General features: G+C 44.8%; 2 protein-coding genes across 9 annotated transcripts in view; one reads left to right on the top strand and one right to left on the bottom strand.

The window, feature by feature from the left end:
- Nucleotides 1-5,782: 5,782 nt before the first annotated feature.
- Nucleotides 5,783-42,901, top strand: INTS10 (integrator complex subunit 10). Of its 8 annotated transcripts, none has more exons than XM_024765006.1 (18): nt 5,785-6,123; nt 6,709-6,776; nt 7,953-8,056; nt 9,651-9,790; nt 11,858-11,939; nt 12,434-12,574; nt 13,004-13,175; nt 13,640-13,809; nt 14,546-14,679; nt 25,470-25,626; nt 26,766-26,848; nt 27,558-27,710; nt 30,384-30,492; nt 35,121-35,200; nt 36,591-36,753; nt 37,594-37,687; nt 40,344-40,421; nt 42,492-42,901. In XM_024765006.1, exons 1-18 carry the CDS (start codon nt 5,995-5,997, stop codon nt 42,646-42,648), a joined length of 2,214 nt encoding a protein of 737 aa, XP_024620774.1. In that variant the 5' UTR covers nt 5,785-5,994; the 3' UTR covers nt 42,649-42,901. The 8 variants fall into 8 exon arrangements, with proteins under 8 accessions (XP_024620779.1, XP_024620774.1, XP_024620780.1 ...); XM_024765007.1 differs by having other exon boundaries at nt 5,787-6,123; nt 25,473-25,626; nt 42,492-42,900; XM_024765010.1 differs by having other exon boundaries at nt 5,988-6,123; nt 7,970-8,056; nt 42,492-42,900.
- Nucleotides 42,902-55,481: 12,580 nt separating this feature from the next.
- Nucleotides 55,482-71,029, bottom strand: part of HGSNAT (heparan-alpha-glucosaminide N-acetyltransferase) — a 36,409-nt gene continuing 20,861 nt past the window's right edge. The window contains exons 5-17 of the mRNA XM_024765036.1: nt 70,399-70,468; nt 69,435-69,532; nt 67,902-67,978; nt 67,273-67,303; nt 65,699-65,859; nt 64,470-64,585; nt 62,186-62,307; nt 61,719-61,845; nt 60,570-60,656; nt 58,823-58,900; nt 58,154-58,224; nt 57,952-58,064; nt 55,482-57,306 (exon numbers count right to left, since the gene is read on the bottom strand). Of these exons, the coding sequence (XP_024620804.1) occupies nt 57,125-57,306; nt 57,952-58,064; nt 58,154-58,224; nt 58,823-58,900; nt 60,570-60,656; nt 61,719-61,845; nt 62,186-62,307; nt 64,470-64,585; nt 65,699-65,859; nt 67,273-67,303; nt 67,902-67,978; nt 69,435-69,532; nt 70,399-70,468 (1,333 nt within the window). The 3' untranslated portion in view covers nt 55,482-57,124. The remainder of the gene's footprint in view (nt 57,307-57,951; nt 58,065-58,153; nt 58,225-58,822; nt 58,901-60,569; nt 60,657-61,718; nt 61,846-62,185; nt 62,308-64,469; nt 64,586-65,698; nt 65,860-67,272; nt 67,304-67,901; nt 67,979-69,434; nt 69,533-70,398; nt 70,469-71,029) is intronic.

The raw sequence follows: 71,029 nt of genomic DNA on the forward strand, positions 1-71,029 counted from the left end.
AGGCTGTAACAGCTGCAGATGGGGTGCCTGTTCTGCATTATATCCAGGCATATAACAAGAGGAAAATTCCAGAATGGCAGCGTATTTGCATGGCCTTAAAGTGTCTCCCTCAGTTTGCTTACTGTTGCAAAGAGAAGAAAATACTTACAGTTCAGACAACACCTTGAATGATCAAAATGAGCGTCACCGGTGAGGGGCAGGTGGGCATTGTATGCCTCCAGGTGTGATGCCCAGAGAAGGGTAGATCACACGTGTAGTGTTCCACCTGGCAATGCACAGCTGAATCTAATCAGGAGGAGGGACAGATGAGCTCAGAATGAGGAACTTTCTATGTAAAAGAAAATGGAGAGGAGCTATATTCTTCAAAAATGTCAATGTCATAAAAGGCAAAGAGAGGCTGTGGAAATATTCTAGATTCAAGGAACACGAAGTGGAAAGTGAATGCAATACCTGATCCAAGACTGGCTCCTTTACTAGAAGGGGGATTCTGTGAAAGACATTATTGGGTCAATTTAAAAACTGGAATGTAGATGGTAGAGTGGATGAAACTGTTTTATTAAGGTTAAAGGTACTGAAGTTGGACTTCCCTGGTGCCGCAGTGGTTGAGAGTCCGCCTGCTGATGCAGGCGACACGGGTTTGTGCCCCAGTCTGGGAAGATCCCACATACCACGGGGCGGCTGGGCCCGTGAGCCATGGCCGCTGAGCCTGCGCATCCGGAGCCTGTGCTCCGCAACGGGAGAGGCCACAGCGGTGAGAGGCCCGCGTACCGCAAAAAAAAAAAAGGTATTGAAGTTGACCACTGTCCTTGGCTATGTAAGAGAATATCCTTATGCTTAGAAAACACACGCTGAAATATTTAGGAATAAAGGGCCATGACAAATACAATTTACTCTCAAATTGTTCAGTAATATATATATTATGCATGTATTTATTGAGAGAGAGAGAATCCTCTCTCTCATGCAAATGATAGAGCAAATGAAATAAAATGTTAACAATAAGTAAACCTGAGTAAAGAGTATGCGTTAGCTTGCTAAGGTGGTCAAACAAAGTACTACAAACTGGGTGGCTTAAACCTCAGAAATTTACTGTCTCACAGTTCTGGAGGTTGGAAGTCCAAGATCAAGGTGTCAGCAGGGTTGGTTCCTTCTGAGGCTGTGACGGGGAAGTGTTCCAGGCCTCTCTCCTGGCTGCTGGTGGTTTGCTGCAAACCTTTCGTGTTCCTTGCCTTGTAGACAATCACCCCCATCTCTGCCTTCATGTTCACATGGCATTGTCCCTCTGTGTGTGTGTCTCTGTGTCCACATTTCCCCTTTGCATAAGGACACCAGTCATATTGGATTAAGGCCTAAGCTAATGACCTTAAGTTTAATTACCCCTGTAAAGACCCTATTTCCAAATCAGGTTACATTCTGTGGTATCAGGACTAAGACTTCAGCATATCTGTTTTGGGCGGGGGTGGGGGGACACAATTCAACCCCTAACAAGTATATGGATAATTTTTATACAATTTCTATTCTTGTAACTTTTCTGTAAGTTTGAAATTATTTCCAGGTAAAACATTTTTTTTTTAAGGAAAAGAAATTCTTATATGGCCTAAAGAGTGACTTACAAAACCAGGAAGAGAAAAAGTATATCCCAAAGGAACTGCAGGATTCTACCAACTCACATCCACAAGATGCTTGGAATTGACCAAATAGGATAAATCATACAATGAGATAGGACCAAATTTATCAATATGGGTTCACTTACCAAGAATTCTAGTTCAACACGTCCAGTAACAGTCTAGGAACTGCTTGTCAAATGGGCATGTTTTGCTCCGTTAGGCCCTGTCAGGGGCTGCATACAGCATCCCTATCCATCACAGCCATTTTGAATTCTGTTGGATCTGTTATAATAGTTGCAGATCCCTCTTTTGGGATCTGCAGCTATTATAGATAGTTGAACAGCTGTTAGGTGCCAAATGGCTCTAAGAGTATGCTTGTGAAGACTGGTTCATAGATGGCCTAGATTGAGAGGCTGGAATTTTCCCAGCATATGTTAGAGGAAGGACTATACTGACTCACTGAGATGGGAATGTTGGAGTTAATTCATTACGTGCAGCCTGCTCAGCCAACCCCTACCGTACAACCCAGGAGGCCCAGAAATGCTTTAGTGAAGGGAGCACCAGAATCCATAAAAGTCCTAGTGCCAGCTGTCCTCTGTACACCAGAGATGCTGGTGGGAGATGACTGCAGTAGAATTGGGCGCCCTCATTTCAATGGGAATAATGGGATCCCTGTGTGGTAGCAGTGTGGTGGCAGCACTTGACCATCGAGGACAAAGTAGGCACAATTAGCATAATAAAACACGGGGACAGAGTGGCCATCAGAGCATTTTGGCTCTCAAGGTCTGTGGCAGTGGCTAATTGATCATAAAGTTCCCAGGAATAAAACAGATGGACAGCCTCCACCAAAGTACGGCTTGATCTGCAAAATCAGAGAAAGTCTAAGCCAGGTATGCAGAAATCTGAGTTGAATGACTATACAGAAAGTACCCACTTCCCATCAGTTCACAGATCCAGAGTCCTAACTGAAAGAGTGGGAGGTGGAGTCGTTGAGAGCCCAGAGTGATACTAAGACCAGGCATCTCTTACAGCATCAATCTGCACATGCGTGTGCTATTCTCCAGCAGGACTCAGCCTCCTCAATGCTCATTGACTATATAGTTATTGCCCCTATTTCAAGCCAGTCGCAACATCCAGCAAGATGCACCACAGGGTGGATCCAGGGCTGTTCATCTGAAGAGTGGATACAGGTGGGATAAGAAGCAAAGACGCTGAGCATGCTGAGTGTCCAAGCAAGGCTACAGCATGAGGAGGCAGATAAACTAGGAGGAAAAGATAGATCTCTTAAGCTAACATCAGGGAGGAAGAAAGTAGGAAATTGCTAAGAAGAACCAAGGAGAGAGTTGAGGGCAGGAAAGTTAAGAGATTGTATTTATGAGTTTTGAGATTTTTGAAGTGGAAGGTAAAAAGCAATATAGAGTTTAATACGAATCACTGAACTGAGGTCCAGGACTTGAGGCTGGATGCTGGATGCTGGGCATCTTATGTGACTTAGAAGTTGTCAGGGAGAACGGGAGCCAGGCGCCCAGACGCTCAATGAGGCTTCGAGATCAGGACAAGGAGGCCCAAAAGACATAAAAACCCACACGGTGCGGTACCCCTCTTCTGTACTTTAAGATGCCAGCATGATACCCTAGGACAAATATTTATCTGGAGATCTTTCAAAATTAAGAGGTTGGCTAGAAAATATCCACAAGTCTTATCTTGTATTCTGGCAAAAACTCAATTGATTGGCATCTAAATTATAACCAGAGCTCCCTTATTTAGCCCTAGTTTTAAAATGTTTAATTTTCGGTTGTTACCTAATACAACACTAGAGAACTAAAGACTCAGGAACAGGTACACAGTTTTGTTTTGGTTTCTGTTTTGTAATCCCGTAACCAAAACATAAAGTTTAAAGATTAAAGTCTAATCAGTCATTTTTGCCAATTTACACATTATACAATTTATACATTAAAATCAATGAAATAATGAAAAAAATATTTAAGCTAGCAATGTTTTTTTTTTTGGTCTACACTTTGTAAGATAAAAATTATCCTGATTTTTATATTTATGTATATATATATATACGTATATATATGTGTGTATATATATACACGTATATATATATACGTATATATATCCTTTTACTTTTTTTGGCCACACTTGCAGGATCTTAGTTCTCCGACCAGGGATTTAACCCGGGGCCGTGGCAATGAAAGCGCCGAGTCCTAACTACTGGACCAAAGGGAAGTCCCCTGATCTGTTTAAATTCAATTTTCTACCTTCCTTTCTACAAAGCTGAAAGAATTCTATCACTGAGCAATCCATCCCAGCCTACAAAGTGATCGCATAATCACGCTGTTCCGGTGCATAATCAGAGGACATTAAATAGCGTTAGGACCCATAATGCTTCCCAAAGCGCTAATACAATTAATGGATCAGAGTGACTGAGGGTAAAGCAGTGACTTTTACCTAAAGATATCATTGAGGATACTAATGAAACAAAATCGAGTTTTTAAAATCAAGGTTTTAAAATAAGAGGGGAGATACTAAAGTTATCATTTTTAGACTGGTATTATGAGCGAAATAGCAAAAGAGCCTGGACATTGATGGATTTGGTAGCGTTGGCGCTTTACATGGTGTTCCTTAAAGCCTCATCTTCTTGGTACTTTCCTCTAAAACTAACACACTAATTCACCACTAACTTTATGGTTGTTTTTATTTTATTATTTTTTCGGCCGCACCACACCACATGCAGGCTCTTACTTCCCCGACCAGGGAGCCAACCCGTACCCCCTGCAGTGGGGTCACAGTCTTAACCACTGGACCCCCAGGGAAGTCCCACGGTTATTTATTTTTAAATTATTATAATTACGAAGTACATATTATACTTTACGTATAACCACAGTGTTGACTGAAGAAAAATGCACAACCTAAAAGTTACTAGTTATGTTTTATTTGGGGACCTTACTGAGGACCATGGCCTGGGAGACAGCCTCTCAGATAGCTCTGCAGGACTGTTCCAAAGAGGTAAGGGGGAGTGAGGATATATAAGAGTTTCTCTGAAAAACACACATGGGAAGATGCAAGAGTCTGGGTCATTAAAGTTACTCCTTAGGTATGCATCTTTATGTAGGGCCACTATCCTGTTTTTCTCCATCTTGAATTCCGCTCATGGGGCACTAATGGGGGGCGGGGTGTGGAGGGGGGACCAGGCTACAGTGGCTGATAGCTTGCGCTTGCGGGCAGGCAATAGTCATTATTTACTAGGATGGCAGGCAACATTCTTTGCCCTCGATAGTAAGTATATATTCATATTTATTTACCATATTTATAATGTTTCCATGTATGAAGTATATAGTCATTTCTTTTTTTTTTCCAAAAAAATCAGTTTTGAATCCCTAATCTCGGTTTTAAGGCCAAGATATCAGTGGTACTAGAACCTGCTAAAAGTTTTGTATATAGACCTTGGATTGGAGACTCCAACGAACAGTTGGGATCACACATTTTGGCACATGCCTCCTATTAGGCGAATAAATGCTGCTTCCTCCGGTTCCTAAGTGTGGCCTCCCTTCCCGAGATCAGGTAGACTGTTTTGTTTTCATTTGGTGAAAATGACACTGATTCTGGTTGAAACAGAATTAAAACAGCTATTTTTTGTAGGTCACAGGTCCCTAACACTGTAAACTCAGGTTGGAACAGGATAAACGGCTCGGTAGCTTCCGGCATGCAGCCAAGCACCTGCAAAGTACTAAGACTGCAATTGGCTCAATAAATGCTTTTCGGAGAAACCAAGGAATAAAGAAGCAACGACCATGAGACATGACCGTGCTGCTGAGGACCGAAAGGACCGGTCCAAACGCTGGCTTTACCGCCTGACCGAGAGCAGCGCGAGCCTTTCTGTACATCCGATCCGGAGGTCCCGAGGAGCTCTTCCCGCCGCCTCCGCGCAGCCCCTCGGCGCTCCCCCCTCCAGCGTCTTCCCCGCCCGGCCCCCGGCCGCCCAGCCAAGACTGACCACCCGGCTCCCCGGCGCCGCCAGGACCGGGCTCCGCGCATGCTCCCTGGCTGCACCGGGGTCGCTCCCGAGCAGGGTGAGAATCCGCTCCTCCGCGTCTTGGAGGCGACCTGGAAGAGCCGTGACGAATGCACTAGGTCCCCAGAGGAGGAAGCCGCCGGGCAGAAGCGCAGAGTGGCCGGGAGGAGGCTACTCGCAAAGCCCGGAAGCCCTCCCGGATCCACCCTGCGGCGGCTGCGTGACCCTGGACTTGCGCAGTAGCGTCCGCGGCGGCGGCGGCGGCGGAGGCGGCACGGTCCGCGGAGGCGGCACGGTCCGCGGCGGCGAGGTCCGCGGCGTCCCCCAGCCGGAAGGTCCGGCAGCCTCAGGCCGCCCGAGGCCTCCCGCGTCATGTCGGCCCAGGGCGACTGCGAGTTCCTGGTGCAGCGAGCCCGCGAGCTGGTGCAGCAGGACCTGTGGGCCGCCAAGGCTTGGCTGATCACGGCCCGCAGCCTCTACCCCGCAGACTTCAACATCCAGGTGAGGCCGGGCGGGGGCGCAGGTGGGGCGCTCCTCCCCGCTTCCCTGAGCCCCCAGCGAGCCCGGCCCAGGGGACCCCGGGCCCCGCTCCGGGTCAGGGCGACGAGAGCGTTACCCTCTTGGCGGTCGGGACAGCGCCTCGCGCCGCCTGGAAAGGCCGCTCGCCGGCTCGTGGGTCCGGACGGCAGCCGCGTGGGCGCGGGTAGTGGCGGGGGCAGGGGCGGGGTGGGGGTGTTCTAGGTCCCCGTGGGAGGGAGCTGGGGTGCAGTGTAGTGAACACAGGCGCCAGCTCCGGGCTGCGGCTCTGTGAGGGGACCGATACCGCGCATCTGCGGGCCCCGCGGTTGATAAAGGCATCCGAGTGACGCGAACGGCATAGACCTGCACCGCGTTGCCGTCCAGGATAGTCAGAAGCCCCGCTGGCCGCCGGAGACGTGCCTGCGCTAATCCGGGGCCCCGGGGCCGCGCGGCGCGAGCCCTGAGGCTCCGTCAGCACGTGATGCCCGACCCTGGGACCTCCGGGGCGGTGGGGTGAGCCGGGCCGGCCGGGCGGAGGGCCTGACGCGGCCCCGGCCCGTGTTGCAGTATGAGATGTACACCATCGAGCGGAACGCGGAGCGGACGGCCACCGCCGGGAGGCTGCTCTACGACATGTGAGTGGGGACGCCGCCCCGCACCTCTCGGGAGGATTCCGTTCTGTCTGTGGCAGAGGGAGTTGGGGGAAGGTCCTCAAGTTCATCTGCGTGTCCGGCACCTAAAGCTTAACTTGGTAGTGGTCTAGGCCTTCTGTTAACTGCAGGGAAGTCTTCTTAGGTTTTATTCTTCTTACATCTCTTCCATTCAATCATTTATTTTACTTTGGGAATAACGTAATACAGGCTCCTCGCAGAAGTTGCGACGGTACTGTAGTATAAAGAATAATCAGTGGAAGTCCCTCCTAACCTCGGCCAGAATTCAGGAGTGTGTGTGTCTGTGTGCATGTACGGCCCAGGACGCATCAGTAGGTTCTGGGGGAGGAGTTGCAGCGGTGAGCGCCTACTGCTCACCCACTGTGATGGGGCTCTTTCCAGGCCAGCATGTAGGGATCTACTTGGTTCTTTCTCCTGTCTGCATAGCGTTTCAGCCCTCTTTTCTCGGCGGACATTTAGGTAGTTTCCAGTTGTTTGAAATTATATTCAGAGTGTCAGAAAGCAGTTTTGTACTCACACTTGGGTGTTTTTCTGTAGAGTAGATTCTTAGACGTAGGTTTTCCTAGTCGAAGGGTATGCGCATTTTAAACTTCGATGCACTGTCAGATTACTCTCCAAAAAGTGCTGTTCAGTTTACATCTCCACTGACCGTGTGTGAGTGCCTGTTTTCCCACACCTTCGCCAGCACTGGATATTATCCGTCTTTCCCTCAGCTGTCAATTTTTGCCGGTGCTGTAGGAGAAGGCAATATCTTGCTATTTTTAAAGATTTGTGTTTGTTGTATTACTAATAAGACTGAGTATCTTTTCAAATATTTGGCTGTTTGTATTTTTTCTGTGATTTACCTTTGCCCATTTTTTGGGGGGGGAGTTTTTTTTTCTTGTTTGCCGTTTAGTAGTGTTTTGCATATTATGGACACTTGTCTTTTCACTTATTAAAAAAGACTAAAGACTTTTGTAAGTACCCTCATTTTTCTTAGTTTTTCTTTTTATATCTTTATTTCAGTTTGTTTTGGTACATATGTGTATTCACTTGGAATATAGTAAAATGTGTTTTTCTCTGATGCTAGCGTTTTACTTTCTTTTTTGGATACTATTTAGAATCTGACATTTTAATTTAATGCATTCATTTTAAAAATAGGTTTGTGAATTTCCCAGATCAGCCCGTGGTGTGGAGAGAAATCAGCATTATTACATCAGCATTAAGAAACGATTCACAGGATAAACAAACCCAATTTTTAAGAAGTAAGAATAAAATGTTAACTTACTGGTGTATAAATTACTACTTCTGTAAGTCAGAAAGAGAAATACAAATACCGTATGCTAACGCATGTATATGGAATCTAAAAAAATGTTCTGATGAACCTAGTGGCAGGACAGGAATAAAGACACAGGCGTAGAGAACAGACTTGAGGACACAGGGGGAAAGGGGAAGATGAACAAAGTGAGAGAGTAGCACTGACATATATGCACTACCAAATGTAAAATAGCTAGTGGGAAGCTGCTACACAGCACAGGGAGATCAGCTTAATGACCACCTAGAGGGGTGGGATAGGGAGGGTGGGAGGGAGAAGCAAGAGGGAGGGGATATGGGGATATATGTATACGTATAGCTGATTCACTTTGTTGTACAGCAGAAACTAGCACAACGTTGTAAAGCAGTTATACTCCAATAAAGATGTAAAAAATAAAATTACCAACATCGATAAATAGCTAAGGTATTAAAGCTATCATTAAGATATCAGAGATAAGATATAATAATGTGTTTTATGCTACATACTCTAGCAATATACATAATTTATAAAATTAGAAGCAAAAATGTAAAAGAAGATAATTCATCTAATTTTTATAAAATGTCTGTATGAGATTAAAAGTAATTATATTTTGGAAGTTTTGCCTACTTGGGTAAAAATACTAGCAATTACTTCACCATAGTAAAAGTGACTCACAACTGTGAACCCAATAAGATGCAGTTTTATTGAGCTGTTAATTTTAAAAATAATAATTTTCTGAAAAACAGAAATATCTAGAAAGTGATCATTCTTTTTACTGTTATTAGAACATAATGATGGTGCTATCTCATATAATACAGTTGTAGATATACCAAAATGTTTCCAAGTAGAATTATATTATAATAAAAAACATATAATTCTTTTAAAAACTTCTGGAATACCAAGTTCTGTGTAGTAATTTCACAAAAAAGTCACATCTGTGGTATTGGTACCCATATGCATGTTTTGTTCTTGGCAACTGAAGCCTGTACAAATGATGTTACTTGATCCCTTGAGCATATGCTTAGAACCCTTTAAACTTCCTTAAAGGATGTGGATTTATCAGTTAGCCTGGGAAACTGAATATATTTTAATAAGTTCTACAGTAATCATAAAACATCTGTAGATTAGACAGATCTCCACAGAACAGGAGAGAAACTTTTAGTAATTTATGACCTTTCTCATTAACCTTCACTCTGTGTTGGTTGCTATAGCCAATCCAGTATTTCAGATTTTGGATAAAAAAGAAAGTAGATTGTTTAGGTCATTTCAACTTAAGTGAGTGTTTTTTATCTCAGTCAGCAGCAAACACTGCTGTGACCCTTCCCAGACATCATTCTTCTCTTCTAGATCCAGTAAGGCCTCCAAAGGTTTTATCGTCCTTCAGCAAATATCTTATGCCCAATAATATCTGACCCCAAAGCCTTCCAGGTTGTAGGTGAACTCCAACAATAGTGATTCTTCACTTAGTATATACCATTCTGTACATGATGATGCCTTATTTCCACTTTTGCTTCTGTATTTTCTTTCTGAAAGAAACTTTTAAAAGTGAAATGTGTTATATACAGGTTTATTTGAAACTCTTCCTGGTCGGGTCCAGTGTGAAATGTTACTAAAGGTTACGGAACAATGCTTCAACACTTTGGAACGATCAGAAATGTTGCTTCTACTTTTGAGACGATTCCCTGAAACGGTGGTACAGCATGGGGTAAGATTTGATCCTTTCCTTTTTCATAAAAGAGTATAAAATTGATCAGTGGACTCACAAGTATGTTTAAGAGCTACAGTGTGTATTATTCTAAAGTAGATTATTCTAATTCTGAGGAGTACCAGATAAGATTGAATTCAAATCAAGGAATCTTTGTCAGTAAAGCTAAAAGGATGTCACTGTTACCAAACTCTATGAATATCCAGTAGGAGTTGTGTTACCAGTGTGAGGAAACAATCACCAAGCCTTGACAGTGCAACTTATCTTCAATTTGTGAAGTTCACTAAAGTTTTAAAAAATAATCTGTTTCATCGTATTGAACAGTGTGTTTGAATTTAAAGGAGAGCCATAGTTTGTATTCTTAACGTTTTTCACATGCTTCTGCCATATGGTCACTGTTTTCCCTCTACTCTGCCCTTTCCTCATATCTCTAATTATTATTGAGTGCTACTGGCAGGCATTGGTCGGTGTTCAGTAGGTCCTTCTATACTCCTTAGATCCGTTGAGGTAGACAGCATCCTACTTTACATATATGTTAGTCACTTCCCATAGCCAGTAACGGAGAAGTGGGATTCAAATCTTTAACTTTCTTAATTCAACCTCTTTGGCTTATTCTTTCTGGCTCCACTTTTCTGGCTGTTGGCCCCAGTTAACCTTCTCTGTACGTCCATATATTAGTTTCAAGGACCGCCGTAACAAAATACCAGAAACTGGGTGCCTTAAAACAACAGAAGTTTATTCTTTCACAATTCTGGAAGCTCGAAGCCCAAAAGCAAGATATGGGCAGGGCCGTGCTCCCCGTGAAGGCTCTGGGGAGGACTCCTGCTCACCTCATCCTGGCTTCTGGGGCACCAGCGATCCTTGTCATTCTTTGGCTTGCAGCTTCATCTCTCAGTTTCTGCCTCTTTTGTCACGTGGCCTTCTTTGTGGTCTGTGTCCCTGTGTCTTTACATGACCTTCTTATAAAGATACCAGTCATTGGGTTTAGGACCCACCCTGATCCAGTATGACTTCTTCGAAGACTTTTTTTTTTTTTTGGCTGCGCTGGGTCTTCGTTGCTGCGCACAGGCTTTCTCTAGTTGCAGCGAGCGGGGGCTACTCTTCGTTGCGGTGCACGGGCTTCTCACTGCGGTGGCTTCTCTTGCCGCGGAGCACAGGCTCTAGGCATGCAGGCTTCAGTAGTTGTAGCATGCGGGCTGTGTAGTTGTGGCTCGCGGACTCTAGAGCACAGGCTCGGTAGTTGTGGCACACGGGCTTAGTTGCTTGGCGGCATGTGGGATCTTCCCGGCCCAGGGCTCGAACCTGTGTCCCCTGAATTGGCAGGCGGATTCTTAACCACTGCACCACCAGGGAAGTCCCACGAAGACCTTTTCTATAAGATAAAAAATATATGAGGTCACATTCTGAGGTTCTGAGTGGACGTGAATTTTGGGGGGATGCTGTTCAACCTGGTGTCCTCCCTCATGATTACTCTTTTAACTTTCTGTCTCATGTAATTGTTTACATGGTTCCCCTCTCCCCCCACCCCATGCATCCCCAGGTGGTTGCAAGGAAGATGATGCAGGTGTTGGTGGATTTGGAGAAGCCAGCTTTCTATTAGGCTAGGGCATCAGTAATGGGAAGGTGGCCTTCTCAAACAGTTGTGTCCGACCTAGTCCAGGCTGTATGACTGACTACTCCCGGCAACTCTTGAAAATGTTAAGTTTTGTCTACATAATACATCTTGATGTAGAGAATAAAGTTAGTTTCTACATTTCTTAGAAAAATCTCTACATCTGTATTATCAAACTAGCCCCAGTGCTTCCATTAAGTTTCTTAGACATTTTAATTTTACTAGTTCAGGGGAGAATAACCAAGACAGAGTGGTCTGTGGTCAGGTGAATGTGGGGTTCCCTTCTGGGTGGTGTTGCTGATGCATTCTTTTGTTTTCTAGTCTTTAAAATGATAATATTTGTTTCTTGGGTAAGTTTGAATATACAAACTATGTGGTAAATCAAATGTGGTGTTTATTCATGTAATTCTGACATCTGAAACTTAACACAAATGATTAATTGTATTTTGAAACAGGTTGGCCTTGGGGAGGCACTATTGGAGGCTGAAACTATTGAAGAGCAAGAATCTCCTGTTAACTGCTTTAGAAAATTATTTGGTAAGAAAAATTACATTTTGTATTCATTCCTTATGCTAAGTAGAATATGCTGGGGGTAAGTGTCATTTCAGAAATAAGGTCATTTGTGGAAAGCAGAGGAACTCTTCATATTATGGGGTTTAAATCCGTGTTTATTTTTTCAGTTCAGAAAGCATTTAAAACAACTCCTAAATTTTTATTATGTAATAGTTGACACCTCTGAAAGAATATGTGTAACCATGTGTTTGAGTATGAAGCATACTAATAAACACCTGAATTTCCACCCAAACATCGCTCATAATGTGGAATCTGCCTGTGTGTTTCCTTCCTGCCTCCATCCACTGGTGTCCCTCTGCACTGCAGTTTTTAAATAAATGTGCCATAAGGGGTTTCTTTTTTGCCTATATATTTTAGGTACTACATTAAGTGAACTCTAAAATAAATTTTGTTTTTGCCAGAACCCTAGAGTAGACAAACAGCTTAATCGGTTTTTCCTCATTTTCCCTCTTCAACAGTGTGTGATGTCCTTCCTCTAATAATTAACAACCATGATGTTCGGTTGCCCGCCAATTTGTTGTATAAGTACTTGAACAAAGCAGCTGAATTTTATATCAATTATGTCACTAGGTCTACTCAAATAGAGAGTCAGCATCAAGGTAAGTGGGAATAACCTGCAGTTTATTTTATTGTATTTTTTATTTTGTAAAATTTCAAGCTCAGAAATCCCTCAGCATTCTGATTATTCTCCTCTGGATACAATACCAGTTTGATAGTCTTGCTAAAAGATGGTTCCTAGAAAAAAACACTACAGTTAAGAGATGAGACTTTTCTGGAGCCAGTTTTACCCCTCGATTGAAGCAGTGAACCTGACCTGTAAGGTTAGCTTCATACGTTAACCACAGCTCAAAGGTCCCTTCCTACTCTACCAGGGGCCAGTGGTGGGTCTTTGAATAAAACACACAACATGTTGAAGTTCTGTGTTCTTGCCTCTTGCATGGGGAGTTAGACGTTTTTTCTCTATAAAGTACCGCATAAATAGTAAGTAGTAATGGTAATTGTAAACTACTTTTTTTTTCACATCTCAGGTACCCAAGAAACGTCTGATTTAATGTCACCAAGCAAACGTAGCTCTCAGAAGTACATAATTGAGGGGCTGACTGAAAAATCATCCCAGATCGTGGACCCTTGGGAGAGGTTGTTTAAGATTTTGAATGTTGTTGGAATGAGATGTGACTGGCAGATGGATAAAGGAAGACGGTACAAAACTGTTCATTTCTAAGATTGCATAACAAATCTTTTGATAGCATACTCTCTGTAAAACAAAATACTTTTTTCTAAAAGCATATAATGTATAGGTACACCTCTGTCTGGGCAAATTCTGTAACACTCAGTATTTATGCAAAAGAGTGTGGTTTTTCACTTTATTAAAAGATTCCCAATGGGAATCTTTGAACTCTTAAGATGATATTGAGCTTGAAGAACTCCTTGGTGTTTAGAGGAAAGAGAAGCTACTTGGCATGTTTGTGTCATGAACTCTTGGCCTGTTGCTGCTCTAATTCGGAAGAGGAATTTGCATCCATATGCAGACAATGAAGAATAGTTTTACATGCCTAGAGCCACATTTGGTAGTTGTAATGGTTCTGTTGGGGCTTTTCTCTGGTAGACCTTTTGCTGACAAGCCCAGAGTAATTAAATAATTTTTATTGTCCTTCACCTTTCAGAAGCTATGGTGATATTTTGCATAGAATGAAGGATCTCTGCAGATACATGAACAACTTTGATAACGAAGCTCATGCAAAATATAAAAACCAAGTGGTTTATTCCACTATGTTGGTCTTCTTTAAGAATGCATTTCAGTATGTCAACAGCATACAGCCGTCTCTATTCCAAGGTTGGTTGAAGAATTTTAGAGTGTCTCAAAATACTGGCCTCATTGTGGGTGGTGAGGAAGATGAAAATGTTTACCTTAACATTGTTCTTGGATCCAAGTAATTGCGGGGTGATGCCAGAGCTTTCATCAGTCGTTGGTTTTTATGTAAGAAAGTTTTCATTAAAAACTTATATATCAAAGGATGTAGTGGTACTGTGAAACTACAGATATTGAATGCCTCTTTTAAAAAAGCAGCAGATGTAGCTAAGTCCTGAAGTAGATTTCACAATGACTTCTCAACAAAGATTTTTAAAATAAGATGTATGCATATAAATTCTAGAGAATGTGAAAAACAGGGAACCTATAGGGTGAAATCACCCACAATACCTCCAGTATAACGCAGCTCTCATTTTTGTGTATTGACTATAGTGTTTCATATATTTAGATTTGTTTGGAATTTATAACAATAATGTATGTGTGTATGTGTGACTTGGTAGTTTTTCTTTTTTTGGTAATTTTATGCTTCGTGATCATTGTAAAAAATTGTCCACCACTGAGAAAGAACCTTTATTAACAATTTGGTTTATATCTGTATAGTTTTTCATTTCTGTATATGTATATGTATACTTATTTGTTTACCTAATTGGGATGATACTGAACGTATTTTCACACGATGTTTGAGTAAATTTCCACCTGATATTAAGTACTGTTTTCCCTGCTGCATTTTTAAGTGTTGGTGTTTTCCCTCCATCCACAGGTCCTAATGCCCCTAGCCAAGTTCCACTGGTTCTTCTGGAGGACATATCAAATGTATACGGTGATGTAGAGATTGATCGCAATAAACACATACATAAAAAGAGGAAACTAGCTGAGGGAAGAGAAAAAACCATGGTAATTCTTTCAGATATAATTGTTAACAGCTTATATGTTTATGGTTTGCTAGAAATGAATCTTTGTAAAACATGGCTCTGGAGCTAAATTGATAAAGCTTGGGTCTTTTAATTATAAAATATAATTACTATATAAAATCAGTGGTTCTCCACTAGAGGTGATTTTGCCCCCTGGGTTATTTGACAGTGTCCGAGGACATTTTTGATGGTCATGGCTCAGTGGGGAGGGGCTACTGTTAGTATCTAGTGAACGGAGGCCAGGGATGCTGTTAAACGTACTGCTGTGCACAAGGAGAGCCCCGCAGCAAAGAGTTATCCAGCCCCAAAGGCCGCTAGTGCTGAGGCTGAGGAGCCCTGGTGTAAGGCGTCTATACCTGTTTGACTTAGTGCCATCGATTAAATTTAAAAGGCAAAACCAAATAAACTACCCTGGACATATAGAGCGGGGTGCCGAGGGGCACTGGCCGCCGAACGGGGAGTTCTTAGCCATCGGGGTAGGAAGTCATAACCCGAGGGGAGATGTTGGAAAGGTCCCATGAAGGAGGTTGGCATTTGACGCCAGCCTCGTAGGGTTTTGTTGTTTGGAATTGGGAAGTAGATTTTGTTAAGAGGGGGCAGCTTGCACAAAGATGCAGGAAACCAAAGAGAGTGAACCATCAGTCTTCTGGTCTGGCCTGCTGGCAAGCCAGTGCCCAGCGCTGATTTTCGAACTCTTTTTAAGCAGAGGAATCCTTTCTTTCAAGGAACACTTTTGTGGAGGCCCGTCATGTAATGTGACAGCGGGGATGCTCTCGGTCAGGTCTCAGCAAACTTTGTCCTGTAAAATGCCGGGTGGTGAATGTTTCAGGCTTTGCAGACCGTGCGTCTCCATTGCAGATACTCAGCTCTGCTCCTAAAGTGCAGAAATAGCCACAGGCAGTGGGAGACAGCAGGGTTTGTCCTGCAGGGCATAGCGTGCCATCCCCTCTTCTGGTGGAAGTGTGAGGGCAGCCAGGAGTCTCGCCCAACTTGTGGCCCCTCTCCTCTCCGCTTTTCAGTTTCTTACATGCTCTTCTTCAGCCCTTGGGTAACATTTAACGAGACCCTGGCTTGATGAGAGACAGGTCTGAAAATCAGCTTAATCTGATGTCTCCAAGGTTCTGGAGTATAAAATGGTTTGGAATGGGAAGACGTGGCCCATTCTGAATGTGCGTGTAAGGGTATTAACTAGTTCTGAAAAACTGGTTTGTTTCCTTCCACAGAAAAATGCTCAACATGCACAATTTTGCTTTGAAGCCCAACCCTGAACCCCAGGCTGAGATCTCTGTGCTAACCAGGCTTTCCCAGATGCCCTCTGTCTGCTCTTTCGTTCTTTCCTGACATTCCCAGGCGGGGTAGCTCTCCCTTCTGCTTTCTGAGGGTGTGTGGTTTCACAGTAAGACCACAGACACCTCTCCCACCCACGTAGGTGGTAGGTTGTGTGTCCCTAGTCTCAATGAAAAGCAGTGGCCTGTCATTCAGTGTATGTAGCGTAGCCGCGCCCTGAGTTTCTCTCCATCCCCTCCCTGTCCAGGCACCGCGGCCTCTGCCCCAGCTCACCCGAGTCATCATCCTGGCTCCCTGCTCGCACTCTTGCCTCCCACAATCTCTCCTCTCCCCAGCAGCCTTAGTGACCTTTTTTACAATGTGAGTCAGACATAGCTTCTGCCTCTGACGGCTCCGCATCACTCTAAGAATAAAATCCAGACTCTTTCCTTTGGCTTCAGAGCATGCACTGAGCCGCCCTCAGTGCTGCAGACACGCTGGCTGCCGCTGCCGCTGCTCCTGCCCGGGCCCCGGCGCAGCTCATAGCCATGCACTGGGGCGGAGTGCCTTTCTGTGCCCATCGGGCAGTGCTCAGCCCAGAGCTGAGCTCTCTCCCGGAGGCTGCCTCCAAATGGCCATCAGTTTTCTCTTTTTATTACTGTATCTTAATTCTGCATAGTCCTTATTGCTATTTATTTTTCATTCTTTCTTGGTTGGTTGGTTTGCTGTCCGTGTCCCTTCACCAGAGTACAAGCTCCACGGGGCCAGTGACAGTGTCTGGGCATCCATTTGAACGGTGCCTGCGCCCCAGCAGGCCTTCGGTGAGCTCTGGTGCGCGAGGGGATTCACACATGCCCTCCCGGGTGTGGGTCCGGGCAGTGGTACAGCTGTTTAGCCTCTGGCCCATCTGTTCCTCCTTCCATCCTTCACTCGTCGTATGCCGTCTAGCAGGCTCTGCTCTCATGCTCTGGCCCTCCAGGCAGTCTGGGGTCTCCGTCCCACTGCCTGCCCCACCCAGTGCAGGTCCAGCCAGGTCTGTTTGTCCCATTGTGGCAAGGGACATACCTGGTGGCCCATGAGCTCAGCTCGCAGACCTGTCTTGTTTTACTCATAGTGTTTTGTTTTGTTTTGTTTTTACTAACCTAGCACCTAAAACTTGGAAGCTTTCTCTCACTATCCAGATGTCTGACTTCCCTTTAATAACTGGTGTCTCTGATAATGCTGGCCCTTGTGGAGGCCCACCTCTGCAGTGGGGTGGACATCCTCCCCACAGCCTAAGTGCCTGCCAGGCAGCTGGAGCCGGGGACAGTCTTCCCTGTGGGCAGGGTGTTCCCACCACATACACTCATGTGCCTTCCCTGAGGTCAGGATTCCTGCTTCAGAGCATTCCCGCAGAGCCTCAGAGTGCATTTCTGCATTTCGAAATCAATTTCTCTAGATTTTACAGACTGTTTGGAACTCCACACTATCCCCACCACATCTGAGGCCCTTCCAGAAACTCCTGATCTCATTTTGAGGCAGGAATGTGTTCCATGAGTTGCCACGGCGATGAACACACCATTCCTATTGCTGTATCTCACTAGATGGCCCACGTGTGGCCCACATGTGGCCCCGATGAGCCAAGATGCCTGACAGATGGGTTTTGGTTTTGAAAGGAATTGGGGTGTGTGTCATTACTAAGGGGATAAGAATATGAAGCTAACTAGGGTGGGACGGGGAGGGTCCCCAGCTGTCAACGAATGGGGAGAAAGGTGGGTAGTGGGAGGGAGGTGCCAATTTTTTCTGAGTTTAGCTTGAGGATTGGAGCTTTTTTTGTTTGTTTTAACTGTAGTTGTTTTACAATGTTGTGTTAGTTTCAGGTGTACAACTTCAGATTCTTTTCTATTCTACATTATTACAAGATATTGAATATAGTTCCCTGTGCTGTGCAGTAGGTCCTTGTTGGTTATCTATTTTATATATAGTAGTTTTTAATCTATTAATCCCATACTCCTAGTTTATCTCCCCCCCGCCCCCCTTTCCCCTTGGTCACCGTAAGTTTGTTTTTTATATCTGTGAGTTTGTTTCTGTTTTGTAAATAAGTTTATTTGTGTCTCTTTTAGATTCTACATACAAGTCATATCATATAATATTTGTCTTTCTCTGACTTACTTAACTTAGTGTAACAGGTCCATCCATTGGTCCTGCAAATCGCATTATTTCATTGTTTTTTGTGGCTGAGTAGTATTCTATTGTGTATATGTACCACATCTTCTCTATCCATTCATCTGTTGATGGACACTTGGGTTGCTTCCATGTCTTGACTATTGTGAATAGTGCTGCTATGAAGATTGGGGTGCATGTATCTTTTCCAATTAGACTTTTCGTCTTTTCCACATATATACCCAGGAGTGGGATAGATTGATCATATGGTAGCTCTACTTTTAGTTTTTTAAGGAACCTCCACACTGTTCTCCAAAGTGGCTGCACCAATTTACATTCCCACCAACAGTGCAGGAGGGTTCCCTTTGCTGCACACCCTCTCCAATGTTTATTATTTGTACACTTTTTAATGATGGCCATCTTGACCGGTGTGAGGTGGTACGTCATTGTAGTTTTGATTTGCATTTCTCAAATAATTAGTGTTGTTGAGCATCTTTTCACGTGCCTGTTGCCATCTGTTTGTCCTCTTTGGAAAAACGTCTGTGTAGGTCTTCTGCCCATTTTTTGATTGGGTTGTTTGTTTCCTTGATATTGAGCTGCATGAGCTGTCTGTATATTTTGGAAATTAATCCCTTGTTGGTCTCATTGTTTGCAAATATTTTCTCCCAGTCCATTGGTTGTCTGTTCGTTTTGCTTATGATTTTCCTTTTTTTTTTAAACATCTTTACTGGAGTATAATTGCTTTACAATGGTGTGTTACTTGCTGCTGTATAACAAAGTGAATCAGCTGTACATATACATATATCCCCATATCTCCTCCCTCTTGCATCTCTCCCTCCCATCCTCCCTACCCCACCGCTCTAGGTGGTCACAGAGTACGAGCTGATTTCCCTGCGCCATGCAGCAGCTTCCCACTAGCTATCTGTTTTACATATGGTAGTGTATATATGTCCATGCCACTCTCTCATTTCGTCCCAGCTTATGCTTCCCCCTCCCCGTGTCCTCAAGTTTGTTCTCTACGTCTGCGTCTTTATTGCTGTCCTGCCCCTATGTTCTTCAGAACCACTTTTTTTTTTTTTAGATTCCATATGTATGTGTTACCATATGGTATTTTTTTTTCACTCTGACTTACTTCACTCTGTAGGACAGACTCTAGGTCCATCCACCTCACTACAAATAACTCAATTTCATTTCTTTTTATGGCTGAGTAATATTCCAGTGTATATACGTGCCACATCTTCTTTATCCATTCACCTGTCAATGGACATTTAGGTTGCTTCCATGTCCTGGCTATTGTAAATAGAGCTGCAATGAACACTGTGGTACATGACTCTTTGAATTATGGTTTTCCCAGGATATATGCCCAGTAGTGGGATTGCTGGGTCATATGGTAGTTCTATTTAAAAATTTTTAAGGAACCTCCATACTGTTCCCCATAGTGGCTGTATCAATTTACATTCCCACCAACAGTGCAAGAGGGGTTCCCTTTTCTCCATGCCTCCTCCAGCATTTATTGTTTGTAGATTTTTTGATGATGGCCATTCTAACTGGTGTGAGGTGATGCCTTATTGTAGTTTTGATTTGCATTTCTCTAATGGTTAATGATGTTGAGCATCCTTTCATGTGTTTGTTGGCAGTCTGTATATCTTCTTTGGAGAAATGTCTATTTAGGTCTTCTGCCCGTTTTTGGATTGGGTTGTTTGTTTTTTTGATATTGAGCTGCATGTAAATTTTGGAGATTAATCCTTTGTCATTTGCTTTGTTTACAAATATTTTCTCCCATTATGAGGGTTGTCTTTTGGTCTTCTTTATGGTTTCCTTTGCTGTGCAAAAGCTTTTAAGTTTCATTAGGTCCCATTTGTTTATTTTTGTTTTTATTTCCATTTCTCTAGGAGGTGGGTCAAAAAGGATCTTGCTGTGGTTTATGTCGTAGAGTGTTCTGCCTATGTTTTCCTCTAAGAGTTTGATAGTATCTCGCCTTACATTTAGGTCTTTAATCCATTTTGAGTTTGTTTTTGTTTACGGTGTTAGGGAGTGTTCTAATTTCATTCTTTTACATGTAGCTGTCCAGTTTTCCCAGCACCACTTATTGAAGAGCCTGTCTTTCTTCCATTATATATTCTTGCCGCCTTTATCAAAGATAAGGCGACCATATGTGTATGGGTTTACCTCTGGGCTTTCTGTCCTGTTCCACTGATCTATCTTTCTGTTTTTGTGCCAGTACCATACTGTCTTGATTACTGTAGCTTTGTAGTATAGTCTGAAGTCAGGGAGTCTGATTACTCCAGCTCCATTTTTCTTTCTCAAGATTGCTTTGGCTATTCGGGGTCTTTTGTGTTTCCATACAAATTGTGAAATTTTTTGTTCTACTTCTGTGAAAAATGCCATTGGTAGTTTTATAGGGATTGCATTGAATCTGTAGATCGCTTTGGGTAGTATAGTCATTTTCACAACATTGATTCTTCCAATCCAAGAACATGGTATATCTCTCCATCTGTTTGTATTGTCTTTAATTTCTTTCATCAGTGTCTTATAGTTTTCTGCATGTAGGTCTTTTGTCTCCTTAGGTAGGTTTATTCCTAGGTATTTTATTCTTTTTGTTGCAGTGGTAAATGGGAGTGTTTTCTTGATTTCACTTTCAGATTTTTCATCATTAGTGTATAGGAATGCAAGAGATTTCTGTGCATTAATTTTGTATCCTGCTATGCAAATCAAACAATGTGATACACCATATTAAGAAACCGAAGGATAAAAGCCATATGATAATCTTAATAGATGCAGAAAAAGCTTTTGACAAAATTCAACACCCATTTATGATAAAAACCCTCCAGAAAGTAGGCATAGAGGGAACCTACCTCAACATAATAAAGGCCATATACAACAAACCCACAGCCAACATCGTTCTCAGTGGTGAAAAACTGAAACCATTTCCTCTAAGATCAGGCACAAGACAAGATTGCCCACTCTCACCACTATTATTCAACATAGTTTTGGAAGTTTTAGCCACAGCAATCAGAGAAGAAAAAGAAATAAGAGGAATCCAAATTGTAAAAGAAGAAGTAAAACTGTCACTGTTTGTAGATGACATGACACTATGCATAGAGAATCATGAAGATGCTACCAGAGGGCTTCTCTGGTGGCGCAGTGGTTAAGAATACGCCTGCCAATGCAGGGGACACGGGTTCGAGCCCTGGTCTGGGAAGAACCCACATGCTGCGGAGCAGCTAAGCCCATGCGCCACAACTACTGAGCCTGCACTCTAGAGCTTGCCAGCCACAACTGCTGAAGCCCACACACCTAGGGCCTGTGCTCTGCAACAAGAGAAATCACCGCAGTGAGAAGCCTCCACACCACAATGAAGAGTAGCCCCCGCTCACCTCAACTAGAGAAAGCCCACATGCAGCAACGAAGACCCAATGCCACCAAAAACAAAGAAACAAGAAACAAAACAAAACAAAAAGAAAAGATGCTGCCAGTAAACTACTAGAGCTAATCAATGAATTTGGTAAAGTAGCAGGATACAAAATTGATGCACAGAAATCTCTTGCATTCCAATGAGTTTCTTTGCTGAGCAAAAGCTTATAAGTTTGATTAGGTGCCATTTGTTTGTTTTTGTTTTTATTTCTTTTGCCTTGGGAGACTGATCTAAGAAAATATTACTATGATTAATGTCTGAGAATGTTTTGCCTATGTTCTCTTATAGGTGTTTTATGGTGTCATGTTTTATATATAAGTCTTTAGGCCATTTTGAGTTTATTTTTGTGTATGGTTTGAGGGAGTGTTCTAATTTCATTGATTTGCATGCGGCTGTCCAGCTTTCCCAGAACCACTTGCTGAAGAGACTGTCTTTTCTCCATTGTGTATTCTTGCCTCCTCTGTTGAAGATTAATTGACCAGAGGTGTGTGGGTTTATTTCTGGTCTCTATTCTGTTCCATTGATCTGTATGTCTGTTTTTGTGCAAATACCATGCTATTTTGATTACTATAGCTTTGTAGTATTGTCTGAAGTCTGGGAGGGTTATGCCTCCAGCTTTGTTCTTTTTCCTGAGAATTACTTTGGCAATTCTAGTTCTTTTGTGGTTCCATGTAAATTTTAGGATTATTTGTTTTAGCTGTTTGAAAAATGTCATAGGTAATTTGATAAAGGATCACATTAAATCTGTAGATTGCTTTTGGTAGTATGGCAATTTTAACAATATTAATTCTTCCATTTCAAGAGCATGGGATACCTTTCCATTTCTTTGAATCATCTTCAGTTTCCTTTATCAGTGTTTTAGAGTTCTCAGCGTATAGGTCTTTCACCTCCTTGATTAGGTTTATTCCTAGGTTTATTTATTTTTTGACCTGATTTTAAATGGGATTATTATTTTTTTTTACTTTCTGATATTTCATTGTTAACGTGAAGAAATGTAACAGATTTTTGTATATCTATCTTGTATCCTGCTCCCTCGCTGAATTCATTCATTAGTTCTAATAGTTTTTGTGTGGAGTCTTTAGGATTTTCTACATAGAGTATCATTTCTTCTGCATACAATGACAGTTTTACCTCTTTCTTTCCAATTTGGATACACTTTATTTCTTTTTCTTGTCTAATTGCTGGGTTAGGACTTCCAATACTGTGTTGAATAGAAGTGGTAAGAGTGGGCATCCTTGTCTTGTTGCAGATTTTAGTGGGAAGGCTTTCAGCTTTTCACCATTGAGTATTATGTTGGCTGTGGGTTTGTCGTAAGTGGTTTTATTATGTTGAGATATGTTCATTCCCACTTTGGTGAGAACTTTCATCATGAATGGATGTTGAGTTTTGTTTTGTTTTGTTTTTTTCTTATTTATTTTTTGCCTGCATTGGGTCTTCATTGCTGCACAAGGGCTTTCTCTAATTGCAGTGAGCAGGGGCTACTCTTTGTTGCAGTGCACAGGCTTCTCATTGCGGTGGCTTCTCTTGTGGAGCATGGGCTCTAGGCGTGTGGGCCTCAGTAGTTGCAGCATGCAGGCTCAGTAGTTGCGGCACGTGGACCCTAGAGTGCACGGGCTTCAGTAGTCGCAGCGCATGGGCTCAGTATTTGTGGCACACAGGCTCTAAGGTGTGCAGGCCTCAGTAGTTGTGGTGCACAGGCTTAGTTGCTCCATGTGGGATCTTCCCAGACCAGGGATCGAATCTGTGTCCCGTGCATTGGCAGGCGGATTCTTAACCACTGCGCCATCTGGGAAGTCCAGATGTTGAGTTTTATCAAATGCTTTTTCTGCGTCTGTTGAGAACATCATGTGGTTTTTGTCTTCTCTTCTGTTAATATGGTGTCACATTGAGTGATTAGTGTTATGTTGAACCATCCTTGTGGCCCTGGAATGAATCTGACTTGATCATGGGTGTATGATCATTTTTGTGTATTGTTGGATTCAGTTTGCTAATATTTTGTTAAGGACTTTTGCATCTATATTTATCAAAGATATTGACCTGTAATTTTCTTTTTTTGTAGTGTCTTTGTCTGGTTTGGTATCAGGGTGATGGTGGCTTCATAGAATGACTTTGGGAGTGTTCCCTCCTCTTCAGTCTTTTGGAGGAGTTTGAGAAGGATTGGTATGAGTTCTTCGTTGTGTGTTTGGTAGAATTCCCCAGTGAAGCCATCTCGTCCTGGACTTTTGTTTACAGGGAGTTTTTTAAATTACAGATTCTGTTTTAGTGATTGGTCTGTTCAGAGTATCTGTTTCTTCTTGATTAAGTTTTGACAGGCTGTATGTTTCTAGAAACTTGTCCATTTCTTCTAGGTTGTCCATTTCATTGGCATATAACTGTTCATAGTACTCTCTTATGATTTTTTTTTGTTTCTCCAGTATTGGTTGTTATTTCTCCTCTTTCATTTCTTATTTTATTTAGTTCCTCTCTTTTCTTCTTGGTGAGCCTGGCTAGAGGTTTGTTGGTTTTGTTTATGAGGATTGGAGCTTTTAGCTGAAATATTTTTACATATTTTTAAAAAATTTTATTGAATCTAAAAAATTCAGTTGATTCAGTTGATTTACAGTGTTGTATTAATTTCTTCTGTACAGCAAATTGATTCCATTATACATATATATTCTTTTTCATATTCTTTTCCATTATGGTTTATTACAGGCTATTGAATACAGTTCCCTGTGCTATACAGTAGAATCTTGTTTTTTATCCATTCTATATATAATAGTTTGCATCTGTTAATCACAAACTCCCAGTTCTTCCCTCCCCCATTCCCACCCTTGGCAACCACAAGTCTCTTCTCTATGTCTGTGAATCTGTTTCTGTTTCATAGATGTGTTTATTTGTACATAATTTTAGACGGTCTTAGTGGGGTAAAAATCTGCAGGGAAAATTTAATTTGGGTCAATTAATTAATAAAAATGACATAGGTGGAATAAAAGATTCAAGAAATTTTCAGGAAAATAAAGTGAAATGGAGCTTTTTTGACTTTACTTGTTTTTGGCAAAAAGTCTGACCATACTCAGTGGCATTTACAATAGTTGCCTTTCTCTGAGGCCCTCTCTTTTCTTTGGTTTTATTTGAGATGAAGAGCAAGAAATGTAGGAAAGTTTATTATAAAGTAAAATGGGTAAGTGCAGACAAATGTAATTCCTGGCCAGACACCTTGCATTGGGTGGCCATTGGAGAAGTTATATGCAGTGAACAAAAGATAAGTAACAGTTTCTCTTAATTATTTCTCAGAGGACTCGGGCTTTAATTTTATTGCACTACAGAACAAACTGTTTCTTGGAAGCAAATTAAATGTCACCTGTTGGAAAAAAGTAAACTGTAAAACAGGTGCCACTTAATTAAGCTGTATCCCTAAATGTAAAAATGTAAGTTTTGGCTTTTATAGCATTGGTATATTTTTAAAGTTATTGGAAGTTTTAACTCTATAGCTTTACTCTGAAGCCAACATAAGCTTAGAATTTTTTTTTTTTTTTGCGGTACTCGGGCCTCTCACTGTTGTGGCCCCTCCCATTGCGGACCACAGGCTCCGGACGCGCAGGCTCAGCGGCCACGGCTCACGGGCCCAGCCGCTCCGTGGCATGTGGGATCTTCCCGGACCGGGGCACGAACCCGTGTCCCCTGCATCGGCAGGCGGACTCTTAACCACTGCACCACCAGGGAAGCCCAAGCTTAGAATTTATCATCAGAAAACCTTAATTTTAAAAGTAACTATCAAACTTGTGAAAGGATGAAAATTTTATGTTACTTTTTAAAGCTAAATTGTTAAATTCAAAAAAATTGTATTATACTCATGATAGTATCCTTTGATATGAAATTCATATAGTAATCAGAATTGGCAGCAATAAATGTGATAATGTTTAAGTAGTGACTATCTTTATAATTTAATCATGTTCTTCACATTCTCTAAGCAGAGTTCAGACGATGAAGACTGTTCAGCAAAAGGAAGGAATCGTCACATCGTTGTCAATAAGGCAGAACTTGCTAACTCCGTCGAGGTGTTGGAAAGCTTTAAGCTGGCCAGAGAGAGCTGGGAGCTGCTCTATTCCCTGGAATTCCTTGACAAGGGTAAGGCGTGCTCAGCCTGTTGTGATATTTCGTTTTTTATGGGAAATCATCATGCCGGAAAGGTTCATGATTCTACTCGGAATGTCGTCACTGACGGCTGATGAAATTCATGACAGTAGTTCACACATTTCATAGGATTCTTTTTTGAGCAGGAAATCTAATCAGTTATAAATATTCAAATAACCATTTCCCTCTTAGCTCGTGCACTGGGGGTGTATTATAACCAGGGTTGGGGTGGACTTGGAGCGGGGGGTTTGGTCTTTCTGTTAAAATTCATATTGCTGGCCTTTTTCTTGCTGGGTTTGTCTGGCGCTTTTAGTCGCTCTGCCCGCTGCTTTGTGCCCCCTCCGGCCACATGTGACTAAGGCTGCAGAAGGCGGTGCTGTGATGCCTGACTTGACTCCGTTGCTTGAAAGCCCAAATTCCGAACCCTGCAGAGAGCCCACGTTGAGCGAAGACAGATGAGAGGGAGTTTCCTCTGTACAGTGTTTACACTCCTGAGTATTTCAGCACTACTCAGAAAGCGCTAGCACTCGGCTAACCAGCATATTCTCCTGTACTTTGGGATCGAGGCCGTTACTTTCCTCCTGGCCAGTGGACATTTGTCCCTGGCCTGCTCCTGTCACGTGCCTATACAGGCCCCTTGTTTGATGTGTCATGTCATAGTTTCTAAGTAAACATTGCATCGTCCAGTTCCTCCTTGTCACATCTAGAATGGTGAACAGGTATGTGACTTTTGGAGGGGATGTTTTTCTTTAGGCATAAATCGACTTAAAAAAATGAGTGAAACTCTTAGTGTCATATATTTATTACTTTAACTGGGTGAAAGCAAAGCAGTTTAAAGGATAAAGTAATGGGTGAAAAGCATTTTGAGCAGCTGCTAGCACGTGATGTGTGCTTAGTAATTGTTGGTGCCTAATAAGGTTATTGCTTGTGTATTACTGGTAAGTATTCTGCCCTAACTTGACTATCTAACTGAAAGTCCAGACCATTGTTTTAGAAATCAAAGTCTAAAGTTACATCCATTTTTTGGTAATTTGTTTCTCTCTGACTATTGTTCTGTTGGTGGGTATGCCAGTTTTATTCTCCGCTTCTGTGTTACATATTTCTGGTAAATTAGCTTTTGAATTCTTGCTCAGAATTTACAAGAATTTGTTTGGCGTGGAAGACGGATACTTGGCTTTGGTTGAGAATCTTCCTCAACGATGTGATCATCTATCAGGTAATGTGTGTTTAAGTACCTGTGTCTTGACCACAGTTGCTGTGAGCATCTTCAGCGTGAAGGTGTGTGCGTTTCCTCCTGCTCTGAAGGCAGATGTTCCTCTTCACTGATGAGGGGATTGTGGTCCACTTTTAGCTGAGAACAGCTCAAAAGTAACCCACATCTGGGTTACTTTTGGGGAGTCCAATCACACCCCTCTGTAAAAGTAAGAGTTTTATTTCTCAGTGAAAGACAAACACTGCTTACCCCTCCTCTCTGCTCTGGGGGAGCCCTGCTGCCTTGCTCTGCTGTCCTCGAGCTAGTTATGTCCAGAAGCGAGAGAGGATTCTGTAACGAGAGGGAGAGCTTCCAACCCCCGTTGTTGAAATGGGCAGGTTGCAGCTTCCAGCCTTCATGAGGAGAAATGGTATTAGTAGTAAAATATTCATAAAGAAGTGGTATATCCAAAATGTACTCTACCAAAGAGCTTGCGTCATTTTATTTAGTCTCAAGAATTAAGACTAGAAAGAAAAATCTTTGTATTTATGAAGTCCCCCTACAGATCCTCCACGTAGCTTTAGCTAAGTTTGTTTGATTCTGTAGCTGTGCCCATTTCCTCCTCAAATGATTAAGCACAGGTGCCTGATTTGTGGTTGCTTGCTAGGGGCATAATTAGCTCTGGAGATTCTTTAATGGCACTGTGTTTCCCTCCTTGCTGTGACTTTCTAAGGGTCAATATAAAAAGGCCATAGCCAGCCTGCACCACTTGGCAGCTCTCCAGGGACCGCTTCCTCAGCCACAGATCTCGGGACAGGGGACCTTGGAGCATCAGAGGGCGCTCATCCAGCTGGCAACCTGCCACTTTGCCTTGGGGGAGTACAGAGTGAGTACTGGGTGCCTGGCATGGGGACGTGCAGGCGCACTCGGTAACCTTGGGGCTTTCTTTTTTTTTTTCCCAGAGTGGCTTTTTAATTCAGTGCATGTTTACTTGAAGCTTGCTCTTTCTTCCTAGATTTTATTATCTCATCTGCTGGTGAAAAGGTTAGTGATGCTGTTTAATTTCCTCCTTTCTATAGCTTCCCTCAAGTTAGGCTTCCATACTTTTCACATTTCCCGCTCATTATTCCATTTGTCTGAGGATGATTTTTACTTTCTTGCCTGGAATCCCTTTAGAGTGAGTCAGTCCTCTTGTACTTGGACAGAAGAGGCCTTCACCCAGTGGGAGATGGAGATTCACAATAGCATATCTGAACCTCAGGTTCTCTTTTTACGTGGTGGTGACACCTCTTAGGGGTGTTGCAGGAGCAGCTGTATGAACAGACCTGCCTTCTCCATGCCGTGAGACCCTCCTTGCATGGTGGCCGCACAGCTTCGGTCCGCAGTAAACACCTGCATGCGGTGAGCGTGACCAGCGCAGCTTTATACGCACAGTTACTGGATAGAGTCAGGTCACACCTTAACACACCAACTCGGATTTCTTCTTGTCTCTCTATAGAGATTAAGCTGATTACTTTGTGATTAAAAACGCTAAATTAAATTTTTTCACTTGAACTTTGAAATATGACTTACAATTTGCCGTGATGAATTTTAGAAAGGAAAAGTTAATAAGTATGTGAAGTATGTGCATTTAAAATTGAAATGCTTTTCTACCATCACCTACGTGGTCGGGTGCCTAATTGTAAGTTTCAGTTGATTCCTTTTGCGAACTTAAGAGAGCACATGGTTGTACACACAGATACACATGTGTCGTGTGGAATTAGACAGCCGTGCACGGTACTGCTGTTCTGCATTGTACGAGGGAACGTACGATAAACTGGTAGATTCGATGAAGCTACGCAGACTCATTCTCTCTGAGGGCTCCTGTTACCACCTCCGTGCGGGTCGCTCTTAGCCTTTCATCTTTGGTTTCTACCTTACCCGATTCCTGAGTCTCTGACTGCCTGTCTTTGGCTGGGACTCAGCATGTCCAGATGTGCATTTCCTTAGTTCTCTGGACCTTAGACACCACCTGTCAAATCACAGAGACTCTTACTCAAGCTGGTCCTTTTGTCTCTTCCAGGATGGGGCACCAGTGCTTTTGGCATAGTGCCTTTTATTTCCACTGCCACCACCCTAACCCACGGCTTTTAACTGAGTTTGTTGCCTGTAACCATTTTTCCAACCCTATAACTTATGGTCAGCTCTCTACAACATTGCTGTCATCATTCCATTTCATCGAGGTGTTGACTTCCTGGGTGCCCCAGGGTGGGATCCCTGTGTTCAAGGACATCTAATTTGAGTTGGAGAGAGAAGTGCAGGTGTTTATGTAAGACAGTTAAAAATCCAGTACTAGCAGTTTGCCTCAGACCTGTGCACAGCAGTCATTCAGGAAAGGGTGGTTTCGCCCGGGCCCACACCCTCGGGGAAAGAAGGTGGGTATTGAAGGAAGGGTGGCGCCATGTGATTCTGAGTTAACTCCCGGTCTCACTACTCACTAGCGCTGTGACCTGTCTAACTCCAGGGTTCGAGTTCTTAACTCCCCAGCTGCCGATCTCTCAAAGCTGGAGCTTCACGACCCTGTGGCCATGGGTGATTCTGGATGTGCCAGGATACCGACCCCTCAGCCCCAGGCAGTTAGCTGTGGCTTGGGCAGCTAAGCCCCGGATCATTTGCTGCCAGCTCTGAGCAGCCTTACAAATACTATTTTCTGGAAGTGCCAAGACATGAAAAAGGTTGGGAAGATTCCACTTCGTCATCTGTAAAATGGGGGTAGTAGGGGGTTGTGCCTGACACACAGGAAATGCTCCCTCAGCCGATTCTGACTGTTACTGCTGGAATTTGATGGGTGGACAGAAGGTGATGCCCTGCTCTCTGTGGCTTGAGACCCCCTGCTCCGTGGGCACCTGGGGCCGCCTCTCATCCAGCAGCACGTCACTGGTCCAGTTTCATGTGTGTTTCCTAAACCACGCCCTCTTTCCCCTCAAGGGAATTGCCAAAACCAGTAGAAAGCCTTCCCCACGTCGTCTTTCTCTCTTCCTTTGAAAACCCATTTTTCTGTTTTCCATATTTCAGATCCTGCCCCCCTTTAAGGCTTAGATCACCTCCCTGCCTGAAATTTTTCCTGCTAGTTTAGTCTGTGGGTGTTTCTACTTAGTTTTAAATTATGCTCTAAACATAACATTTTAGTCCGCCACCATGTGTCCCATTTTGTTAATTTTTCTATTCAGTGAGTTAGTAAATGTCCTTAAGATAGGGACATACTTCTTTTGGATTCCACTGTGCTGTGATACACTTTGGTAGTTTAGTTAATACTTGATTAATTTTTAGGTTTTGTTCTTTTGTTTTTTAACAGTGAAGAATGAGTTAGTGTTCCCTGAATGGTCTAGTACGTGGATTTGATCTCAGTTATTTTTCTGCACAGTGTCAAGCAGACAGTACTGGTCACGTGGCGTCCTGGGGCCGTGCTCCCGAGCTCTGTGCACAGGTGGCCCCACTTGTGCTGCATAGGTTTTAGTTACGTAGATTTGGTTTCAGTCAGAAACTTTCAGTTAGTTCCTTCTGGTCTTGTCTTCTCTAGATGACGTGTGAGAAAGTCCTTGATTTGATGTGCTACATGGTCCTCCCCATCCAGGACGGAGGCAAGTCACAGGAAGAACCCTCAAAAATAAAGCCCAAGTTTAGAAAAGGTACAGTGACAAATTTTATTTTTATTTTATAGAAATAGCTTTAGGGGCTTCCCTGGTGGCGCAGTGGTTGAGAGTCCGCCTGCTGATGCAGGGGACATGGGTTCATGCCCCGGTCTGGGAAGATCCCACATGCCTCGGAGCGGCTGGGCCCGTGAGCCATGGCCGCTGAGCCTGCGCGTCCGGAGCCTAAGGACCTAAGGCTGGGAATTTTTTGTAATTCCTGACAACATAATACCATGTGATCTGCAGAGCTTGACAAATTGTATGAGAAGCGAAGTGCTCGCCAAGCTTTTCGTGGCTCTGATTTCATAAGCAGCCATACATCTGTCCTTCCAAAGCTCTCATCAGTTCCTGAGTTTGTTGGCTCTTTGAAGAATATCAGTGAGCTCCTTTTCCTATCTTTACCAATTCTAGGAAATCTTGTAATACTTAGTTGAGAAGGATCTCTTAGCTTGTCTCTCGGGCTGTTTTGAGCTTTACCTCAAGTTGCTCATTGTTGAAAAACTACGTAAATTGAGCTGTGATGCTTCATAGGAAAGGAAGAGAGCCCCACTGTCATGATCTAAGTTCCATCTTAGAAGTTGGAAAAAGATAATCTGTCAAACCCAAGCCAAGTAGAAAATGGGGAATAATAAAGACCAGAGCAGAAGCTAATGAAATAGAAAAAAAAATAGAGGAAATTAATAAAGCAAAAAGTCGGTTTTCTGAAAAAAAATAGTGAAATTGATGAACCCCTAACAAGATTGACCAGGAAGGTAGTAAATACAAATAACCAATATCAGGAATGGAAGAGGGAATGTCACTCCAGATCGTGCTGAAACCAGAAGGACAATAAGAGAATAGGTTGTGAATAACTTTATGCCAATAAATTTAACAATTTAGGTGAAATGGAAAGAATTCCTTGAAAAACACAACTTACCAAAACAGACACAAAATGAAATAGAAAATCTGAATGTTTTATATCTATCAAAGAAATTAAATTTTGTTGTCAAAAACTTTCCCACAAAGAAAACTCCAGGCCCATTTGGCTTCACTGTGAATCTTGTCAAGCACTTAGTAAGAAATAACTCCAATCCTGTACACACTTTTGGAGAAAATAGAGAAAGAGGGAACACTTACCAATTCAGTTTTTAAGACAAACATAACCCTGATAGCAAAACCAAACAAGAGAAGAACATTAAAGGCCAGTGTCTATCATGATCTTAGATGCCAAAATTCTTAACAAAATATAAGCAAATACAGCAATATATAAGAAAGATAATACATAATGGCCAAGTATACCGGAAATGCAAAGGTGGTTTAACACAGGAAAACCAGTCACTGCAGTTCACCACATTAGCAGATTAAAGGAGAAAAATCATAAGATTATCTTAATAGATGCAGACAGAATTCAATTATGTCTGCATTTATTATTCATGATTTTTTAAAAATCTTAGTAAACTAGAGATTGGAGGAAACTTCCTCAGCATCATTCTTAACTATGAAATATTGAATGCTTTCCCCAAGACCAGCATCAGTACAGGGGTGTCTGCTGTCAGCACCTCAATTCAACATCCTGGAGATTCTAGCAAACACAATAAGCAAGAAAAAGAAAGGTTGAAAAAGAACCATTTTTATTCACAGCTACATATTTGGCTACGTAGAAAAGTCAAGGAATCTCCAAATAGAATAATATCAAACCCCATAAAATATTTAGGGCTAAATTTAATGAAAGATGTGCAAAATCATGTTTGTAGGTTAGAAGACTCAATATTGTTAGGATACCAGTCCTCCCCAAATGTCTCTATAGATTCAATGCCATCCCAGTCAAAATCCCAGCAGACTTTTTTTTTTTAACAGAAGTTGACAAACTGATTCTAAAATTTATATGGAAATACTACAACAGTTTTGAAAAAGACTAACAAAATGACAAGTGACCCTACCTGATAGCAGGGTTTAATATAAAGCTACAGTTATCCAGACAGTATTGGCACAAGATTGGAGAATCCAGAAATGGACCCACATAAGTATGGTCAAATGATTTTCCATGAAGACGCCAAAGTAATTCAATGGAGAAAGGAAAGCCTTTTCAACAAATGGTGCTGGAACAAAGGGATCTTCATGTAGAGGAAAAAAAGATCCTCACCTCCTACCTCACATTTTTCCCCAAAATTAATTTGAGCTGGAGCAGAGAGACTAAATGGAGAAGCTAAATGATAACATTTTTTTAGAAGAAAATTTCTTTGAGACTGGTAGTAGGTTCCTTAGGACACTAAAAGCTTTCTAGAAGACAAAAGCATGACAGTTTTGATACTTATTGGGAGTTCATTATACTATTCTGTTTACTTTTTATATGTTTGGGATTTTCCACAACAAAAGGTTGAAAAAACTAGACATAGCCCAGACCCCTTCAAAAATTAATATGTCTGTGGAACAGAAACAGATCAGGTGGGTAAGACTTGACCTAGCGGACATCAAGACTAATTTTAAAGTGTAGCATTGGCATAGAGATTGACCCCAGGAACAGAATAGAGAACGAAGAAACTGGTAGCATTACAGTTCAGGGGAGGAAGAATGAATTTATTCTGTAAGTGGTACTGTTACAGTTGATTATCCAAATACAAAAACGACAGAAAAGAGATTCCTCCTTCATGCTACAAAAGAATCCTTTAAATTTTAAGATTTAAATATTAAAACTAAAACTTTTAGAAGAAAATACAGAAGACGATCTTTGTTGCTTTCTAGTTAGAGAAGGATTTAGGCTACAAAGATTTGATCACGTTAAAATCAAAATACCGACAAAAGATATTATGATCAAAGTGAAAAGCTATAGACTATAAGAAAATTGTCCAGCACAATTTATATATTTATATACTTATATATTCAACAAAAAATTAGTATCCAGAATTTCGAAAGAGCTCCTATAAGAAATAAATAACCAACCCCCCACAGAAAAATAGGCAAAAAATATGAACAACAGATTCACAGAAGCCAAATGGCCAAAAACTACTTGGAAAGATTCTCCACCTATTATTAATACAGGAAATTCAGATTAAAACAATAAGCTATCATTTTACATCAGGATGCAGAGAGTAAAGGGTGGCCGTATTGACCATCAGGACGTGAAGATACGCATCGCCCACGTGCTTCTGGAAGGCGCATAGATTCATATGGTCACTTTGGAGAGCAGTTTAGCAGTACCAAGTTGCATATCTCACTACCTGGTTATGTGCCCCTTCCAAGTATAGACTTTAGATCAGTGATCTCCAAACTTGGGCCCTCACCTACTGGGTCATGAATTTCCCATAGAAATTCTCTTTTTTAATGAGATAGACTGTAACAGTATTATTAAAATGAATGTATCTCCACTAAAAAGGGTAAATTTTATTTCATGAACCTTTTGTTTTAGACACGCAGTTGACCCTTGAACAATGCAGGAGTTAACCCAGGGGCTCAGACCCACCCCTCCCCACAACGGTCGAAAATCTGGGTACTGCTCTCTGCCTCAAAAACAGGAACTGACCAGTGACTCAGCCTAGGGCCGGAAGCTGGAACAGTCTGGATAAAATCAGGGCTCAGACCGCAATTCTTTTGATTCCACATGTTGTGATCTCTAATCCAATACAAACTTTTCCCCACGGTTAGTTCATTTAGAGATCTGTAAGATGAACATGCGGACACTGTATATACTGGAAAATCCATGTATAAGTGGACCCGTGCATTGCAGACCTGTGTTGCTCAGAAGCCAGCTGTATGAACATGTGTATGTGTGTGTGCACAGGGTTGCCACGTGAAAAGCATATTTATTTCTTGCTACTTCTTGCCTCTGGGGTACAGAGGATTTAGGATAGAAAGAGCACACAGCATAAAGGAAAGGACTTTGGTCTTGGTTTGAAAAACAACCATCGCTTAAAGTTTTTTCCACAAGTGCACAAGAAAATATATATAAGAATGTTTATTTCAGCATTGTTGGTAATAGTGAAAAATTGGAATACTCAGTGTTTACCATAAAAGAATGGATAAATCAGGTGTGGTCAGTGTAACCAACAGAACACTACGTAACACAGAAAACCAATGAGCTAGAGCCACAGATATTAGTACCAAAAACAATCTACAGAAAGATACGTACGCTATGACACCATTTATATAGTAGACTGAAAACACACGAAACGTTTCTCTGCAGTGCGTGAATATAGATTCCTTTGTTAAAAGCAGGCAGTGTGCACAGGAATGATGAACCCCCGTTCAGAATAGCAGTCTTCTCTCAGGAGGGAGGCAGGAGTGGCATCAGAAGAGAAGTGAGCTTGCGATGCTTTATATTAAAATCTAAAACTAAAGCAGATGTCAGCATTTTATACAGCTGAGTGGTGAGCACTCTGCTATTTGTAATAATCTCTTTTATTTTCTATGTATTTGAAATGATTCATAATAATAAGTATTTAAGCAACTTTAGAAATTTAGATTGAGCAATGAAATCCAGAGACGATTGAAAAACCAGTTTCACCTTCACTAAATGTAATTGTGGTTTAACTGTGTTGAGACCATGTGATTGTTGCTTATCCTTTTCCTTTTAAGGAAAGCACTTTAAACATTTGCTTCTCAAAGCTCTTTTCTTTGCTACTAACAAATATATTGTGGACTTTTCTTAGGTTCAGATCTGAAGCTTCTGCCTTGTACCAGCAAGGCTATCATGCCCTATTGCCTGCATTTAATGTTAGCTTGTTTTAAGGTAAGCTTCACATTGATTAGTGTAAAGGAAATTAATTTCCAAGATTGTTCTGATGATCTGGAATGACTTGAATTGAGAGCCTTAGGCACAAATGTTAGTTTAGTCCTTTGAAAACAGGTTGGTGTAGTGAGGAAAGCACATGGGCAAGGAATTAACAAATATTTATTAAATATCGACTGCACTAGGCAAAGATGAGTAGGAAATAATCCCCATCCTCGAGAGGTTTATGGGTAACAGTGGGGCAGATAATTTACAGGTAATAGTGGGGTGGATACACAAATAACCTTGCCTGTGGTAGTGTCCAGTAAATATTTTATGAATTAGCCTACGAGTCAGGATATATTAGCTACAGAAGAAGGGAGCACAAGTGCTGTTGGGCTTATGGAGGGATGTGAGTTCATTATCACAGGGATAGGGCATGAGGCTGGGCACGTGCAGAGGCCCAGCAGAGTCAGGAAAGCCTAAGGACCGGGCTGTGGGGAGTGGAGGCCTGGGGTGGACAGGCTGAATTGTCTACGAAGGCTCATGAGCAGCGGGCAGCAGTGTCGGGTCTCCCCTTCAGGGCGGTAATTCCCAAACCTGACTCTTTTTTTTTTTTTTGAATGGCTGTGTCCACTTTATTGATGTGTACCACAACGTATTTAATCTTTCTCCTGGTGCTGGACATTTAGGTTATTCATCTCGTCCTATCCCCGCCCCCCCTTTTTTTTTTTTAACATCTTTATTGGGAGGGAGGGAGGGAGGGAGACGCAAGAGGGAAGAGATATGGGAACATATGTATATGTATAACTGATTCACTTTGTTATAAAGCAGAAACTAACACACCATTGTAAAGCAATTATACCCCAAACCTGACTCTTGATCTGAAGCATTGAGGCGGCAGAAACAATTTGAAGTGACTTCAGGCACAGCTGCCGGTTTAGAACCAGAAGCCCTTTGACAGCTTCTCACTTCACACCCCTGTGTCCTCCTTCCCGTGGCTCCCGCCGGCCTTTCTCCCCAGTCCCACGGTCTCCTCAGACCCCTCTGTCTAAGGGGGCCTCTTGCCCGCCCTCCATTCCCCCCCCCGGCCCCTTAAAAGAAGTCCCCAAATTCTCTGTTGCCCAGACCGCTCACCTTCCTCGCACCCTCATCCCCGCGTTCAGAGCCTCGGGCCCACCCTGCGTGTCCTGCTCCCGCCAGGATGCTCATGAGGGTGCCCGGGAGCTGGGTTCTGTGGTGGGGCCCCTCCTCGCCGGCAGCGGTGACATTTGCCAGGCAGGCTTGACTTCTGCTGTCCCTTCTGACTAGTGACCGTAGTCACGCACTTCCCTGCAACAGTGTTTTTTGGGGGAGGTGGTATCGGGCATGTGTGAGGTCACCCCGTGACTCCCTCCCCTCTGTCCTGCAGCTGAGAGCCTTCACGGACAGCAGAGACGACATGGCGCTGGGGCACGTCATCGTGCTGCTTCAGCAGGAGTGGCCGCGGGGAGAGACCCTTTTCTTGAAAGCCGTCAATAAGATTTGCCAGCAAGGAAACTTCCAATATGAGAATTTTTTCAATTATGTTACAAGTATCCTTTTTCTTGTTTGAGCAGAAGAAATGCTTGGTACAAAAATGAACGAACCATTTGGGGTAGAAATAATGGTTTTGGTGATTTGGGGGGAAAGGAGAAGGAATGGTGACTTAAAATGGGATTGTGGCAGCTGGTTTTGTGAAAGTCATGAATGGCTTCAAAGAGGAATCAGGAACATGGACAGCCGTGTTGCATTTTCCACTTCAAGTGGCTTCTTAGGAAGGTACCCAGGGTGCCTGAAATAAGAGCCTGCAGGCTCCCTGCAGGCCCAGAGTGACTGCTGGGGCCGTAGACTGTGACTCTCTGTTGGCCTTCCTCTGGGAACGGGGTCCCTGGGGTCTGGGGTTACAACAGCAGCTGGTGGCCCGTGGGGCACCCGAGAGAGAATCTCCTCCACCCAGCACTGGCTTTCGTGAGGGGGAGCATTGTATTTCATACTGTTGGTTAGGGAAAGGTCTGCTTCTCTTAATACATTATTTTTGAGTTGCAAGGCGTCTGACATCCCTCTCCAGGTACCTAGAGCAGCATTTCTTAACCTTTGGGCCAGGGGGAGGGGGGCGGTGTGTATAGCACCTCTACCGCCTCTTTCTTACTAAGAAAACAAAAGATTCTGCTCTTGGGACCCTAGAGGCTCTGCTCAGTCAGCTACCTGAGAAACATGTTTCTCTTTGTGAGGGCGTTGGGCTGGCAGAGGAACCGCTGGGTCTGGACTCAGGCAGCGCTGGGTTGTTGGTGCGGTCGCCGTGGGCAGGTCTCTCAGTGGCTGCGAGCCTGTCTGCTCCTCCAGGAGAGCAGGGCTCCATGCTTTCTCACGTGGTTCCCTGAATCTGGCCTCAGATATCGACATGCTGGAGGAGTTCGCCTACCTGAGAACTCAGGAAGGTGGGAAGATCCATCTGGAACTCCTGCCCAATCAAGGGATGCTGATCAAGTAAGGGCACCGCCTCCTGCCCTCCGTGCTGAGCGCCCGCCTTCGTGTGCTCTTGGGAAACGTTTGTAAATGGCCGTGGCTTGCACACAGTCATTAGAAAGGAATACAAACCTGGTCTCTGTTTTGGAGAGTAGATTTGATTCCGGGAATCCTTTTGAAAGACTTGGCATTTCCTTAACTACATTTCTGATAGAACATTGTTTAAATTGGGGTAGTTCTGTCACTTTTGACACTTACTTCACTAGACAAAAGTCTTACTCATGGTATCTTTTCTGTTCCAAAACTTACAGACTGATCCTATAATTTCTGATTAGAAGTAGGGTGCTTTTAATTAAGAAAAGCCATGCTTAACTAAAGTTGAGCTGGACTGGGAAAAACTGCAGACCTAACTTCCACACTGTACTTGGGCCTCAGTGTTGACTGAAGCCCTGCTGAGCACCTGCCCGCTCAGCAGGGTGGGGCTTGGTCTTGGCACTCCCCACTCCTGGATGAAATCAGTGACCATTTATGATTTTTAAATGCCCTTGCTTCTGCCCTTCAGTCCTCATTGCAGTTTGGACAGTACATCCTCTGTGCTGCAGACGCCTCGCGTAGTGTGATGTCCATACCTCCTCCTCTGCGTCCTGCACGTTCAGCGTGTGTGGGTCAGGATCAGAGTCACTGCAGGAGACCGAACCCCGAGTGAGAAGAAAGTGTTGCTGAGGCTGACAGAGTCTCCTTTTTCCCTCGCTTGTGAAAGGGACGAGTTTTCAGTGCAAAGCCAAAATCCGCATCTCGTGCTGTCTTTGGGGAGTGTTGTAGAGAGGGAAGTAAGAAGTGCCCCTCTGGACTCCCGTAGCCTCGGGGCTGGGGCATCCAGGCAGCACGGTGTCCTGTCAGGAATGGGAAGGTGGGGTGCTTGTCCTTCACCTTGCAAACGTTACTAAAGATTCTGAGCATTTGACATGAAAGCGCAAGACCTTTATACGTTAGCTGGCTCAGGCAAGGGGACCAGACACGCTCATCTTCTCACTCTGGTAGCTCCCCTAGAACGTGGGGAAAATAATTGCATGATTCAAAATATTCTTCACCATGCTTGAGAGTAAAGATGGCTTTTTGACACGGAAGCCTAGGTAACCCCTTTTACGTTGTAATTTGCAGGTTTTGAGGCTGGACACAAACATACCTTTAATAGCTTTTTCTTTAATTCCCATTAATGCTCACCATACAAATTGTCATAATACGGAGACAACCTCAATAGAATCAACTCTGTTTACTTAGATTAAACCTGAGTTTAATAATCCTCACACTAGATAATGCTTAGCTGTGAATGTGAGAGAAGAGGCTGTCAGAAGATCAGTGGTTGAGTCTCAGACTTCATTCTACTGAACTGTCTTCTCCAGCCAGTTTTAATTAGCTGCACAGTGACACGGGAACATGCAGACAAGCCCTCGGACGAGTAGTGAAGGCGAGGGCTGTTGGACACGCAGACGGTGTCCTTAGTTAAAGAAACCCTTAATTTCTTCTAACTCCCTGTAGAAGACCATTAAGTCTCTTCGGAAACCTGCTCCTCCGTCGGTTTGGAAGCAGGACTAGGGGCTGTTGCTTAGTGAGCTGACTGTGAGTCCCAGGGTTCATTTGAAACCTGCCTTCCAAATTTCTGATGAGAAGCTACCGTGGAGAAGCGGGCCGCCTGAGACAGTTGAGGTATGGTCGGGATCTTGAGTAAAACTGTCACATTCCTTTTCCCTTTGGGTCGCAAACAAATTGTCTGAAGCCATTGTGGACCTTTTGGGGGGCCCTCCAGCCGAGCGCAGAGATGCAGGGAGCAGAGTCCAGCCTTCCCCCAGGTGAGGCTGTGAGTCTGTCCTGGTTGTGGCGTCTGGGCTGCAGCAGGTACGGTACCAGCGCCGAGGTCACGGGGGCCTGACTGGCAGGAGGGACGAGCTCTGATTCTTACCTACACTTGCTGCTCTCATGTATTTTGAAGTAGAGAAATGCTTCTGTGCTGATGCTTGCAGTACCCTGGGTGACACAGAAACCCATGTCCTGTGTGTGCCCCGAACTGGGTGCGTGATGACGTTCTCAGAGGTGATCACCCGGCTAATGTACTCATTTCTGTTGTTACAGAATCCCACAAAGCCATGGCCCAGACTCTTGTTTTCCCCCATCTGTTCCTTTTCTCAATACTTTTTGAAATTTAAACTCAACCTTTCTTTATCAAAAACATTGCCAGCCTCTCCAGTCCTCTTGAAAGGGCCTCTTCAGTCTGGGGCTTCAGTCCCATCAAAGATGGTTCTAAAAAGTCACGGGTGTCTTTCTGGGATCGGCATGGACGTGGCAAGCGTGGAGAGCAAAGGCGCTGGATTTGAGATTCTCTCCACGGCCGTTCCATGGCACCTCCCCGTCCTCTCCCCTGGCTCTTGCTTTTCATGCCAGATCTCAGCGGGCTGAGCCGGGGACTGGCAGCCGAGAGGCCTGTGGACCCATGTGGGCCACAGCCGTGCAGCGGGGGGGCTGGTAGCCTCTGTCCTCCCAAAACAGCTGCTCGAGGCCTGAGGCTGGCGGTTCTGTGCAGCCTGCCCCCCGTCTCATGCGTTTTCTCTGGAGTGTTGTTTTTAAGTGCAGGCTGAGTCGGTGTGGGTGTTTGAATGCCGCTGTTTGCTGTTTTTTAAAGGCCTTCTAGCCCTCCCATGGGGTTACTGCAGCAGGAATTCTTACCTGTGCTTCAGCCCAGCATACAGACTGCTGACAGGTACCAAGTGGACACACCTGCTCATAGTGTACTGTTTGTCGACATGTTTTACTGCCCATGGTTTTCAGCTCTTTGTTCCTCAGTGCTCTTTTTCATGCTTTATTTAATTTTTTAATTTGTTCTGCATTCCTTGGCAAACCATCTGGTTGTAATATTGTAACATTTCTTATTTTTTTCCATAAGTTGCCAGTGTTTTTGTGTTCAATTTAAAAATCATTATGGATCTGGAAATAAGTGAACGTTATATAAAACTGTGTAAGACTAAGTACACATTAGATTAGGCACTAAATTATGATTCTCTCTTGGTAAAACATAAGGCATTCGGTCCTAAATATTTAAGGATGCTGAAACTTATTCTAAGTAAATTTTTATTCTCAGATTTTTGTATTAGTGTTGAGGTCTTGGTCTAAATGGGCATAAGCACAGTATCTTCCTGCCACTGGTACTGTTTTTTCTGACCTTACCTGTCCGGATTGAAAATATTTGGTAGGCTAGAATGCTACATTTACTAGTTGACTTATCCTGGTCTTAAACCACAAAAGCTAATTCGTCCTCTTCTTCATCCAAACTTGCCAGAGCAATAAAGACTCTGATAGAAATACAGTTGAGTTGTACCACTCTTCATATGTGGAAACAACACCTTTGGCCCGTGACCAGCAGGACACAGCATTTTATTACATTTTTACTAGTATTAAGGGGAGCGTGTGCTTGGAGCCATCCATGCCCTTTAGCTCAGTGTCTGCAAATACCAGCGTCTTTCAGTGGGTCAGAGGGAGGGCTCCCATTTGGGGTTGCAGTCTGGGTCCCCCAAGAGCCGTATCTCAGGGCAGCATAAAGGGGCTGCATGAGCTCCCAGCGGGGCTCACTGACACTGCACTTACTACTGAGTCACCAGCCAGACCTGATTAGAGATGTCCACAGAGAACTGGCTGTGCTGTCTCACTGTGTGGTTCTGTAAACTGTCCATGGGCGTTGTAGGGTGTCCTGTAATACCTTGCCCTTCTAACAAAGCCTGTTTGGGTTTTCTTTTTCCTTCTGTTACATTGCAACTTTCTGACTTCTGTTGTACTTACTTTATATAATTCAAGTTTTAAAAACAGAAACAGTTTAGAGTGGTTTCAACAGTTTAATCTTGGCCAGTACCTAAAAATCTAATTTTAAATCCCCATGACTGTGTCTTAGGGAAGTTAGGCAGTAGGAGTGGAGGATGGAGGTGGCTTCTGTTTGTCTAAATCTACCAAATTACTAACTGGTAGTTAAAACGCCTTTCCTTTTGATTGAACCCATTGAATTTTGCTAGGTTTTTCTTTTGCTTCCTTCATTTTGGTGTTTGGAGTTTCCTGGGGTTTCCTCTGTAATTTCCTTCTCTGAAGCCCACCCTCCAGGGCGTTGTGAAGGACCCACCTGTGCTCCCACCGGCCCAGCCCAGCCCAGCATGCAGGGCTCCCAGGCCCCAGCAGGCCCTCAGGAAGCTTTGCATCAGCGACTCTGCTGCTCTCTCCCTGCCGGTGCCGGACTCTTGTCTTGGGGCCCCAGGTCCTCCTGCTTCTTCGCGAAAAGACCTGGAGGAGCTGTCCCGTCCTGGCATCACAGGGAGAGAGACACGCCTGTGGCCCGCAGCCTGTCACGGGGCACTGGCCGGGGGCTGCGGCCATGGCCACGCTCGCTCAGGCATCCCCCTCCCCGCTGCTGCCTCTGCGCTCAGCTGGCCTGGCTGGACCCGAACTGTGTGGCCAGGGTGGTCTGGACTCCGTCAGCCCCAAGTAACTGAACTGTGCACGAGTCACAGAGGGAGGTACAGCGTCAGGGCTGCAGAAGTTAGAAGCCAAGCAGGCAGCATCTCGCCAAACATGCGATGTTTAGAATAGCCTTTTCCTGAGTGGGGAAGACGACTCTCCGGCTTTAAGTCTTTCTGAAGAGGAGCGGGCAGTGGAGGCTGTTTGGTTGGGGCTTTTTGCTTTTTTAAACTCTTCGCTAGATTTGAGGCAGCCTGTTCTCCTGCCCCAGAGTCACTGACCCGTGCTGCCGTGCTAACTGTGGTGTCTGTTTGTTTCCCTGTTGCTGCCCCAGGCACCACACGGTCACCCGGGGCATCACCAAGGGCGTGAAGGAGGACTTCCGCCTGGCCATGGAGCGCCAGGTGTCCCGCTGTGGGGAGAACTTGACGCTGGTGCTGCACAGGTTCTGCGTCAACGAGAAGATCTTGCTGCTCCAGACTCTGGCCTGACCGGCCCTCCCGCCAGAGGCAGCCCACAGCCACGGGGCTCTGGGGAGACATAAAGCGCAGATGAGCGTTGCCGTCATCGCTCTTCAAAAGAGGAAGACCATCGGGGTTTTAACTCATTGGTCGCTTAGAAGTAGTTCCCAACAGTCCAAGAAGCTATTTCTATTTTTGTCGTATTTTGTAATTTTTGTAAAACAAAAGAACCTGTTTTGTAAATAAAATCATCCTAAATTTGTGGGGGGGGTTTCAATTTTATTTTTAATTCTTAGAGTTTCTGAACAAGAGTGTACTTTACTTAAAAAGGCATTTCCTTCCATGTTCTCGAGATTTTCTTTTCCACAGTCAGGTTTTGGTGAATATCACATATCAACATAATGCTAGACCTTTTCCTTCAGGAAGTTTTAACCCCAGAATCCTTTGTGCCAGGATGAACTTGAGTGAACTTCCACTGAAGCCGCCGTGGGGGGCCGGGGTGGGGGTCCTGCCCAGTGGCCCGTGGAGGGCGCCTCCCCTCCCCGTCGTCGGCTGCTGTCACCTGGGTGCCCTGAGCCAGACAGCCTAGCCTCCAGCCTGGTTCTGCCCAGCCCTTTACTTGCCACGTACCAGGGACAGATTCATGTCCCTCAAGCTTGTCATGGGAAATACAGGCACTGGCCCTTCCCTCCCAGCTGGCTGTAAAGCCAGTGACGTGACACACTTGGGACGGGGCCTCGCACTTCTAAGTACAACACTGGGGTCAGGGGTCAGGTTCATTTCTTTTGCTGTTCCTGAAATATATCAGGTAAGCATCACATGAACAGTTGTTTCTGGGGGGATGTAAGAATGAAAGAGCTAAGAAGTTGTTCAGTTACTGTTACCGGACCAGGCCCGTTGGCCCAACATGCAACAAGCCAAATGCTGAGAGGCCAAGGTTTGCAGCTGAGAAAGACTTTATTCCTAAGGCAGCCAAGCGAAGAGACAGGGGAACGAGTCTCAGGTCTGCCTGCCCGAAGGCAAGGGGCTCGGGGTATGTGTGTTGTGAGCAGGGTGGTCTTGGGAGTGGGGACAGATGAGGTGTTGGGTGTTCTGTGCGGGGGCATCTGGGCTCGTGCGTCTGCACGTTCACAGTGGAGGCACCAAGCGCCATGTGAGGGTGGAGACTTCTGGCGGCAGAGGCTGTTCATGGGAACCCCCAAGGCCCAGTTTCAGGAGCAGTGGTCCCAACCGGTCCTAGCCAGCTCGCATCGGGCAGGAGCTGATTACAAGTTCCTGGGCTACGGGAGGCTGGGAGGCGTGCATTTAAAGAGGAAGAAAAGGAAAATAACCAAAGTGAGCTTGCTCAGTGAAAGCAGGCCACAGGGGTTTTTAAGCTGTTCCCTTTGCTGCTGTTCTGTGAGAAGCTCGGGAACTTCCGTTAGTCACCAGTCTCTGTCAACCCTGTGGGGCATGGTTTCATTACCGTGCACAAAAATTTTAGAAATCTTTCTATATAAGACCCTTTTATAGATTTATTAAAATCGATGGGAAACTGCAACAAGAGAAGCCACCACTATGAGAAGCACATGCACCACAACGAAGAGTAGCCCCTGCTCGCCACAACCGGAGAAAGCTGCGTGCAGCAACGGAGACCCAATGCTGCAAAAAAAAATATTTTTTAAAAATCAATAGGAAAGAAAAGAAGATGGTGAGGTAGACGGACTTTGAGCTCACCTCCTCTCATGAGCACACCAAAATCACAACTGCTGAAGAACCATCAAAATGAAAGACTGGAACCTTCCAAAAACATGTTCTACATCCAAAGACATGACGAAACCACAACGAGACAGTAGGAGGGGTTCACTTGCAATATAATCAAATCCCATACCACCCAGGTGGGCGAACCACAAACCGGACAATAATTATATTGCAGAAGTTCTCCCACAGGGGACTTCCCTGGTGGTACAGTGGTTAGGACACCTTGCTCCCAATGCAGGGGGCCCAGGTTTGATCCCTGGTCAGGAAACCAGATCACACATGCATGCCACAACTAAGGGTTCATGTGCCACAACTAAGGAGCCCACAAGCCACAGCTAAGACCCAATGCAACCAAATAAATATTTTTAAAAAATGTTCTCCCACAGGAGTGAGAGCTCTGAATTCCACATCTAGCTCCCCAGCCTGGGGGGTCCAGCATTGGGAGGGGGAGCCCCCAGAGCATTTGGCTTCGAAGGCCAGTTGGGCTTGACTGTAGGAGCTCCACGGGACTAGGGGCAGCAAAGACTCCACTCTTGGCACACACAAGGTCCTGCGTGCACCAGAACTCGGGGCTAAAACAGTGACTTCACAGGAGCCTGGGCCAGACCTACCTGCTGGTCCTGGAGGTTCTCCTGGGGAGGTGGGAGGGGGCGCCTGTGGCTCTCTCTGGGGTCATGAAAACTAGTGGCGAACATATCAGGGAGTGTTCACCTGTGTGAACTCACTAGAGGCAGACATTTTGCTTGGCTCATTAGCACCAAGACCTGACCCTATGCAACAGCCTATGGCTCAGTGCTGGGATGCCTCAGGCCAAGCCAACAGGGGGGGTAAACAGCCCCACCCATCAACAGACAGGCTGCCTAAAGATTTCCTGATCCCACAGCTACCTCTAGACATGGCCCTGCCCACTAGAGGGCCAAGACCAAGCTCCACCCACCAGTGGGCAGGCACCAGCCCTTCCCGCCAGGAAGGCTGCACGAGCTGCTAGACCAGCCTCATCCGCCAGGGGGCAGATACCAGAAGCAAGAAAACTATGATCCCAGAGTCTGCAGAACTGAGTCCACAAACGCAGATCAGAACCTACTCTGGGACCACCTGGTCCCTGGCCCTTGGGTGATGAGAGGGGAGTGTACTGCTGGGACACATAGGACATCTCCTACAGAGGGCCACCTCTCCAAGATCAAGAAAAATAACTAACCTACCACATAAATAAAAATGCAAACAAATGTAAACAAAATGAGACAGCAAAGGAATACATTCCAGATGAAGGAACAACATAAAACACCAGAAGAACAACTAAGTAACGTGGAGACAGGCAATCTAGCTGAGAAAGGGTTCAGGGTAATGGTCCTAAAGATGATCCAAGAACACAGGAAAAGAATGGATGCAGAGAGTGAGAAGTTACAAGAAGTCTTTAACAAAGAAAAGATATAAAGAACAGGCAAACAGAGTTGAAGAATACAATAACTGAAATGAAAAATACACTTGAAGGAATCAATAGAATAAATGAGGCAGAAGAACGGATCAGTAAGCTGGAAAACAGAGTAGTGGAAATCACTGATGCAAAACAAAATAAAGAGAAAAGAATGAAAAGAAAAAAGGACAGTTTAAGAGACCTCTGGGACAACATCAAATGCACCAACACTCGCATTATACAGGAAGGAGAAAAGAGAGGGAAAGGGCATGAAAAATATTTTAAGAGATAATAGCTGAAAATTCCCTAACATGGGAAAGGAAACAGTCACCCAAGGCCAGGAAGCACAGCGTGTCTCATACAAGATTAACCCCAGGAGGAACATGCCAAGACACATAGTAATCAAATTGACAAAAATTAAAGACAAAGAGAAAATATTAATATTAAAAGCAACAAGGGAAAAACAACAGATAACATAAAGGGGAATCCCATAAGACTATAAGCTGATTTTTCAGCAGAAACTGCAGGCCAGAAGGGAGTAGCACACTATATTTAAAGTGATGAAATGGAAAAACCTACAACCAAGAACACTCTACCCAGCAAGGCTGTCCTTCAGATTCGACAGAGAAATCAAAAGCTTTACATACAAGCAAAAGCTAAAAGAATTCAGCACCATGAAGCAGCTTTACAACAGATGCTAAAGGAATTTCTTTAAGCAGGAAAGAAAAGGTCATAACAAGAAAATTATGAAATGGGAATGCTCACCAAAACATACAGTAAAGGTAGGAAGTCATCCACACACTAATATGATATCAAAACCAGCCACCGTGAGAAGAGGAGAGTACAAATGCAGGAAATGGGAATTGCATTTGAAATTAAGAGACAAGCAACTTAAAACAATCTTGTATATATATAGACTGCTGTATCAAAACCTCATGGGAAATGCAAACCAAAAAACTACAATAGATACACAAACAAAAAAGAAAAAGCAACTCAAACACAACACTAAAGATGGTCATCAAACCACAAAAGAAGAGAACAAAAGAGGGAGGGAAGAAAAAAGACCTACAAAACAACCAAAAACAATTAAGAAAATGGCAATAGGAACATACATATCAATAATTACCTTAAATGTAAATGGATTAAATGCTCCAACCAAAAGACATAGACTGGCTGAATCAATATAAAAACAAGAGATGAATATGCTGTCTACAAGAGACCCACTTCAGATCTAGAGACATATACAGACTGAAAGTGAGGGGATAGAAAAAGGTATTCCATGCAAATGGAAATCAAAAGAAAGCAGGAGTACCAATACTTATATCAGATAAAATAGACTTTAAAGATTGTTACAAGAGACAAGGACACTACATAATGATCAAGGGGTCATCCAAGAAGAAGATATAACAATTATAAAAATATATGCACCCCAAACAGGAGCATCTCAATATATAAGGCAAATGCTACACTAACACAATAATAGTGGGGGACTTTAACACCCCAGTGGTGTTAATCAATGGACAGATTATCCAGACAGAAAATCAATAAGGAAACACAGGCATTAAATGACACATTAGATCAGATGGACTTAATTGACATTTTTAGAGCATTTTATGTGAAAGCAGCAGAATACACATTCTTTGCAAGTGCACATGGAACATTTGCCAGGATAGATCATATGCTGGTCCAGAAAGCAATTTTTGATAAATTGAAGAAAAAAATCATATCAAGCTTCCTTTCCGACCACAACACTCTAAGATTAGAAATCAACTACCAGAAGAAAAAAAAACTGCAAAAAACACAAACACATGGAGGCTAAACAATACACTACTAAACAACCAATGGACCACTGAAGAAATCAAAGAGGAAATTAAAAACTACCTAGAGATAAAATGAAAACATGATGATCCAAAACCTGTGGGACACAGCAAAAGCAGTTCTAAGATGGAAGTTTATAGCAATACAATCTTACCTCAGGACACAAAAATCTCAAATAAACAACCTAAGTTTACACCTAAAGCAACTAAAGGGGAACAAACAAAACCCAAAGTTAGTAGAAGGAAGGAAATCATAAAGATCAGAGCAGAAGTTAATAAAATAGAGATGAAGAAAACAATAGAAAAGATCAATGAAACTAAAAGCTAGTTCTTTGAGAAGAAAACAAAATTGATAAACCTCTAGCCAGGCTCATCAAGAAAGAAAGGGAGAGGGCCCAAATCAATAAAATTAGAAATGAAAAAGGAGAAGTTACAACTAATACCACAGGAATACAAAGGATAGTAAGAGACTTCTACGACCAACTATATGCCAATCAAAAGGACAACCTAGAAGAAATGGACAAATTCGTAGAAAGGTACAATCTCCCGAGACTGAACCAGGAAGAAACAGAATATATGAACAGACCAATTACAAGTACTGAAATTGAATCTGTGATTTAAAAACTCCCAACAAACAAAAGTCCAGGACCAGATGGCTTCACAGGCAAATTCTATTAAAAATTTAGACAAGAGTTAACACCCATCCTTCTGAAAGTATTCCCAAAAATTGCAGAGGAAAGAACACTTCTGAACTCATTCTATGAGGCCACCATCACCCTGATACCAAAACCAGACAAAGATACCATCAAAAAAGAAAATTACACGCCAATATAACTGATGAACATAGATGCAAAAATCCCCAACACAATACTAGCAAACCAAATCCAAGAATATACTAAAAGGATCATAAACCATGATCAAGTGGGATATAAGCCAAGGATCAAGGATTTTTTCAATATCTGCAAATCAATCAGTATGATACACCACATTAACAAATTGAAGAATAAAAACCATATGATCATCTCAATAGATGCAGAAAAAGCTTTTGACAAAATTCAACATTCATTTATGATTAAAACTCTCCAGAAGGAAGGCACAGAGGGAACATACCTCAACATAATAAAGGCCATATATGACAAACCCACAGCTAACGTCATTCTCAATGAGGAAAAACTGAAAGCATTTCCTCTAAGATCAGGAACAAGACAAGGATGGTCACTCTCACCACTTTATTTTTTTTGAATTTTATTTTGTATATTTTTTTATACAGCAGGTTCTTATTAGTCATCCATTTTACACACGTCAGTGTATACATGTCAATCCCAATCTCCCAATTCATCACATCACCACACGCACCCCCCCACCACTTTCCCCCCTCCTTGGTGTCCATACGTTTGTTCTCTACATCTGTGTCTCAATTTCTGCCCTGGAAACCAGTTCAACTTGATTACTGTAGCTTTGTAGTATAGTCTGAAGTCAGGGAGTCTGATTCTTCCAGCTCTGGTTTTTTTCCCTCAAGACTGCTTTGACTATTCGGGGTCATTTGTGCCTCCATACAAATTTTAAGATTTTTTTGTTCTAGTTCTGTAAAAAATGCCATTGGTAATTTGATAGAGATTGCATTGAACCTATAGATTGCTTTGGGTAGTAACTTAAGTTTACTGAGGCTTGATTTGTGACCCAAGATGTGATCTATCCTGGAGAATGTTCCATGTGTACTTGAGAAGAAAGTGTAATCTGCTGTTTTGGGATGGAATGTCCTATAAATATCAATTAAATCTGGTCTATTGTGTCATTTAAAGCTTGTGTTTCCTTATTAATTTTCTGTTTAGATGATCTGTCCACTGGTGTAAGTGAGGTGTTAAAGTCCCCCACTATTATTGTGTTACTGTTGATTTCCTCTTCTATAGCTGTTAGCAGTTGCCTTATGTATTGAGGTGCTCCTATGTTGGGTACATATATATTTATAATTGTTCTATCATCTTCTTGGTTTGATCCCTTGATCATTATGTAGTGTCCTTCCTTGTCTCTTGTAACAGTCTTTATTTTAAAGTCTATTTTATCTGATATGAGTATTGCTACTCCAGCTTTCTTTTGATTTCCATTTGCATGGAATATCTTTTTCCATCCCCTCACTTTCAGTCTGAATGTGTCCCTAGGTCTGAAGTGGGTCTCTCTGAAGTGGGTGGATGAGGCTATCTAAGAGGCTTGTGCAAGTTTCCTGGTGGGAGGGACTGCCCATGCTTCTCAGTCTTGGCTCTATGCTCAGGGAGCTGCTCTGTGTCCTCAAGGCCTTGGGGGCATCCTGGCTCCACCCACCGGGACTCTGGGCTTCTTCCTTACAGAGCAGAAGGTCCTCCTCGATCCAGGTCTTGATCCAGGTCTGTAGGCACGACACAGCCCACCTTCTCTGTTCACTGAGTTCTGAAGGCTGGGAAGTCCAAGATCAAGATGCCGGCTGATTGGTCTCTAGTGAGAGCACCCTTCCTAGCTTGCAGACAGCTGCCTCCTTGCTGTGTTCTTCCCATAATTTTTTTTTTTTTTTTTTTTGGCCATGCCACACCGCTTGCAAGATCTTAGTTTCCTGACCAGGGACTGAACCCAGGGCCACAGCAGTGAGAGTGCCAAGTCCTAACCACTGGACTGCCAGGGAATTCCTTACCACTTTTATCCAACATAATTTTGGAAGTCCTAGCCACAGCCATCAGAGAAGAAAAACAAATTAAAGGAATTCAAATTGGAAAGGAAGAAGTAAAACTGTCACTGTTTGCAGATGACATGATAATATACATAGAAAATCCTAAAGATGCCAACAGAAAACTACTAGAGCTCATAATGAATTCAGTAAAGTTGCAGGATACAAAATTAATACACCAAAATCCACTGCATTTCTATACACTAACAGTGAAAGATCAGAAAGCGAAATTAAGGAAAGAATCCCATTTACCATCACATCAAAAAGAATAAAATACCTAGGAGTAAATCTGCCTAAGGAGGCAGAAGACCTGTACGTTGAAAACTATAAGATGCTGATAAAAGAACCTGAAGATGAAAAAACAGATGGTTAGATATGCCATGTTCTTGGATTGAAAGAATTAATATTGTTAAAATGACCACACTGCCCAAGGCAATCTACAGATTCAATGCAATCCCTACCATATTACCAATGGCATTTTACACAGAACTAGAACAACAAAAATTAATTTGTATGGAAACAAAAAAGACCACGAATAAGCCAAAGCAATCATGAGAAAGAAAAACATAGCTGGAGGAATCAGGCTCCCTGACTTCACACTACTACAAAGCTACAGTCATGAAAACAGTATGGTACTGGCACAAAAACAGACACATAGTTCAGTGGAACAGGATAGGAAGCCGAGAAATAAGTCCATGCACCTATGGTCAATTAATCACGACAAAGGAGGCAAGAACATGCAATGGAGAAAAGACAGTCTCTTCAATAAGTGGTGCTGGGAAAACTGGACAGCTACATGTAAAAGAAAGAAATTAGAACATTCTGTAACATCATATACAAAAATAAACTCAAATGGATTAAAGACCTAAATGTAAGACTGGATAGTATAAAACTGCTAGAGGAAAATGTAGGCAGAACACTATTTGACATAAATCACAGCAATATCTTTTTGGATCCATCTCCTAGAGTAATGGAAATAAAAACAAAAATAAATGAATGAGACCTAATTAAACTTAAAAGCTTTTGCACAGCAAAGGAAACCACAGACAAGATGAAGACAACCCAAAAAATGGGAGAAAATATTTGCAAACAATACAACTGACAAGGGATTAATGTCCAAAAGGTACAGACAGCTCAAACAACTCAATATCAAAAAACCAAATGACCCAGTCCAAAAAATGCATAGAAGACCGAAATAGACATTTCTCTGAAGAAGACATACCGATGGCCAAAAGGCACATGAAGAAATGCTCAATATTACTAATTATTAGAGAATGCAAATCAAAACTACATGGAGGTATCACCTCACACCAGTCAGAATGGCCATCATCGAAAAGTCTACAAATAATAAATGCTGGAAAGGGTGTGAAGAAAAGGGAACCCTCTTGCACTGTTGGTGGGAATGTAAATTGGTGCAGCTACTGTGGAGAACAGTATGGAGGTTCCTTACAAAACTAAAAATAGAACTACCATATGATCCAGCAATCCCATTACTGGGCATATATCCGGAGAAAACCATAATTCGAAAAGTTATATGCACCCCAAATTTCATAGCAGCACTATTCACAACAGTCAAGACCTAGAAGCAACCTAAGTATGCATCGAGAGAGGAATGGATAAAGAAGATGTGGTACATATATAAAATGTACCAGCCATAAAAAAGAATGAAATAATGCCATTTTCAGCAAGAAGACCTAGAGATTATCATACTAAGTGAAATAAGTCAGACAAAGAGAAATATCATATGATATCACTTACATGTGGAGGCTAAAAAATAAAAGATACAAATGAATTTATCTACAAAACAGAAATAGAAAAAATACTTATGGCTACCAAAGGGGAAAGGAAGGGGGAGGGATAAATTAGGAGTTTGGGATTAACATATATACATTCTATATGTAAAACAGTCAACAAGGACCTACTGTATAGCACAGGGAACTATACTCAATATTTTGTAATAACCTAAGGGAAAAGAATCTGAAAAAGAATTATATAACTGGATCACTGTGCCGTACACCTGAAACTAACATGACATTGTAAATCAACTATACTTCAATAAAATTTTTAAAAATAAAATTAGATCAATATAGTGGTTTAAGGAATAGACATCTGGTTTCAGAAAATATTTCAACTAGCTCATTTTAAAGTGCTTATCACTGTGATATGAGTGGATTACAAATATTAAACCATCCTGTTGTTTTTACAAACATGGCGTGCGTTGCCCGTAGCAACTTTCAAAGTAAACACTCTGGCACCTTTTGGTTTCATAACCCCTTCCTCAGATCGGCGTCTGGGGGGACAGCACGTGTGTAGGGACCAGATAAAAGGGAACCAATCATCTTTTTTTTTTTTTTTTAATTCGGTGGTGCGTTGCTGTGCAGAGTTGCAGGAAAAGGGCCACAGGATAGAATGGAAACTCAGACCAAGTGTGCAGATGAGGAAGGGCTCGCACCACTGGCACAGGAGGGTCCGTCCAAGCCCTGCACTGAGAGATTCAACCAAAGGGCAACCGCCTTCCAGCAGCTGAAGGAGTGTCCCGGGATGATCCCAGGGCCCTTAAAACGTCTGCCTGAGAAAGCTGCCACCGCCAGAATTTACTCTGCTCCTTTAGAAAGCTTGCAGTGCTCAACCCACCCTCTGTTCTCTGAGATGTGAGACTGCCACCCAGAACTGTTTCCTCCAGGAGCTCTCTCTGAAATGTAAACATCTGGGGAGGATGGGGACTAATTCCGTGCGTACCTTGCTTCATGTGGCACCACCGCCTCCTGCCATAAGGAAAGAAGTTTGTTTCTCCTCCATAAAAGCGCCAGTGAACAAACCCAGGTGGCCCAGTCACGTGGACCAATCCCGTCCCAGCTCCCAGTGCCTTTCCAAAGCCAGTCAGCCTTTCAAACTCCAGCCTTTTGTTTCAGGAAACTAGTTCCAATCACGCTGGACCCTCTTTCCATTGGCCTCACCACTTTAGCAGCCTCTGGCTTTGTTCATCTTTGACAAGGGCTGGCTTTGCCTGTGACTTGTTAAACTGATGTGAGCTGTCTCCTGGGCAGAGCTGTAATAGGCAGGATTTGGACGGAGGTACCACTTTACAAGCCAAATGACATACAGAGTTTAATCAAATAGAAGAAAAACTCTTTATTTATGGAAGTGGAAGGGTGTGACCTCTAATAAGATAAAATGCAAGAACGAACAGCCATGAAAGGTGGGAAAATAGAAAAAGAACTGACCTCTGTCGAGAAAATCCAGCAGTCAGGACAGAATCCCACCAGACCCGAGATGGTAATGGACACCGTGGGAAGCCGTGGGCTCGGCCCTGCGGGGAGTGAGGCCAGCTGTCCTTACAGCTGCGTTTGGGATAGATTCTGCAAAGGAAAGCTAGCAGGATGCTGGCATCTTTAATCTGGTGCAGTGTTGGCAACATACATAATTAGTTAGATAAGGGGGTTACAGGGTCTGGAGCATCTTATGACATGACGCAAACATCTAGCATTTCTATCAACTTTGAAATCGGAAACACATGTAGCCTGAAGAAAAACAATGTTTTGGAACTAATGCCCAACAAAAACTGATTACCGGGAGAAAAATGGTGGCTTGCTACACCAGTGAAAACAGATTACACAGCTATGCAGCTGAAGACAACCACTGGCGATGCGTCTTCCCGCCTAATTTCAAAGTTTAAACAAAAGGTGTGTTTTAAACCTCAGAAGCTGCATTGTTCACAGGACCATGGCTGCTACAGCGTACTGCTTAGGATTTTTAAAGATCTACCCCTAGTTTTTTACGATTGATGGAAATCTCTTTCTGAAAGGCAGTTTGATTTGTTGAGAAAATTTCTCAAAGTCCTTTTGTCGCCCCCATTTATTTGGAAAACAGGACTACATTAAAGGAAAAGTAAAAAATAGTATGTTGACTTTCATTTAAGCTGATACCATCTGATACAAACCAGATTATTGTGCATTTATGAACGAGGCCCTTTATGGGCCAGAATGAAGTGAGGTCAAGTGTAAGAGCAGCAGTTTATTCACCTAATTATAAAGCGGAATTAGGAATATAAGTGCAAAAAATGAATAAACAATGTCAAATTATTACATTCCCACTCCAGGACAGTACTTTCTGCTTTGTTACACAAGGACTCCACCCAACTTCCCCACAGGATGCACTGTGACATGGGTTTTCTGCAGCCACCGCTGCACACGGTTGTCCCCACCGCCATGTCCCACTCCACCGCTCACCCTGCACACTCCCTGCCCTCCCCAGGGAGATGCCAGCTGTCCCCGCTCAGCCCCGGGCCAGGCCAGCCCAAGCTCCCTCGTCACGGCTGGTCTTGCACAGTTTGGGGAGCGTTTTCCGGCCAATAACGTTATGAGGCACAGAGGGGATGCCCGCTCCCTCCCGTGTGGCGCTGGCCGAGTGTGTGTGTCTGTCGTGATGGCAGTGGGGTGGGCATCTCAGCCATGAAGCGACCTGAGCGGGAGCCCACCCGCCGTGGGACCACTTATGTGCGATGTTCTGCTTATAACCCAGCTGGATGGGGAGTTCCTGCTCCATCCGGCTCAAGACATCCTAACCGATGGGCACCCCGACTTGAAAACTGCTTCTGGAGAGGCCCAGCTCAGCCTTACCTGCTGAGACTCGGGATGACAGAGCCATGACCACCCACAAATGTGCACCGCAAGAGAGGGGTTTCCTCAAAGATGACGGCTCTCCCCACGCGCACGCGTGCGCACACACACACATTAGCTCCAGATACACGCGAAATTTTACCTATGAAAAGCAAACCCACCACCCCATTTTGCTTTCACACGTTTATTTAGCGCCTGCTCTGCACGGGCCACTGTGGCGTGCATGAAGAATGTGCCTTATCCTCCACAAGCTCACAGGCCAGCGTGGGAAACTGGTCATGTACCCAAATCACTGTCATACAAGGCAGAGAGCAACAAGTGCCACAAGATTGAGCCCAATCAGATATTACGAGAACTCAGAGCAAGGAAATATTACTTAGGGACAAGACTAAGATTAGAGAAGATGCCTTAGAAGCAGGGGGCGAATGTGATAGGTCAAGGGTCGATGGGAGAAAACTAAGGGGACTAATCAAACTCAGGGGCAGGAGGCAGCTGATGGGGCTGCAAGCAGCAGGCTGGGTCCAGGGGGCTGGACATAGCCGAGAAGGTGTGCTGGGCTCAACGGAGGACGGCTCTGCCTGCCAGCAAAGCTGTTCCAACTTCAGTGTAAGTGCTTATAAGGAGGTGATGTGAGTCAGCTCTGTTTATGAAGTGTAATCTGGGGCAGTGGACAGTGGCTTTACAGAAGGAGGGACTGAGGGAAGGAGGCCAGTTGAAAAATGATTCCTCTTGGCATCTGGGCAAGAGTTACAGGCAGTGACCGTGAGAACTGAGACGACTTGGCAATGACTAAACATGGGAAAGGGGGACAGAGGAGGTAAAGCGGGTGAAAGACAGTTTTATCCGAGAGACAGAGGGTCACCTGTCCACAGAGCTGGGACAATCCAAGCCGGAAAGGCTTGTGTTTGACAAGAGAGGGTGGAGGGGGAAACCTGAATGCTGGCGGACACCCAGGTGGACAGGCACAAGTTGGGATGAGAGTTCGGGTAGAGACGGGGTGGCTGGAAACTCACTATCCATGCAGGGTGACAGCTGACATCAGGGGACAGGTCGAAGTGACCCCGTCTCACCATGCAAGGATGCTCCAAAGTACAACCTATTGCCACATCTTCCTTCAACGTGGAATTCTCACAGGAAATCCCTAAGTAGGATGCTGCAAAATGGGGGTGCTGGTCCCCTGTGTTCTCCTCCTTCACTCCTGAGAAACAATTCTGCACTTTGGTGATTCCAAGCAGGAAAGCTGCCTCCACTGTGGAGGGTCATTCTGAAAAGAGTTACTCTGATGAGAGTTTTTTAAACTTCTCATTTATTTTGAAGAGTTTTCTGTAACAAAATTATTTTTCTAAGGATTTCAGAAATGCCACTGATGTCTCCCACCCCACTGGATCTCAGAGCTGGAGGGGAGCTGAGCGGGCAGCACCGTGTCCCTTGCTGTGAGGGGACCTGCCTTGCGTCTAACCCGGCAAGGATGCCACAGCAGGAGCCCGGCCGAGACCATGAGCTTCTCTCTCTTCCTAGAGTCAGAGGATGGCCTGGGGGACCAGCTACCACCCAGACACACAGACAGAAAGACAGACAGGCAGACAGGAGGTGGGTGGGTAGAGAGATAGGTATATGCAAGGGTGGCTGGGAATAACACATCTACTGTTTCACTTGTTTTTCAAATGAGGAAAAGGAGAAAATGGCTTCTGATAGAAAGGCATTTTTTTGGACCCACCAGTTACTTACACATCTGAAAGGAGATTACTTGGAATTTCTTGAAATACTAAACTGTACATAACTGAAATATGTTAGACTATGTTACCACACACTATACCCAATGAGCTTCACAGTCAGACACAACAGAAACGGTGGTATCTTGGTCGGCGTGGACCAGCACAGAAAGACAGTCTGCAGGAAAGATCAGTAAGGTCAGACCTTAGGTGGTCACAGAAGCAAAATGGCCTGGTTAACTCCCTTGTGAAAAATTAGAGGAGAAATCCTTAGAGTGAAGTTGCAAAGGCATCCATTTCTACAGAAGATGGAGAGAAAAGACAATTACGTTTCAGATGTCTGAGTCTCACGTATACAGAGTCAGATGAGCCACGTCGGATAATCAACCAGCCTGAGCACGTCCGCATCTCCCCCAATAACCTGGAAATATGCAGTTTTATAACGAATGGCTCCTTTTAATGGTGCCCCAGGCCCTGTCGTCTGCTAGCAACACATCTCAGCTGGGGCCTCAGATTTTCCAAAACACCTTCTTCTTGTAGAGAACGTAAGCGATGAGCACCCAGAGTGCAGTGGCGACTATGTTCTGAACGAGATGCTCCCTGTGTGACTGGTTGTTCCCCAGCCTCCACTGGAAGGGGAAGTAGCTGGCGAAGACCTCGTGGCCCACGTACACCAAGATCGAGTTCATTCCTGGGGAAACACAGCTGGTTATCGACTTAACTCTTGAAATTTGCCTTTAGTTCAGTGAAAAAAGAAAAAGTGTCCACTTGTTATTGGCTACACCAAAAATAAGTGATGCGAATCTTAGAGATTTGAGTGTGAACCTTATCCAAAAATTATTAGAAAACATTCCTTTGGTAAGTGTAATTCTGGAATACCAAATTTGAAAGGAAAGCCAGAATTATTCATTTATATTCTCTACACAGAAAACTTGAGGACCAGTGAGCGTAATTGTTACTGGACTCGGGGCTGAAACGAGTCACTGAAGTCATCTGCTGTCTCTCGTCTCGGGCAGAACCCGTGCATCTCCGCGTGGTGTCTCTTAGGCACCGCCTGTAGGGCAGGGGGTTTACATGAGAAAGCACGGCCCTGTTTGTGAAACTCGAGGGACTGGATGACGTGCCTGAAGCGGCCAGAGGGGTGCATTTATGATCCCACAACCTAAATGGTAAAACGAGGTGGCGCTGCTCGGGGACAGGCCCAGCAACGCCCTGCATGGACCCCCTCGGACCCCCTCGGTCGGCACCTTGGACACACCCGGCACCCGCGGCCTCTGGCCCATCCGCTGGGTCCCCTCCTCCACGAGGCCTGGGGCCGGTTGGTGGGGGGACTCACCAGGGTAGAAGAACGGGGTTCCCGTCCACAGCCCCTTCACATCCACAACGGGGTACAGGACCAGAAGGATGAAGAAGGCGAAGGAGCTCAGCGTGGTGACATAGGAGATGGACCTGGGGGACAGCGGGCATCTCAGGGCTCCCGAGAGCACATCCAACACCAGCCCGACCGGATGTGAAAACGACAGGCTTTCTGTACCTACCAGAGGTTTTTGTTTACTGGAATAAAGCCTTCATTTTCGGAAGCCTTTGTCAAAGCAACAGAAATAAACCCCTAGAAGCGGGGAGAAAGATGTTAAAGTTTTTTACATCACCTCAAGAAACAATTGTGGTTCAAAACTGAAGAAAAGGAGTGACTTAATTGCTTAGGGAAGGCTGAAAACTGTGCCCTCCGTTTTATTCTTTTAACTGGAAAAACATTTTTAAGATGTGTAACTAAAAATGTTCTCCAAAAAACCTCTTTTCAGCATTACTCTTGAGTTGAAGGTAAACGACCTTATCAACTGGAGTGAATCCGTGGAGGAAACAGGGCTGCCAGGTCAGGGGTGAAAGAACAGCTAAGCTTATCTTTTGCCCCCAGTGAACCTGTTATCATTGGCCTGGTCCTTCTGGCAAAGGTCCCCACCAGAACCCACACCTCCGCTCCATTTCCTCATATCTTCATTGACTTATTTATAAAGACATTTTCCTAAGAAAATCAACCTGAGAACTTAGGTGTCGAGACTTTTCCTCTCTGATATTCAAGTGAAGAATGTTACCGATGCGAAGTGACAGCTGCTGTCTATCCCACGGTCGGCCACTAAACATTTTATGTCTTTGAAATGTGTATGTGTGAAGAGAAGGAATTTCGGAGAGGACCATCCGCTACTTACAAGGAAACAACCCCAGGTAGCGAATCTGATCAGGATGCCTTTAGTCTGATCCTTGTAATACAGGAGTATTTTCCCTGCCTGGGGAAGAAAACGCACAGTATGACCAAGAGAATCACCTACGATGTGTTCTTATTTCATACTCATCCACTGTCCTAACCGCTCGACAGGCGGACTCACCTGTCAAGGGGATGAACGGTACCCCTGCCCTTGGCTAGTGGAGGCCTAGAGGCACAGGGACCACTGGGGCGGGAGGGAGGGAGGGAGGGAAGGGGATGCGCAGAGGAGGTACCGCCAGGCTGAGGATATGAGTGCAAAGCAGGAACCGTGTCTGGGCAGGAAGGAACAGCATGCACAGGAGTATGTCACACGGGTGAAAACACACAGCCTCCCCGAGGTGCTGCAGGTAATTCAGAAAGGCTGGGGGTGGGCAGAGGTGGGAAGGTGGGAGCAGGTAGGCACGAGCTTTCTCCCACAGGTGATGGGAGCCAAGGAAAGTCACTTTCCCCCCGCAAAGTGACAAGGGACCAGCTCAGGCTGGCCTACAAGATGGCCCAGTCTGGCAGGGGTACAGAAGAGGGACAGAACAGTGTGGACCCAGAGGCAGGGAAACACTTTAAAAACAGAAAAATCTGGACTTTGCATAGCCCCGCCCCCCTGCAAATTAGGAATTAATTTCTGAAAACATCAGAGAAAGTGTTAATAATAACTTAAAATAGCTAAAATTTATGAATGTCCCGGTCTTAGAACCTTATGTGAATTAACTGATTTAGGTGCGCCTACTTATTTAGGTGCCACTGAATCACAGAGGGTGCAGTAACACTCCCGGGATGACCCGGCTAGTAAGCGGGGTCAAGTCCAGGCCCCGGCGCCGGGCTGCACTCCTCTGCACCCACGCTCGGCTCTCCTGCAGGCGCAGATTTACCTGGAGAGCACATGGGGGGATTAAATACATTTATGAATAAAAGCACCCAATGTAAACTCTAAAGTGCTGCAGAGAGAAAGGCAGTATCTCTAAATAGGAAATTATTTCATCACCAAAATGTATATGCTGTAGACCTGCACTGTCCCACGTGGGAGCCACTGGCCACCTGTGACAATTTCAGTTTAAATTTAAATGACGTAAAATTAAAAACCAGTTCCTCCGTCAGACCAGCCATGTCTGAGGACTCAGCGGCCACATGGACAGCACACATGGAGCATTTTTACCGTTGCAGAGCCCCCCCCCCACCAGGAGGCTGGACCCGGTCTTTCCCCTCCCCATCATCTCCCCTCAAATAATAGTTTCAAACACCAATAAGGAGAACTTCAGCAAGGAAAATCTAGACTGCTCAGAATCCTAACAAAACATGTGAGAGAAGCCAAGAACAACCTGTACTGACTTTGGCATAAAATAGGCATAACCTGAAACTGTGTCAACTGTACACATAAGGTGACAGGTGACCTTCCAAAGACTGCCAGCCCAGCAGGGACCCCTCTCAGCCAGGGGCTGCTGTGCACCCACTGCCGAGATGAGCCATATGAATGACTTCTTTGGAGAATATAGGAATTATACCTAATTATTCAAAAGTGCTAAATTTTAGCAACCTCCGGTTTTGACAACCTGTCAAATATAAACAGAATTTATTAGGTCTGAAACACAGAAGATGTGCTTCCAGTTACTTATTTTAATCAAATGGTTTTTGGATTAGTAATGAAGCAATAACCACGAACTGTCAGGAACATGCATTCTCATGAAATGAACAAATACCTGAACTCCTAAAAATGCCATCACGATGGAGTTGATGGTCCCCAGGATGCCTTCTGGGTCATAGGCCACCTCGGTGTGATAAAGCACCTGACAGGGCAGGACAAGAAGGCGGGACTCACCCAAGGATCACAAAAAGCACACAACAACTCACAGACAAAATGCAAACTCGGATACACCCCAGTATTCAATATTTTTGGTTTTGCTGCAGAAATTCACTGCTAACTTATGAGGATGACGGGCAGAATACTCCTGGCCAAGAAAGTGTGTGGCATGTGACACTCTGGCATGTGACACTCTCCCCACATGGGAGACCGTGCTGGGCCCTGTGGCTGTGACACTACACGTCCCTAACCAGCTTCAAACACCACACACGACACCTTCTAATTTTCAGGTTTACTCTTTGCGGCCAACTCTACTGTAACATTGACAGCTTCCTTTCTTCTTTTAAGGCAGATAACGATAAGAAAAATACCTTTGTATTATTTCATTATAAAAGAAATTGTTATTGTAGAAACGGCAGAAATTTGGAACCAGTCATTGCAGTGGGTGCTGGAAGGCACTGCCCAGCTATCTGGCCTCCGCCTGTCCATTCCACCCCTTTTGCAACTAAAGCATCCACTCCCCCGGCTGCTAGACGTATCCATGGCCCAAAGCTCTCAGCAGCTTCTGGATTTGTCCCTGAAGACAGCTGCCCCTCAGGAGTCGCCCTCTGGCCAGGCCATCACATCCCACCAGGGATGTCTAGGGCCTGGTCCCTCACCCCACTGAGAACAACCCTGAGGGGCCGCCCCAGCCCCCAGGAGACCAGCGGGGGCCTGCGTGTGGCTGTCCCCACTGCCCCGTCGTGTTTCCTCCAGACCCACACGTGCTGATCCCAAAAGCACTGCCTGACAGACCTCCCTCACAGGAAGCTGTCCCCATACCTGAGATGTACAAGAAAGCACCTTGCTGCACACCTGACACCAGGCAGTCAAAGAAATGCCTACACGCCGCCCACAACCAACATTAAACTGAAGTCCATAAAGTCAGCCAACTTTTCAAATAAAACTTTGTTCCATCCGAGTCTATTTCATGGACACAGCTCGGAGTTGGCCCTTTCCCTTCCTTCCCCTCAGTGTCTGGTTCCAAGTCGGAGCCGGGCTCACTCACAGCCGAGGACGGATGCTGGTAAAGGTGATGATCTCCCAGGAGCAGGCGGTCAATGTAGCCGGCAGCGCCCCCCGTGCAATTCGGGTACTTGCCCCAATCTCCGAGGCCCCCGGGGCCCAGATAGCCGCTGGGGAAGCGAGAACACTCACTTCACCCTCCAGACTTAGGAGCAGGGGGATGTACACTGGTGATGTGCGCGCCCACAAAGAGCCGCAAACACCCACCAGCCTGACGACCCCGGGGCGCCATGCACGTCCACTGCGGGGCCCCTGACTCGACGGCTGCCCGAAGGGTAAGGTGGGGGGCCCAACGTCCGTCCCACCGACCCTGGAAAACCTCACGGAGACAGGCCTCTGGACACGTGCCCAGACCCCCTCCCACACAAGGGGAGAGGAGAGAGAGGAAGGGAGGTCCCAATGTGGGAAATCGGACTTGGCAAAAAAGGGATTCCCGCAGGGCTGGCTCACGTAGGGCATCCGGGAACAGGTAAGAAGAAGGTCAAGGCCAGCCAAACACCTTCCAGCATCAGGATGAAGAGCCACTGGGGCCAGCTGGATGTGATGTCCAGCAGAGAAAAGCAGCTTCTCTCCTGCAGGGGCGGGGCGTAAAAAACGTGAACTAAATGCAAGTCGAATGGGAAACAATACACAGTGCAGTATGTGTACTCAGAAAATTCTCTGTGACGCTCCTCTTGGCCTTTATGGTAGTAACACAAAATAGACGCGTGTTAATTCCATATGTGGCATGTGGTCTAGATGCTTCATCTCTCTTATGATATAGCACAGTAAAATGCCAGGTAAGAAGGAATCAGTGGACAATTCCACTCCTATACCCAAGAGATCTGAAGAGAGATGTTCGTACAAAAACTTGTACACAAATGGACATAGAATCACTATGCGTAATATTCAGAAAGTGGAAACAAGTCAAATATCCATCGCCTGATGACTGGATACAATATGTGGTACATTCATAAAATGGAATATTATTCAGAAGTAAAAAGGAATCAAGTACTGATGGTATAACATGGATAAACCTCAAAAAATATTCTGCTAAATGAAAGAAGCCAGACACAAAAAGCCACATATTCTGTAATTCCATTTCTAGGACATGTCCAGAACAGGCAGATCTATAGACAGAGAGTAGATTGGGGGTTGCCTAGGGCTGGGGGGACCTGGGGTTGGAGAGCGGCTGGTAGTGAGGACAGGGTGTTTTGGGGGATAACGAAATTGTTCTAGAATTAGACAGTGGTGACGACTGCACTACTCCGTGAATATACTAAATAATCCCGCAATTTTACGCCTCAAATGTGTAAGCTTTATGGTATGTGAATTATATCTCAATAAAGCTATTATTTTAAAAAGAAATAAACGGACTTCCCTGGTGGCACAGTAATTAAGAATCTGCCTGCCAATGCAGGGGACACGGGTTCGAGCCCTGGTCCGGGAAGATCCCACATGCCGCGCTGCAACTAAGCCCGTGTGCCACAACTACTGAGCCTGCACTCTAGAGCCCGCGAGCCACAGCTACTGGGCCCGCGAGCCACAACTACTGAAGCCCACGCACCTGGAGCCCGTGCTCCGCAACAAGAGAAGCCACCGCAACGAGAAGCCCGTGTGCAGCAACAAAGAGTAGCCCCCGCTCGCCGCAACTAGAGAAAGCCTGCGCGCAGCAACAAAGACCCAACACAGCCAAAAATAAATTAAATTAAATTAAAAGAAATATAGCTATATTTTTAAAAAGGAAAATAAAATTTAAGCTTTTGGAGCTCTTCTGGTTGAGGGAAGGAGAGGTGCAGCCCACCACTACTGGTGTCCCCCCAGCCCTGGGCTCCACTGTGGGACCTGGATGAGCCTCGCAGACCCTCCGGTTCCCCACAGCCAGCAAGGTCAGGTTTACATGTGCACATGGAGCCCCTGCGTGCCTTCCATAGCCTACAGCAGAGGGCACAGGTGCGCCAGCGGGGGTCGGGGGGCGTGGTGTGAAGGAGTGAAGTGTAAATGCTCTCCAAGCACGTAAAACCGAGGGATCATTACAGGAACAACCAAGAGAACCGGGGATTCAGTGATGAATTTGCTAGTTACCCACACAGGAAGGAGCTGGACAACAAATACAGCTTTATTAACTTACTGTGAAGTAGGACCCCAAATGGAAGAATTTAAATATTTCCACCTGAAGTTTTACTTCCGTTGGGGGAAAAAAAATAGTTGTCACCTGAGTAAACTCAACTCAGCAATTTATAATGAGACAGAAAGTAATTTCAAAGGAGGTGAGATGCTCACATACTTCTTACAAAGAAGAAACAGGAAGCGGCCCAGGGCGGAACTGTCATCTCCTGGCCCGACATTGGCACTGTCCAAGTCGAACCTCTGCAGCATGTGTATAGACACTGAAATGTTCTGTGAGGTTTTTGTGTATCCTTACCACCAGGAAATTGAAAAACTGGCAGTAATTCCCCCAAGAGGCTGGACCAGCCAACTAGAAGATGGTGATGTTATTTAACGCCATCACATTCATTTGATTAATGGAAACTGAAATATGTGTTAAGAGGGTAGATCTCATGTTATGTGTTTTTTTACCACAATTTAAAAGAAGATTGATATAAAGACTAAATAAAAATAACTAATTGAAGAGAAAAAATGTTTTTGACTGAGTTAAAGAGTCTTGTAGTCTCTGGTACTGCACTCAAAACTAAAGAAAGTTCTAGCACCTAAACAGGGACCTCTCCCCCTTTTATAATGCAGGGTTTCTCACCGAGGTGCAGATCTCAGGCACGGGCTTGGCAAAGAGCAGCTCCAACACGGCGACCACAAAGTAGGTGCCCCCGAGCCGCTGGAGCACACCGGGGATGCGCGTCTTCTCCCAGGACACTGCGGGATGCACAGGGTACGGGGGTGTCAGCCAGCACTTGCTCACTTCACCCCAAGACGACACCACTGTTTCCTGAGGCGGGAGACAGACTTCCATTGCACCTGAGGAAGTTAAGCTCTTGGAGACGGAAACACACGTGGTCAAGGGCCTGGCTCACACACGGCAGTGAGGCTGGGCTGAGAGCAAGGGTCCAGCTCGGTGTGGGGATAAAGCGTGGACGCCCTCGGCCCTGAAGCCCTGCCCCACCCCGCCCCGGCCTTTCCCATCAGGAGTGTGGACTCAACTCACATCCAGCAGGAACCTGCAGACCCAGCACAGCCCGTGGACTGTCCCTGCCATGCAGGCTACGTGACTGTATCACTGCCCAAGGGTAACCCTGTAAGGACCCCCGCAGTGTGTCCTCCTGGGAACAGCGGCCCTCTGTTGGGTGATCCATCAAATGGACTTTTCTGTGACACCTTCCCTTAGCACCCCACCTCCTCCCGTCGCCTGAAGCCTTAGTGCTTCTTGCCTGAGGGGTTCACCTGGCACCTGCCTGGATAAGTACGTCTTCTTTCTGCTAATGACACCGTAAGCCCCTTGAGGACGGTGGCCGCTGCCTTCCCCAGTTCCGACACTGGTCCCCAGAACAGGGCTCACATCCTTCCCTCAGCTTTCCTGTCCCTCTCACGCCACTCAGTGACAGAGATGTCATACCTTTCCTGCAGCCCTGGGGCATTCAGGTGATGGCAAGGTGGACCCTTGAACAACAGCCTTACTGTGAAAGCTGGTGAAACCAAAGCGGCAGGAGGGCGGCTCTGAGAAACAGTGGCCTGGTCTGGTCCCTGCTCTGCCCTTCACTACACACGGACACAGCACCTCACTCTCCCGGCCCCAGGGTCTTCCTTTGTACAGAAGGGTTTGAGTGGACTTGGAGGCACCTCCCAGGCCTAAAATTCCAAGATAGTAATAATAATAATGCCCAAAGTCATACAAGCATTAGATATACTTTTCTAGTAACTGTTCTTTTTGCAGGTACATGAGATGGAGAAACTGCATTTCTTTCAAATTATAACACGTCGTTTCCCTATTTCAACCTGAATACATTCTAACAGAGGGGAAAAAATACTTACGTGGACCAAGGCAATAATTGGGGTTCACAATGACAATTCCTATACAGATTAACAGGAAACTCCTCCACGCGATTTTCCCCAGCAATCTGAATTTTGAACATCCCCGCTGCAGAACGGAAGTCATTGACAGAAAGATCGAAGATCCCATAATAAACACAAACCTAAAAAAACAACAGCTATTACTAGATGGCCACTTTCAACTTTGTCTCTGCGTGATGAGTATTTTATAATCTACTACATAAGAGAAGCAACACATGATTTTTGAAAGAAACTGACGATTGAAACCACATCCGGTTTAGTGGTGGAGAAGAATCAAGATGTTGGGCTGGAAGGACTGTGCACCTTCTCGTCCCGTCTTAGAGGGAGATCCTTTGGGACTGACTGCAGCTTCCACGGACAAGCCTTCCATCAAAGACAGACAAACCACCAGGTATAAAATAAGCTACAAGGATGTACTGTACAACATAAGGAATACCAATATTCTATAATAACTATAAACGGGGTGTACCCTTTAAAAATTGTGAATTCCTATATTGTACACCTGTAACTTATATAATATTGTACATCAACTATACGTCAATTAAAACAAAAGGAACTCCTCCCCCACTCAGATAAACCTGAGTTCACGTTAGCAGTGAAACACTGGGGACCAAAGACGCAAACCAGTGGCTGGTCCTGCCTATAAATGATGGAGGCAAGTCGCTCAAAGCATCTCAGCAAAGACACAAGAGCCACGCTGTGCAGGGGCCAGAGTCCCTCAGCAGGGGAATGCTCCGGGCAGAGCGGGGTACTCCACTATTATTTTATTTTATTTTATTAATTAATTAATTTATTTAATTTGTTTATTTATTTATTTTGGCTGCATTGGGTCTTCGTTGCTGCACACGGGCTTCCTCTAGTTGTGGTGAGCAGGGACTACTCTTCGTTGCGGTGCACGGGCTTCTCATTGCGGTGGCTTCTCTTGTTGTGGAGCATGGGCTCTAGGCACACAGGCTTCAGTAGTTGTGGCTCGTGGGCTCAGTAGTTGTGGCGCACGGGCTCAGTTGCTCCGCGGCATGTGGGATCTTCCTGGACCAGGGCTTGAACCCATGCCCCCTGCATTGGCAGGCAGGTTCTTAACCACTGCACCACCAGGGAAGTCCTCCACTATTATTTTAAAGTGTAACTTATTACTATCCTTAACGGCTACATAATTATCAGTATTCTCTGATACTGATATACTGCATACCTTTTAGGAACTAACATATTTAAATTTATTTTCAGGATTAGTGGAATATTCAGAATTTATGATTTCCTACGCGATTCCAGGATCTTGTACCTCATATCCACACTAATAAAATGTTCCCTCTGAAATCAGCAGTCTTTTATTCTCACGTGTCTTAGATAAGCACGAGGCCAAGTGTCAGAACGATTCAGGAACCCGGCTTTCGGAAGGACCTCATCACGCCACCACCTGTGGGCAGCACAGGCCCACAGCCCGGAACTCAAGGCTGGTGTCGGGAAGGTCCAGCATCCGCTGAAAACAAAACTTTGCAGATGGGCTAAGAAGAGCAGATGGTGGATTTGCAACTCACCACGGGAACACAAGGTCAGCCACCGTCAGTCCTGCAGCAGAACACAAGCACGACAGTGAGGAAAGGACCTGGAACGCCGGTGCTCCCTGACCCGGGAAGGCTTCCATCTCACACTGACGGGGAAAGCCCTGGGTAAACCTCATGAAGCAGCACCGAGCTCCCTGGACTCTGTGGCCAGGGGCCAGCCCAGGCGCCACCTGAGAGCACCCCTGCTGTGGGAGCACCACAGAGAAGTATGCGGACAATCTGTGATCTTAGGCAGATCTTACTCAAAAACCATCCTAAAGCAACCCCCCAGCCAGATTCACAGCCACTGTTCAGCGCCACTCAGACCACCCCGAGCTCCACGGCATCCCCAGGAGGACCATGAGTCTCGGGGCAGGATGCCCGTGCAGCTGAGGCACAGGGCACACCTAGGAGAGCACAGGGATCGTTTACAACGTGATGACAGCGAAGCATCTCGGAGCCAGAGCACATGAAAGGAAGAACAGAGCTGAAGGCTGACAGAATGACCTAAGGGGCCTCTGTGGGGCTCACCTCTGGAACCCCTGGGGGACGCCAAGGAGCCCTCCTACCTGCAGCTCTCAGAGGGCCCACGTCTGCAAGGCGACCTCTCGGTGGTGTCTTACCGTTCCAACTCGCGTGCTTGAAGTACCAGTATCTCCCACCTCCGTAGTTCACAAAGACCATGAGGGTGAGAGCGATCCTGCAAAGCCACAAAGATACACTCTCAGGGCCTGGGCATGTGACAAGGATGGCCCGGCTGCAGGACACAGGTGCCGTCATGATACAAGCAGACACTGAAAAAGCAGGAAACTCCCACTTCTAACCATCACGGTTAGGACCCCGCGCTAAAGCCCTCTCTGCCAACGTTTCCAACACGACGTCTGAAGAAAAATTTACACCAACACTGAACTGTGTAACTTGAAAATGGTGCAAAACATTCCCGATCACTCCACTTTGTGCTAATTACTTAGATGTCTCAGGTTAAAGAACTGTAGTGGGAGGGGACAGTCTTTAGGGTCAAGCCCTGGGTCCCTCTCTCTTAGGAGCCACTGGACCTCAGGTGAGCCCCTCATCAGTTCTCTGTGAGGAGGGACACCCGTGACCTGGGGACCACAGGCACCACGATGGAGAGTAACGTACATCACAGCACCTAAACGGTGCTTGAAACATCTTAGCACTTAATCAATGTCGACTCCCATCCACCTGTGAACATCTCCGAAAGAAAGAGGAATACAATAAAACAGATTCTGCATGTGCTGTTGTTTGCTGCTAATTTCTCAGAATACGAGGAATAAAAACGTTAGTATGTCAGTGGGTGATTTGTGGGCACTCTGGAGCCCAACTTACTCAACTCTGTGGCTCAATTTCTTTACCTGTGAAACAGGTGTATTATTAAAAGTACATACTTCATTGGATTGCTAAAAGATTAAAGAAATTAAGACAAGCTGGAACAGTGCTTGGCATACCATGAGGACTCAAAACTGTGAGCAGTGGTTACTATTAGTATCATTACTGTTATTACTGCCTGGCTTTGGACACACACACAGGAGCACGTAGAGCTCGGGAAGCTGGGTCAGTTATCAGGTTATCACTGGAGTTTGAAAGGCCTCAGTGGGAGAAAGAGAAGCCCTGACACCTAGATATTGCTTTTCAGCCATACAGTCTTAGACTCTATTTTCAGAGTTTGGTCCTGGCCTTCGTTCTTTTCCCAGAACTGGAAAATAACAATTTACTGCAGGACTCTGTGGATTTGCTGTCAGTTGATATCCGAGCTGCTGTGTGAATGGTGGAGGAGGCCGAGGGCTATCCCGGGTTCCGTTTCCAGACTGGGGCACTGGCCCATTGGTCCAGGGCTGAGTGGACACGGGGCCCTCGGGCAGCTGCTCACACGTGTGAGTGGCTTTCTCAGCAGCACCTGTGCACCAGGGGAGACGGGCTCCGGCCTCTCCCACTGCTGCTCTCCAGTGACACGTCACCCTGGCTCTCGTGACAGTTTTCAAGTCACGAGAGGCTGCCGATTTCTCTTTAGGGCAGGAAATCCTTTCTAGCCTACAGAGTAAAAGGCACGTGAAATGCCTCCCGCTGCAAGTGGGTGGACTTGTGAACGTGCCACCCGAGGCCACCTGTGCCCACGGGTCACCAGGGAGCCCACGTACCCGCGGAACGTGTCCACGCTGCGGAGGCGCAGGGGGGCCGCCGACTGACGCCAGGCCTCTGGTGGGGGGTCGCCCGCCCTGCTCGGAGACCCCAGCTCCTGCCGGAAAAGAGGAGAAAAATGCAAACAGTTCATAATACAAAAGAGTAAACTATACTTTCCTGTGTTTTAGGGAAGAAATTAGCAGAGTGAAAGCCAAGGATCATTGTTCTGGATAATACTTTAATTTGCTTTTGTAAAGACCCCGCCTAGAGGTTAGGTTTTTCACTTTATTTGTTTATGTGCCGCCTGCTGAGCTCTCCGTGGCCATGCTGATAAATGACCACAAAGGAGCAAGAGTACCAGCAAGTGTGTCCAAAAGTGGACACAGATACGTCCATGTTAATCAATTAACACAGTATGTTTAATCATCACAGCAGGCCATCCCATGTATAGATTTAATACTGATGTCTCTCACTCTTTTGTCTTCATCTTTTTTTTTTTTTCGGTACGCGGGCCTCTCACCGTTGTGGCCTCTCCCGTTGCGGAGCACAGGCTCCGGACACGCAGGCTCAGCAGCCGTGGCTCATGGGCCCAGCCGCTCCACGGCATGTGGGATCTTCCCGGACCGGGGCACAAACCCGTGTCCCCTGCATCGGCAGGCGGGCTCTCAACACTGCGCCACCAGGGAAGCCCATCATCCTGATACTCTCTACTTAAACGGACTGATTCAACAGTGCTACCCGAAGAGTGAAAACCATCTCCACACCCAGCATCACAAAGCAGCTCAAGCTCCAGCATCACAAAGACGGGGGCGGGGAGGGGGCACCCTTCACGGGGCCAGCGAGGACTGCTGTTTCCCAAGAAGGCAGGACACATGACCTGGCCTCGCACAGCATGAGATAATTAAGATTACTAAACAGCGGACTGTAAATCCGAATCTAGGAAAACACCCAGAGCACACACGATGCGTTTTAACAACTCACAGAATTGATGAGGCCATCCGTTTCCTGAGAATTTATGGCTTTAGAAATCCAATCACGAAAGTCTTCCAAGCTGTAAATAAATGAAAGGCCTGGTTGATTTGTTTTCCTCGGCAGAATTTTCAGAATGGTATCATATTGAAAGGAAATTAATTTAAAGTTCACATTCTATACAAGTCAAAGAATTAAACATTTTAAAGTGTTTTAATGAAACGGAAGTAGAAATCCAAGTACTTTCAAATGCTTCACCCTGACAGCATGGCCTCCTGATCGATGAGACAGGAATAAAGACAGAGCTTTCGTTCAAGGGTGTCGTGAGGAAGATGGCAGAGTACAAGGACGTGCGCTCACTCCCTCCTGCGAGAGCACCAGAATCACAACTAACTGCTGGACAATCATCGACAGGAAGACACTGGAACTCTCCAAAAAAGATACCCCACATCCAAAGACAAAGGAGAAGGCGCAATGAGATGGTAGGAGGGGCGCAATCACAGCAAAATCAAATCCCATAACCGCTGGGTGGGTGACTCACAAACTGGAGCACACTTATACCACCGAAGTCCACCCACTAGAGTGAGGGTTCTGAGCCCCACGTCAGGCTTCCCAACCTGGGTGTCTGGCAACGGGAGGAGGA

The sequence above is a fragment of the Neophocaena asiaeorientalis genome, unplaced genomic scaffold (genome assembly GCF_003031525.2).
Source record: "Neophocaena asiaeorientalis asiaeorientalis breed wild unplaced genomic scaffold, Neophocaena_asiaeorientalis_V1.1 scaffold14, whole genome shotgun sequence".
Lineage (NCBI taxonomy): Eukaryota > Metazoa > Chordata > Mammalia > Artiodactyla > Phocoenidae > Neophocaena > Neophocaena asiaeorientalis.

Bases quoted from the DNA above. Each gene is read 5' to 3' on its own strand.
- INTS10 (XM_024765006.1), top strand. From the start codon at position 5,995: ATGTCGGCCCAGGGCGACTGCGAGTTCCTGGTGCAGCGAGCCCGCGAG. The intron at 9,791-11,857 runs GTAAGATTTGAT...ATTTTGAAACAG, and splicing joins AAACGGTGGTACAGCATGGG to GTTGGCCTTGGGGAGGCACT. The intron at 25,627-26,765 runs GTAAGGCGTGCT...ATTCTTGCTCAG, and splicing joins CCTGGAATTCCTTGACAAGG to AATTTACAAGAATTTGTTTG.